Raw genomic sequence first — 64,147 nt, forward strand, 5'->3', positions numbered from 1 at the left:
ATGGGCTTAGAGATTATCATTCTACATGAAAGAAGTCAGAAGGAGAAAGACAAATACCATATGATATCACTTATATGTGGAATCTAAAATATGACACAAGTGAACTTATTTACAAAACAGAAACAGATTCACAGACATAGATAACAAATTTATGGTTACCAAAGGGGATGTGGGGATAACTTAGGAGTTTGAGATTAAGAGATACAAACTACTATATATAAAATAGATAAGCAACAAGATCCTGCTGTATAGCATAGGGAACTACATTCAATATCTTGTAACTTATAATAGAAAAGAAACTGAAAAATTATATATATATATAAATAACTGAATCACTTTGCTGTACACCTGAAACTAACACAACATTGTAAATCAACTATACTTCAATTTTAAAAAAAAGAGCAATCAGAGGCTTTCTATTGCCTGTCATATGAAACCCACACTGAGAATCCAGGCTATGGTTTCTTCAATTGTAAAATGGCCATGTTGGTCTTGAGGAGTGGTTTTCAAACTTTTGAGCAGCCCAAAACATAAACCAGATTAAAAGTGGGATGAATTTAGGAGATTAGGATTGACATATATACACCACCATGTGTAAAACAGATAGCTAGTGGGAACCTGTGGTATAACACAGGGAGCTCAGCTCGGTGCTCTGTGATGACCTAGACAGCTGGGGGGTTGGGGAGGCAGGTGCAAGAGGGAGGGGATATAGGTATACCTATAGCTGTTTCATTTCACTGTACAGCAGAAACTAACACAACATTGTAAAGCAACTATACCCCAATTTTAAAAAAAAGAAAGAAAGAAAGGAGAGCTGCTTAGACCAAAACACACAAAGGAACAAAATCCTACCACTGCCACCACTGCTTTTTCCCCCTGCCCAGCAGCCTCCACAGAAAAATCACTGATCGGGAAGATCTCTAAGTTCCTTTCTTGCTGTTGTAATGCTCTAGGATTCTCTCCTGAACTTAGATTCAATGTCCTCTATCACAAGGTCTTGTCTTCCCTTACCAAACTCAGGTTCCTCCATCCCCCTCAGGGTTCAGGACGAAAGCCCAAACTGCCCGTGGACAGGGTGGAGATTCAGACAACTCAGAAGTCCAACCTCATCCAAAGAACTTCTTTCCATTTTTCCAAAGAAGCTAGAAATCTGGCTCTTCCTTTTAAAATCTAGAGGGTTTTTTTGATGTTGGTAGCTGTGATGGTTAATTTATGTGTCAGCTTGGCTAGGCTATGGTACCACATTGTTTAGTCAAACACTAGTCTAGGTGTTGTTATGACGGTATTTTGTGGATGTGATTAACATTTACAGTCTGTTGACTTTAAGCAAAGAGATTACTCTCAATAATGTGAGAGGGCTTCATGCAATCAGTGGAAGGTATTGAGAGCAAAAATCTTCAGTTTCCTGGAGAAGAAAGAATGAGAAATTCTGCCTCAAAAACGTAACATGGAAATCCCATCTGAATTTCCAGTCAGCTGGCCTGCCCTACAGATTTCAGATACCATCCCCACAATCACATGAGCCAATTCTTAAAAATCAGTCAGTCTCTTTATATACACACACATGTATACACACACACAAACACACACGCATATTGTTAAATAAACAAAAAAAGAAATGAAAAAGGAGAAATGTCAACCAATACCGCAGAAATAGAAAAAAAAATAAGAGAATACTATGAACGATTATATGCCAACAAATCTGACAATCTGGAAGACATGGGCAACTTTCTAGAAACATACAGGCTACCAAAACTGAATCAAGAAGAAACCGATAATTTGAGCAGACCAATCACTAGAGCGAAATAGAATCTGTAGTATATACACATTCTTGGTTCAGTTTCTCTGAAGAACCTTGTCAGATAAAGTAACTGACTCAAATTTTTGTCAAACTCTATAGGCCAAAGAAAACATATGCATGAACCCTACTTGCAAGCCACTGCCATGTAACTCAGTTTCCTATGACACAGCCCATCCCCTCGGGAGCCACTGCTTCACACACACCCGTTCGTTGTTACCGTTGTGCCCTTTTCCCACCAGGCCTTTCTTCCCATTTTATCTTCCCAGCCAAATGCAATGCTTTTTAAAGGCACTAGGCTCAAGGCTCTTCGCTTTCAGGAAGCTTCTATGGTAATTTGATGCCATGGTGATCTCCACGCATTACTTTTAATTCCGTCTACATTTAATGTTCATAAATAGGACATACTATGTTATGTTAGATTTATGATTTTTTTAATTGCTCTCAAAACGTTACCCACCTTGTCTTTCAAATAATAATAAAGATCTCACCTTTAGAGGCTGTCTGCCATCATTCTGCAGCTTGTACTGAAAAAAATCACTGTGGAAATTAGGAGACATGAGTTCCAGTCTCATCTCTTTGGGAAGGTCACCGAGCATCTCGAGGCTGGATTTCCTTCATCTGTAAAACAGGAAAGAGCTAGTTAATGGCTAAAATTTACTTACTGCTTACCATGTGCCTGGCACTGTTCTATGAGCTTTACATATATTCATTCACTTAATCCTGAAAATTTTATGAGGTAGGTACAATTATATAGAATAAACTAAGACTCAAAAGTAGGAGGTAACTTGCCCAAGGCAGACTTGCAAGCACTGGAACTGGGATTTAGACGCAAGCAGTCTGGTTCCTAAGTCCATGCTCCTAACAGGAAACAGACTCATAATACATATTGCATAAATCCCAGCAGCTCTAAAACACTATGATTCTAAAATCACCTTCAGTGTGCTTTATTATAAGCTACAATAAGGACTCATTAAATGTTTATTAAATGCTACAATAAGGACTTTATTATAAGCTACAATAAGGACTCATTAAATGTTTATTAAATGCTACAATAAGGACTTTATTATAAGCTACAATAAGGACTCATTAAATGTTTATTAAAATGAATCAACTACTTTTCAGTTCATTTGCATTCCATTACCATGATGGCCTGTCACGTTGTACAAGCGTGGGGGACTAGATTTGACTGAGACCATTTTACTGGTCACTAGTGATACATTCTAATCACAAGGACTCACTTGGCCATCAAATGTCCTCTCTGCTTCATCCTATATGTAGACTTTAAATCACTCATAGCTCAGATTTTTTTGAACACGACTGTTTCCTGCAACGCAAGATGAACAGATGTCTTTAGAATTAATCTGTGAGCAAGCCTTTCAAAATGCATCACTACTGATCATACCAGTCGGGATCAAAATAGGCAGTTCCAGCTGGTAACATAACCCCAGAACAAGAGGTAACTTTTTGCCAATAAGAGCAGAAACAATGACCTTAAAAGATGGGAGTTAACTTGGCTATAGCAGACACTGTCAATGACCCACTCGTATGCCCTTGGCCCACCCCCGAGGTCTTCACGAAATAGTTCCCCAACACCAACAGCTTCCAACCGCAGGTACCTGTCTCTCTCTGCCCAAAGGCATGCTCACCCCAAGCATGGCATAGGCCAGAAATGCCAAAGAATTTATGTGGCCAGAAGCAACCCTCAACCGATGAGGGATAAATAAACAACTTCCTCCCACGTCAGTAGGATGGCGAGGGGACATGTTCTACACATTTTCTTGGAGCAACCCAGAGGGTTTGAGCCCCCATGCCCACGGTGGTCATCAATATAGCGCTTACTGATTTCCCCCCCTACTCTGCCTGCCCATCTCGTTCTTTCACCATGTTTCCTGGGATCATCTTCCAGATAAACTATTTGCACCCAAATCTTTGTCTCAGTTTTGGAGGCTGCTGTTTTGGAGGAACATAAATTAAGACATTGAACCTTCCATTCCAAGTTTCTTCACTCCTTTATCTCAGTTTCTAAGGCTGCAAGCTTCAAATCAACATGGCATCATACTCCCCATAGCAGCCGTCTAATAGTCAATCCTTTGAGTCTTCCATTTGGGGAAGCCACCAATTGTGCAAGACAATGATTTGTGGGTTTTTGTTTTGTTTTGTTTTTTAACATCTTCATTAGATATAATTGCTTTACAATGGTGTGTTAGTTCTGCTTTATAACAAAGTGAATCAGTTATACATATACATATGTTCCCATATCTCTTCCCTCTTGCGTCTCCCTCCCTCCCACCCTCCCTATCCCACTCCTCTAGGTGGTCACAAACCACCGAGCTGATCTCCCTGTGCTATGCGGCTGCTTCCCACTAGCTATCTATTATACATTTGGTAGTGTATATATGTCCATGCCACTCTCTCACTTTGTCACAGCTTACCCTTCCCCCTCCCCATATCCTCAAGTCCATTCTCTAGTAGGTCTGTATCTTTATCCCTGTCTTGCCCCTATGTTCTTCATGCCCATTTTTTTGTTTTTTAGATTCCATATACATGTGTTAGCATACGGTATTTGTTTTTCCTTCTCACTTACTTCACTCTGTATGACAGACTCTAGGTCCACCCACCTCACTACAAATAACTCAAATGCATTTCTTTTTATGGCTGAGTAATATTCCATCGTATATATGTGCCACATCTTCTTTAGTCATTCACCCGATGATGGACACTTAGGTGGCTTCCATGTCCTGGCTACTATAAATAGAGCTGCAATGAACATTGTGGTACATGACTCTTTTTGAATTATGGTTTTCTCACGGTATATGCCCAGTAGTGGGATTGCTGGGTCGTATGGTAGTTCTATTTGTAGTTTTTTAAGGAAACTCCATACTGTTCTCCATATTAGCTGTATCAATTTACATTTCCACGAACGGAGCAAGAGGCTTCCCTTTTCTCCACACCCTCTCCAGCATTTCCTGTTTCTAGATTTTTTGATGATGGCCATTCTGACTGGTGTGAGATGATATCTCACTGTAGTTTTGATTTGCATTTCTCTGATGATTAATGATGTTGAGCATTCTTTCATGTGTCAGCAATCTGTATATCTTCTATGGAGAAATGTCTATTTAGATCTTCTGCCCATTTTTGGATGGGGTTGTTTGTTTTTTTGTTATTGAGCTGCATGAGCTGCTTGTAAATTTTGGAGATTAATCCTTTGTCAGTTGCTTCATTTGCAAATATTTTCTCCCATTCTGAGTGTTGTCTTTTTGTCTTGTTTATGGTTTCCTTTGCTGTGCAAAAGCTTTTAGGTTTCATTAGGTCCCATTTGTTTATTTTTGTTTTTATTTCCATTTCTCTAGAAGGTGGGTCAAAAAGGATCTTGCTGTGATTTATATCACAGAGTGTTCTGCCTATGTTTTCCTCTAAGACTTTGACAGTGCCTGGCCTTACATTTAGGTCTTTAATCCATTTTGAGCTTATTTTTATGTATGGTGTTAGGGAGTGTTCTAATTTCATTCTTTTACATGTAGCTGTCCAGTTTTCCTAGCACCACTTATTGAGGAGACTGTCTTTTCTCCATTGTATATTCTTGCCTCCTTTATCAAAGATAAGGTGACTGTATGTGCGTGGGATTCTCCCTGGGCTTTCTATACTGTTCCATCGATCTATATTTCCGTTTTTGTGCCAGTACCATACTGTCTTGATTACTGTACTTTTGTTGTATAGTCTGAAGCCAGGAAGCCTCATTCCTCCAGCTCCGTTCTTCTTTCTCAAGATTGCTTTGGCTATTTGGGGTCTTCTGTGCTTTGATACAAATTGTGAAATTTTTTGTTCTAGTTCTGTGAAAAATGCCATGGGTAGTTTGATAGGGATTGCATTGAATCTGTAGATTGCCTTCGGTAGTAGAGTCATTTTCATAATATTGATTCTTCCAATCCAAAAACATGGTATATCTTTTCATCTGTTTGTATCATCTTTAATTTCTTTCATCAGTGTCTTATAATTTTCTACATACAGGTCATTGTCTCCTTAGGTAGATTTATTCCTAGATATTTTATTCTTTTTGTTGCAATGATAAAGGGGAGTGTTTTCTTAATTTCTCTTTCATATTTTTCATCATTAGTGTATAGGAATGCCAGAGATTTCTGTGCATTAATTTTGTATCCTGCTACTTTACCAAATTCATTGATTACTCCTACTACTTTTCTGGTAGCATCTTTAGGATTCTCTATGTATAGTATCATGTCATCTGCAAACAGTGACAGCTTTACTTCTTCTTTTCCAATTTGGATTCCTTTTATTTCTTTTTCTTCTCTGATTGCTGTGGCTAAAACTTCCACAGCTATGTTGAATATTAGTGGTGAGAGTGGGCAACCTTGTCTTCTTCCTGATCTTAGTGGAAATGTTTTCAGTTTTTCACCATTGAGGACAATGTTAGCTGTGGGTTTGTCATATATGACATATATGCCTTTATTATGTTGAGGTAAGTTGCCTCTATGCCTACTTTCTGGAGGGTTTCTATCATAAATGGGAGGTGAATTTTGTTGAATGCTTTCTCTGCATCTATTGAGATGATCATATGGTTTTGCTCCTTCAGCTTGTTAATACGGTTTATCACATTGATTGATTTGCATATATTGAAGAATCCTTGCATTCCTGGGATAAACCCCACTTGATCATGGTGTATGATACTTTTAACATGCTGTTGGATTCTGTTTGCTAGTATTTTGTTGAGGATTTTTGCATCTATGTTCATCAGTGATAGTGGCCTGTAGTTTTCTTTCTTTGTGACATCTTCGTCTGCTTTTGGTATCAGGGTGATGGTTTCCTCTTAGAAGAAGTTTGGGAGTGTTCCTCCCTCTGCTAAATTTTGGAAGAGTTTGAGAAGGATAGGTGTCAGCGCTTCTCTAAATGTTTGATAGAATTCACCTGTGAAGCCATCTGGTCCTTGGCTTTTGTTTGTTGGAAGATTTTTAACCACAGTTTCAATTTCAACTGCTTGTGATTGATCTGTTCATGTTTTCTATTTCTTCCTGGCTCAGTCTCGGAAGGTTGTGCTTTTCTAAGAATTTGTCCATTTCTTCCAGGTTGTCCGTTTTATTGGCATAGAGTTGCTTGTAGTAATCTCTCATGATGCTTTGTATTTCTGCAATGTTAGTTGTTACTTCTTTTTCATTTCTAATTCTATTGATTTGAGTCTTCTCCCCTTTTTTCTTGATGAGTCTGGCTAATGGCTTATCAATTTTGTTTACCTTCTCAAAGAACCAGCTTTTAGCTTTATTGATCTTTGCTATCGTTTCCTTCATTTCTTTTTCATTTATTTCTGATCTGATCTTTATGATTTCTTTCCTTCTGGTAATTGTGGGTTTCTATTGTTCTTCTTTCTCTAATTGTTTTAGGTGTAAGGTTAGGTTGTTTATTTGAGATGTTTCTTGTTTCTTAAGGTAGGACTGTATTGCTATAAACTTCCCTCTTAGAACTGCTTTTGCTGCATCCCATAGTTTTGGGACATCGTTTTTTCACTGTCATTTGTTTCTATGTATTTTTTGATTTCCTCTTTGATTTCTTCAGTGATTTCTTGGTTATTAAGTAGTGTATTGTTTAGCCTCCATGTGTTTGTATTTTTTACAGATTTTTTCCTGTAATTGATATCTAGTCTCATAGCGTTGTGGTCGGAAAAGGTACTTGATACAATTTCAATTTTCTTAAATTTACCAAGGCTTGATTTGTGACCCAAGATATGATCTATCCTGGAGAATGTTCCATGAGCACTTGAGAAGAAAGTGTATTCTGTTGTTTGTGGATGGAATGTCCTATAAATATCAATTAAGTCCATCTTGTTTAATGTATCACTTAAAGCTTGTGTTTCCTTATTTATTTTCATTTTGGATGATCTGTCCATTGGTGAAAGTGGGGTGTTAAAGTCCCCTACTAAGATTGTGTTACTGTCGATTTCCCCTTTTATGGCTGTTAGTACTTGACTTATGTATTGAGATGCTCCTATGTTGGGTGCATAAATATTTATAATTGCTAAATCTTCTTCTTGGACTCATCCCTTGATCATTATGTAGTGTCCTCCTTTGTCTCGTGTAATAGTCTCTATTTTAAAGTCTATTTTGTCTGATATGAGAATTGCTACTCCAGCTTTCTTTTGGTTTCCATTTGCATGGAATATCTTTTTCCATTCCCTCACTTTCAGTCTGTATGTGTCCCTAGGTCTGAAGTGGGTCTCTTGTAACAGCTTATATACAGGTCTTGTTTTTGTATCCATTGAGCCAGTCTATGTCTTTTGGTTGGAACATTTAATCCATTTACATTTAAGGTAATTATCGATATGTATGTTCCTATTACCATTTTCTTAATTGTATTGGGTTTGTTATTGTAGGTCTTTTCCTTCTCTTGTGTTTCCTGCCTAGAGAAGTTCCTTTAGCACTTGTTGTAAAGGTGATTTGGTGGTGCTGACTTCTCCTAGCTTTTGCTTGTCTGTAAAGGTTTTAATTTCTCTGTCAAATCTGAATGAGATCCTTGCTGGGTAATCTTGGTTGTAGATTTTTCCCCTTCATCACTTTAAATATATCCTGCCACTCCCTTCTGGCTTGCAGAGTTTGTGCTGAAAGATCAGCTGTTAACCTTAGGGGGATTCCCTTGTATGTTATTTGTTGTTTTTCCCATGCTGCTTTTAATATTCTTTCCTTGTATTTAATTTTTGATAGTGTGATTAGTATGTGTCTTGGCGTGTTTCTCCTTGGATTTTTCCTGTATGGGACTCTCTGTCCTTCCTGGACTTGATTAACTATCTCCTTTCCCATATTAGGGAAGTTTTCAACTGTAATCTCTTCAAATATTTTCTCAGTCCCTTTCTTTTTCTCTTCTTCTTCTGGGATCCCTATAATTTGAATGTTGGTGCATTAAATGTTGTCCCAGAGGTCTCTGAGACTGTCTTAAATTCTTTTCATTCTTTTTTCTTTATTCTGTTCTGCAGTAGTTATTTCCACTATTTTATCTTCCAGGTCACTTATCTGTTCTTCTGCCTCAGTTATTCTGCTATTGATCACTTCTAGAGAATTTTTAATTTCATTTATTGTGTTGTTCGTCACTGTATTTTCGCTCTTTAGTTCTTCAAGGTCCTCGTTAAACGTTTCTTGTATTTTATCCATTCTATTTCCAAGATTTGGATCATCTTTACTATCATTACTCTGAATTCTTTTTCAGGTAGACTGCCTATTTCCTCTTCATTTGTTTGGTCTGGCGGGTTTTTACCTTGCTCCTTCATCTGCTGCATGTTTCTCTGTCTTCGCATTTTGCTTAACTTACTGTGTTTGGGGTCTCTTTTTTGCAGGCTGCACGTTCATAGTTCTTGTTGTTTTTGGTGGAGGGGACTGGTGCCTGTGTTCTGGTTGATGAGGCTGGATCTTTTCTTTCTGGTGGCCAGGTCCATGCCTGGTGGTGTGTTTTGGGCTGTCTGTGGCCTTCTTATGATTTTAGGCAGCCTCTCTGCTAATGGGTCGGGTTGTGTTCCTGTCTTGCTAGTTTTTTGGCATAGGTTGTCCGGCACTCTAGCTTGCTGGTTGTTGAGTGAAGCTGGGTGCTGGTGTTGAGATGGAGATCTCTGGGAGATTTTCACCGTTTGATATTATGTGGAGCCAGGAGGTCTCTGGTGGACCAGTGTCCTGAACTCGACTCTCCCACCTCAGAGGCACAGCCCTGATGCCTGGCTGGAGCACCAAGAGCCTGTTATCCACACGGCTCAGAATAAAAGGGCAAAAAAAAGAAAGAAAGAAGAAGATAAAATTAAATTAACTTAAAAAGTTATTAAAATAAAAAATAATTATTAAAAAAATTTTTTAAATAATAAAAAAGAAAGAAAGAGCAACCAAACCAAAAAACAAATCCACCAATGACAACAAATGCTAAAAACTATACTAAAGGAAAAAAAAAAAAAAACGGACAGACATCCCTAGGACAAATGGTAAAAGCAGAGCTATACAGACGAAATCACACACAGAAACATACACAACCACACTCACAAAAAGGGAAAAAAATATGTATATCGTTGCTCCCAAAGTCCACCTCCTCAATTTGGGATGATTCGTTGTCTGTTCAGGTATTCCACTGACGCAGGGTACATCAAGTTGATTGTGGAGATTTAGTCCGCTGCTCCTGAGGCTGCTGGGAGAGATTTCCCTTTCTCTTCTTTGTTCTCACAGCTCCAGGGGCTCAGCTTTGGATTTGGCCACGCCTCTGCGTGTAGGTCCCCTGAGGGCCTCTGTTCTTCGCTCAGACAGGATGGGGTTAAAGGAGCCGCTGATTCGGGGGCTCTGGTCACTCAGGCCAGGGGAGGGAGGGGCACGGAGTGTGGGGCGAGCCTGCGGCGGCAGAGGCCGGCGTGACGTTGCACCAGCCTGAGGCGCGCTGTGCGTTCTCCCGGGGAAGTTGTTCCTAGATCCCGGGACACTGGCAGTGGCGGGCTGCACAGGCTCCCCGGAAGGGGGGTGTGGATAGTGACCTGTGCTCGCACGCAGGCTTCTTGGTGGCGGCAGCAGCAGCCTTAGCGTCTCATGCACGTCTCTGGGGTCCGCGCTTTCAGCCGCGGCTCGCGCCCGTCTCTGGAGTCCCTTTAAGCAGCGCTCTTAATCCGCTCTCCTCGCGCACCAGAAAACACAGAGGCAAGAAAATGTCTCTTGCCTCTTCGACAGCTCCAGACTTTTCCCCGGACTCCCTCCTGGCTAGCCGTGGTGCACTAACCCCCTTCAGGCTGTGTTCACGCCGCCAACCCCAGTCCTCTCCCTGCGCTCCAGCCGACGGAAGCCCGAGCCTCAGCTCCCAGCCCCGCCCGCCCTGGCGGATGAGCAGACAAGCCTCTCGGGCTGGTGAGTGCCGGTCAGCCCTGATCCTCTGTGCGGAATCTCTCCGCTTTGGCTTCCACACCCCTGTGGCTGTGCTCGCCTCTGCGGCTCTGAAGCTTCCCTCCACCCACCCCCCGTCTCCTCCTTCACGGCTCCCTCCCACTGGTGCAGGTCCCGTCCCTATTCTTTGGCTCTGTTTATTCTTTTTCTTTTGCCCCACCCAGCTACGTGGGGAGTTTCTTGCCTTTTGGGAGGTCTGAGGTCTTCTGCCAGCGTTCAGTAGGTGTTCTATAGGAGTTGTTCCACATGTAGATATATTTCTGATGTATCTGTGGGGAGGAAGGTGATCTCCGTGTCTTACTCTTCCACCATCTTGAAGCTCCTCCCCAATGTTTCGTAAGATTATAAAACTACACGTGGTGCACACACACAGAGGTTGAAACCAAGCAGGACCCACGGGGCCTTCCCTGGGACAAACCCCTGTGTCCCCTGCCTCTTGTCTGTTTGAAAGCTTTAGCCTCCTAAAGCTTTTCTTCCCTGATTTCTAAAAGTATGTTATCAGAGAAGTAAGAAAATGCGGAAACAAAGGAAAATAAGCAGGACAAAATAATAATAGTTTAGCCATAAAAAAAAAAGTCAAGGGCTTCCCTGGTGGCCCAGTGGTTGAGAGTCCGCCTGCCGATGCAGGGGACACAGGTTCGTGCCCCGGTCCGGGAAGATCCCACATGCCACGGAGCGGCTGGGCCCGTGAGCCGTGGCCGCTGAGCCTGCGCGTCCGGAGCCTGTGCTCCACAACGGGAGAGGCTGCAACAGTGAGAGGCCCGCGTATCGCAAAAAAAAAAAAAAAGTCAAGGACCTTTAGTTCCTCTTCAAGGACTATAGATAATATTCTGAGCCACGTTCTTTGAGCTGTTTGGCAGATACTGAAGCCCCCACCAGCTGGAAGAAGTTAACTGTATACTGCCCACAAGCATGTAGACCCCAGACTGGTTTGAGCCAGAAAACTGATAATTGAGATTTGCTAAACATCACCCTGTTACCTCATACCAATCAATCAGAGGAATGTCCACAAGTTGATCAGGCGCCCTGTGACCCTCTCCCTCACACTGTGTTGAAAACTCTTCCCTGAAAGCCATCAGAGAGTTCTGCTCCTTTGAGCATAAGCTGCCCATTCTCCTTTTGGCCCCAGTTTGGACGCCTTGCAATAAATGCTGTACTTTCCTTCATCCCAACCTGGTATCAGTAGATTGGCTTTATTGTGCGTGGGCAAGTGGACCCAAGTTTGACTCGACAACAGGAAGATGCAAAATAATGTGGGGCAACATTTCCCAAAATGTACTGCAGAGAACAGTAGTTTCTGCAGAATTTTAATAAATTTTACTTGAAAAAACATTTTAATGTCAAATATATTTTGGAAATTCTGGGTTGTTTACAAGGTACGGGAATATATTTATAGACCATGATTCTGTTGTGCAAAGAAAAAAAGGTATCTCGTTCCTATAACTGAATTATTTTGCCTTTGAGCGTCTACTTCCACCAACAGGGAAAAACTAACTTGCCAATTAAAGTCCCTCAGTCTTATCAATGGTAAAAAGTCTCCTTTGGGTAAATAGTTAACTCGAAGCTCAAACTCCCTATCAGAGAGTCTCTCCTCTTGAAGAGTCTCACCATCTCTCACATCCCAAATGGTTTATGGGCACATGGAAGTGCCCTTATCCTCACCACAGAGGAAGGGCAGGGAGGGCATGCTGCCCTGTGCTGGCCTCTGGGGTCCTCTCTGGCCTTTGCTGAGATGGACCCAGCTGTCCACCAGAATCAACTGGAGAGATTGTTAGAAATGCACATTCCCAGGTCCTTTCTCTGGAAGTTTTGGTTCACGGAGACTGGAGTGAAACTAAGAACCCACATTTTGAGCAAGTCTCCCAGAGGGTTCTGATGTTTTCTGACCCTTGGAAAACACTAGCATAGCCCTGTTTCCTGCCAAGTTTTGAACTTCCTGCTGTCCTGTAAAATAGGAAGTCTCATAACCTACTGCCTCACACTAAGGTGGATGCAAATGGTTTAGTATTGTCATAATCTCTGCTATCGTGAGGCATTTTGGAGCAGAGGATATAAGGCATCCATGGTGAATCTTGGCACTGGTGGCTAATAGACTGATATTGCAATTTAATTATGGTAATCATAGAATTTTTAAAGTAGAATTGAGGAAACAAAAGAAGAAAAAGAGCCTCTGGTATGAATTCCAGTTATTTCAATATCATTAAGAAGGAGGAGGTTCTAAGAAAAGCCAAACAAAATCTCTGAGGAGAAAGAGGAACAGTAGCTTAAAAAAAGACAGAATTATATGAAATCTACTTTTACTAAAATCTACATTGAAACCTCTGATGATTATATCTTATTTTAAAACGGCTAGAAATAGAAATCAGCTATTTTTTGTCTATAACTGTGTAGCTTAAACATTAGATAAAATGTTTGCTCTTTCTCTGATATTTTATATAATAAAGAAGTTTAGGGGGACCTCCCTGGTGGCGCAGTGGTTAAGAATCCTTCTGCCAATGCAGGGGACACGGGTTCGAGCCCTGGTCCGGGAAGATCCCACATGCTGCGGAGCAACTAAGCCAGTGTCCCACAACTACTGAGCCCACGCTCTAGAGCCTGTGACCCACAACTACTGAGTCCGCATGCCACAACTACTGAAGCCTGCACACCTAGAGCCCATGCTCCGCAACAAGAAAAGCCACCTCACTGAGAAGCCCGTGCACTGCAACAAAGAGTAGCCCTCGCTCGCTGCAACTAGAGAAAGCCCATGCGCAGCAACAAGGACCCAACGCAGCCAAAAATAAATAAATTAGTTAATTAAAAAAAAAAATAGTTTGGGAACTTCCCTGGTGGTCCAGTGGTAAAGAATCGCCTTCCAATGTAGGGCACGTGGGTTCGATCCCTGGTCGGGGAACTAAGATCCCACATGCCGCGGGGCAACTAAGCCCCTGCTCCACAACTATCGAGCTCGTGTGCCTCAACGAGACAGCCCACACGTGCCGCAAAATACAGAGCCCACGCGCTCTGAAGCCCGTGTGCCATAACAAAAGATTCTGCATGCCTCAAAGAAGATCCCGTGTGCCTCAACTAAGACCCAACACAGCCCAAAAAATAAGGAAAATAAATAAATAAAAACTAAACGATGAAGTTTATAGCATCACTTTTGAAGCATTTTAAAATTAAAGATTGTATTTTAATGAATAAATAGGACTGGTTCCTACCACTTAATGTTGATATCAACAAAGTCTTCCACCCAAAGCAAGTTTAGATTTCAAACCCCATAGAGCGATGTTTAACCTTTTAAAATCTGATGCAAAATCTTATGTCAGCCTATTTTTTCAAGAAGAGCCTTTACCTGATGTAACAGTCAGAACATACTAGGTTGGACTACAGTCACAAACCACTCCGAGATTTCAGCAGCTTGACTCACCATGAGTGAGCGGGAGAGTTCTGCTGATCCCAGTCTTTCAGGGGCCGGGTTGACAAGGTTCCATCTCAACATGTGCTTCCCAGTTCTCCACAGCACAGGGAAGGAAACATGGCAACTTGTGACACAATTCTGCCCACATTCCATTGGTCAAAGCAAATCAGTGATCATTCTAACTTCAAAGGGGGTGGGGAATATCATCTTACCGCCCGCCTCCTAGGAGACTGGAGTGTTTGCCACCAGCCCGACTGACTATCACATCTGCTTTTGCCTTTTACCTCCTTTGGACCTTTGTGCCACGTAACAACCCACACCATCTATCCCCCTGTTTGGGACCCATATTATCAATCCAGTGACAGCAAAGCATTTCATTCTTTTAGAACCACGGTATTCAAGCAAGGTCCCTGTCGTTTCTCGAAACCACCATCCTTAGTACAGCTCATTTTGTCAGGGCAACGGTGCTGTGTGTAAGTTTAAAGAAAGAGAAGCTGGTAGCCCCACCGTGGCAGAGGTGACTTGTTCACCAAAGACTGATGACCCTCCCTCCACCACAGAGGATAGAGTTGCTGAGTTGCAACAGGGCCTGTATTTCTCAGACCCTTGCAATAGGTGGGGTTACATGACTGAGTTCTGACCAATGAAATGGAGATGGAAATGCCATTTACCACTTTCAGGTCCAACCCATAAACAGGCACCACCCACTGCTCTCATCTTCTGGCTGGATGTTGATGCTTGAGGCAACCTAGAAAGCCCCATGTTGGAGATGGCAGAGCCTTCAGTCTGGTCTTCAAATGACTACACGACCCAGACCTTCCACCAATCACCCACCCTGTTGATGATACATATAAACTTTTTATTAAAAATAGTTTTCTTTTTCAAGTTTATGAAAATGACCTTTTACTATGAGAAGTAAACTCTAATAGTGATGGGGTAGCAGGATAAATGGACAAAACGCTACTCCAAAAATGTGAATTTTTTGGTTGGCCTTGACAATGACAAAGTCAGCTAATATTCCTTAGTTTTCTACTAATCTCTCCCCAGTCACCTCTGTGTATCCTCTGGATTACTGCCCTGTCTGATTAGAAGAGAATTTCCCAGCGAGTGAAGAAGGAACTGAATTATTATAGAGGAATTTGGAGACAGCAAGAGAGAGAACTGCCAGTTTCTGGTTCTGTAAAAAGCCTTTAGTTATCACTAACCACTCAACATAGAAACAAGATATAATCACATCAATGACTGCCTAAGGCTGATGGGTCATATCCTAAGTGTCTCATGATAGAAATAATTCATAATGCATGAAATTAGATATACGATAGCTCTTAAATCTTATCATGCTCATCAAAGCCCTGTCATCTCTAATATATTGTGGCAAACATAGTGCTATGGCTTGGCCAAACCTACTTTCTTTCCCCCCCGGGCACACAGATAGGCTGTATGTCCCAGCCACCCTTCGTGTTAGGTGGGTCACATGACAGAGTGCTGGCCCATGGAACGTGGGCACAAGAGGTGCGGGCCATTCTCAGACCCAGTGGAGGACTCAAGACCCAAGGCGAGAGCACAGCCATGAGCTGGAAGGAGCTGGGTCCTGAACGAATGCTTAGAATAGCACCTGCCCCACCCAGCCAGCTTGGGGCTATGATGTGAGAAAGAAAGAAACCACTGAGATTTTGTTATAGCAACTAGCACAGTTATCATACCCACATGGATACATCAGGACTGCTGCATTTGCATCAGAGAACCACGGGAGAGGTGAAAACTGAACGGGATGCTGTGTAATCAAGTAATCCTCAATAAAGCTGTTAATCGAAAGAAGAGAGACCAGGGGCCCCTAAAGATGTACTCTAACCCTGCCCCTCCCCCGACCCTGTTAAATATGACTCTTCCCAATTGTTTTAACACCTCCTCCAGAATGTTTCTTGCCAGGGCCAGGGCAAGAATGCCATGACTTGGCCACAGCTCACCCTCTCTTGGCCTCTTCTCCCATTCTGGACTACTTGAGGAAATTTCATTCTTCTGAGCTTTGACCGCCATATATTATTCCTTCTGCTGGACTGCTCTCACCCCCGACCTCTGCCTGTGAGCTCTACCCATTCTGCCTACCACCCCGAATGAGGCCTTCCCTTTAGAAGACTTGGTTGGAAAAGACAGGCTCCTGCTGCCAACTGCTATTACCCTTTTCCTGTGCAGCTCGGAGGGTCCAGCTCATGTCCCCCGCTGCACGATGATGACAGGTGGACATCCTGCCTGCCTGCTAGGCTGCAAGCTCCTTGCAGACAGAAATCCATGTGCCAGCAATTGGTTGACATTCGATAATAAATGTTGAATGAACGCATGAACAAATGGCAATGAACGCACAAGTCAATGAATAATTAAGTGGAATTCCACACAGCAGCTTGGATCAGAGACCCCTTTCCCTCCAAATGAGCCCACATGGGACCATGTTTCCTTTATGACATTCTGCCCCGCCCAAGGGCCCTCCACTATATAAAAAGATGGAGTGTTTGGGCAGAGGTCACTGCTTTGAGAGGCACACACGATGGTCCAGCACCGGCCTCCAGCTGAAATATCAAGATTCAGATAGAGAGGAGTCTGCAAGAATGTGGAGAAAAAAGAAGGAAATAAACCCCCAGTAATTAAGAAAATAGGGGAAGTCACTTAAACTTTATACATTTTTAAGTAAAAATAATTTTAGGTAAGTACTAATTTTTGAACTTTTACTGACGTATAACACACATACAGAGAAGTGACCTGCTTGGGGACACTTCACAAATTGGTCACACCATGCATCCAGCACCTCATCAAGAAACAGACCATTATCAGCAGCGCAGAAGCCCCTCCCCCTCGAATCAGTAAATACTATTTTAAAAGAAAAGGAAGGAAGGAAGGAGAGAGGGGAGGGGTGGCCAGGCATCCACTTTAAAAGAAAAGGAGAAATGCTGTGGCAGGCGGGCGGGGAGCCTAGGGGACGCTCCGGGGGAAACTCACTGAGATACACCTATCAGGGATTCTCCGGATCTGCTGAAAAATGTCGTGGCATTAAACAGACCCACAACATGGGTAACTGCAGCAAAAGCTGGCTGAGCTTTGGAAGGAAGAGGATTCCTCCCAGGTACAGAGCAAGGGAACGCGTGCCACTATGTCCCCAGCCAGGAAGAAGCTGGCTCGGGACCCACGCCCCCAAACCCTTCCCACCACCAGTCCGTGCCCCTGCACCCTTTCTCTAAACCTGGAGAGGCAGGGCACCCTCTGTGCCTCCTTCCAGCAGGATGTGACTCCTGCCAGACTCTATGCCAGGATCCAGGGCTTTGGAAGGAACAACATCCTGTATAGTGGCCAGAGAAGCAGCTTCTATTGATAGTTTGTCACCTCTGGAGCCTCAGGACCAGGGCTTTGAGAGCAGGCTCCATCCAAGCTGGTCTACTAAGTCTTCCCCTCTCCTAGGACTCTCTGCTCTGCCCTTGAACAGGAAAAATCCCAGGAATGAAGGAACCGTCCCTGGCTTAGAAACTTCACTCCCTGTTAATTGCAAACAGCTTTATCTCTGTCAGGATCATGGGACGTGTCTAAGAGGTAGATAGAGAAGAGGTAGGTGATTGGACAGGTGTGTAGGCAGACAGATTAAAATTACAGACAGTCTGCTGGTAATTCAGAAGGCAGGGTCCCAGGGATGGGCCTGGGTATCCATTATATGGGAGGATTTCTTGCTCACAAGGATGTGGTACAGGCAGTTTTCAGTCTTATATTTCTGTCACAATTAATAAGGGAACAACGAAGAGAACTAATAAACTGGATCAGGCAAAGGGGCTATAAAGGGACTATTTCTCAAGCATTGTATTGAACAGTTCCTTATAATTAACATTAGTCAAACTGGGGTCCTTCCCAAGTTCCATACTCTACACACCATTATCCTCGCAAGTTTTCCGTGCTGAGGTTTTAAGAGCAGGTAGATTACAGGGCTTTGGGTTAGGAGTTTCCATGGGAGGGAGGGGATGCCTGGGTTTCCAATGATCTGGGAGGCTTCAGGGGTATCATCCAATATCCCTGTTGCTTCCTGTAAATTCAAGGGAATCCACTGACTTTCCAAGAAGAGATATTCCGTGCAGATCATCTAATCCACAAATAGTTACTGAGGCTGTCACTTTGCATGTGCCAAGCACTGTGTTAGGCCAGGGGAATTCCGTGGTGAACAGAGCGCTCACAGCCCCCAAGAACTCACAGTCTCACGGAGGAGGCAGCCTGGTAAAGAGCTGTCACCCGGAGAAGCGCTATGACAATGACCTCTTAGCAGCTGTGGGACCTGGGGCAAGCCACTGAACTCCCCTGTGCCTTACTTTCAACATCTGCCCGTGCGCGTCACAGTAACGCCCTTTTCCTTGGAACGTTGTGAGAATTAAATGAATTAATATTAAAGTGCTTAGAATAATGTAAGACACGTGGAAAGAGCTACGGAATAGTTTGCTCTTGGTAGTGTTGATGTTACTGGTACTTCTGTGGTGACCACAAATGGAGGAAAGCTTTCCTAACCCTAATCTAGAAAGCCCTCCCAGGGGACGTTATGCAAACTGCATACAGTGGTCTGTTGGTATCCTCAGGGCACTGGTTCCAGGACCCCAGCAGATACCACACTCCAGGGATGCTCAAGTCCCTTAGAGAAAATGGCGTAGAACAGTCGATAGACTCTAAGGGATAGATCATAACGGGTCTGATGTATCATGCCAAGGAATTTGGACTTCTAAAAATGAATTTACAGAAAAATCTTTTCTGGAAATTTGTCAGGGGCTTACTAAACTTTATCAGCCAAGTTGAGCTGAACAAGGAAACCGAGAAAAGTGCCCTCGGTGGTCAATTTCTGATAATAAGAATGGAATGTCCCCACAGGCACCGGGATCTGACTGTAGATCCTTGGGGTTGCACTGACTGTGACTGATTTCCTGTGGCTTCTTTTCTCTAAACTTTTACTATGATTTTTAATCACAGTCTCAATTTCAGTGCTTCTGATTGGTCTGTTCATATTTTCTCTTTCTTCCTGGCTCAGTCTCAGAAGGTTGTGCTTTTCTAAGAATTTGTCCATTTCTTCCAGGTTGTCCATTTTATTGGCATACAGTTGCTTGTAGTAATCTCTCAGGATCCTTTGTATTTCTGCAGTGTCAGTTGTTACTCCTCCTTTTTCATTTCTAATTCTGTTGATTTGTCTTCTCCCTTTTTTTCTTGATGAGTCTGGCTAATGGTTTATCCGTTTTGTTTATCTTCTCAAAGAATCATCTTTTAGTTTTATTGATCTTTGCTATCATTTCCTTCATTTCAAACATCTGAGGCTGAACTAAAAAATATGAAAAGATGGATTCCGATGCTTTGTCAAGCTGCGAGATACCCACATGTCTGAGTCAGTGACCTCCTCCAGTAAACTGTTGTATTATGTAAGGACCGTTACATAATACACTTTTAAAACCACTAGGCCTATACATACTATCACATTGTACATTATTGTTTTCACCTGCATATCTTGTCTCTCTAACTAGACCACAAATGCTTTCTCCGAAGGCTGTCACAAAGCAGCCTTCCTCACAGCAAATAATTCATCCTTCATCTGTTTCTAGACTGTTGTCACCTCTTACTCTGTTCTTATTTTCTAATCTGTTTGATCTCGTTGTTCCCATGATGGTTGGATGTGATAAAGATGGTCAGGCTGTTTGATTGCATTATTTTCAGTCAAAATGTTGTGTATGTCTACTACATGGAAAACATGCTGCTGGATGTATGGAAATTCCCAGAAGAGAAAAAAAGAAGAAAAGAGAAAAACATAGTAATAAAACAAAATAGTGATAAGGCTGAGGGGTTTTCTAACCTGAAAAATCTGGGGATACAAGAGGCCCCAACTAGTAAAGAATTCTTCTGCGTGGAAGAAACATCCACATACAGGAATGAGAATCTGGCCATTATTTCTCCCCTGAAACATTTACTACATATAGTCAAATTTTAGTGGCTATATTAGGATTTGGGGAAGAGCACCAAAACCACAAAAAAGCATGAAGTATCTGCAAGCTTAGTCACAGAACGGACAATCTTTGCATAATTGGACTTAGCTAAGTAGTTCCTACAGATGCAAGGAGACCCAAGAGCAGGAGTCTAGCATTTCTGAAATAATTAGTGTGTGTGTGTACGTGGTGTCTTGTTGGGACTTGGCCTCCTGGGTGTGACAGAGCCAGGGCAGGGAAGGAATCTGTTGAATGATCTGTGGAACAGAGCTGGCCAAGCTCATGGTCCTGTGGTCAGCCCTACCAGCCCCAAACTCCCACCCAGCCCACCTATCCCTCCCATTCTGGCTGAAGTACAGCTTGGCAAACTTCTAAGGTGTGGCTCCCTAGTCCCTCCCTTGAATCAACCAAGAATGCCAACTTTGAGGCTTCTAAAGCCGCCAGTTTCCCAAGGGTGTATTCCTGTATACTTTGGGAAACTGGTAAGATCCCTCTAAATATTTGGGAGGGAGGCAGCCTTTGAGTTAAATAGTTTGCCTGCTGATGTCAACTATTACAGCACTGTTTGTAGAAGGCTAAAATCCAAGAGGACTACTGTGAAAGGAAATAGATCAGATGAGACAATCATTTATCTTGATGTCAGAATAACTGAGAAGAACTCTTAATTATCCATCTCCAAGAAACCAGTGAGGCCAAGGCCATTCTCCCTGTTGTCCCTGAGCCTCAGCTGGAGTTCACAAGAGCCTAGGTTGGAGGATGAACTCTAGTATAGGAAATCCTGGGATGGAGAAGAGGGGGTACTTGTTCAGGATCCAGAAGGAACAGAGGTCACCTGGGAGATACAGAGCTGCTGTAAAAGTGATGGAGGATGGCTTTTCTATGGATTCTCTACTCGCCTGGGAATCAGGATCCCATCTCCCAGTGACCCTCTGGCTGACAGTGGGGCAGTGCTCAGCCCCCAATCACCGGGACACCAAGAAACCTCCTTCTATTTTGTCTGCAGTCAATCATTGCTCTCAGTAAGTCTCCACCCCTGACAGACACACAAACACATACACACTGTACTTTCAGTCTGAGCCAGTGATATTTTGGAGACCAAATGCTTTGAAAAAATAGAGAACTGTCTCACCAGCCTAAGGAAGTGAACTTCCAGACTTTGTATTTGAAAACGTTCAGCTTCATAACTCAATCCTCCGGATCACTAGGTTTCTCTTCCCTTATCCCTCCGTTACAGGGATGAATAAGGAGTCACGTGCACTCCCATGAGGGAAAATTAATAGATGGGCTTTGCAGGACTAATGGGTTTAATTTGGCTCTTTAAAAATCTTCCCACACCCTCCCCATAAGGATAACAGCTGACCTTTCAGCAAAAACTCTGCAAGCCAGAAGGGAGTGGCATGACATATTTAAACTGATGAAAGGAAAAAACCTACAACCAAGATTACCCAGCAGGGATCTCATTCAGATTCAACGGAGAAATTAAAATCTTTACAGACAAGCAAAAGTGAAGAGAATTCAGCACCACCAAACCAGTTTTACAACAAATGCTAAAGGAACTTCTCTAGGCAGGAAACACAAGAGAAGGAAAAGACCTACAAAAACAAACCTCAAACAATTAAGAGAATGGTAATAGGAACGATATATCAATAACTACCTTAAATGTAAATGGATTAAATGCTCCAACCAAAAGACATAGACTGGCTCAATGGATACAAACCAAGACCCATATATATTCTGTCTACAAGAGACCCACTTCAGACGTAGGGACACATACAGACTGAAAGTGAGGGGATGGAAAAAGATAGTCCATGAAAATGGAAATCAAAAGAAAGCTGGAGTAGCAATTCTCATATCAGACAAAATAGACTTTAAAACAAAGACTGTTACAAGAGACAAAGAAGGACACTACATAATGATCAAGGGATCAATCCAAGAAGAAGATATAACAATTGTAAATATTTATGCACCCAACATAGGAGCACCTCAATACATGAGGCAAATACTACATCAAGAAAAAAAAGGGAGAAGACTCAAATCACCAGAATTAGAAATGAGAAAGGAGAAGTAACAACTGACACTGCAGAAATACAAGGCATCATGAGAGATTACTACAAGCAACTATATGCCAATAAAATGGACAACCTGGAAGAAATGGACAAATTCTTAGAAAAGCACAACCTTCCAAGACTGAGCCAGGAAGAAAGAGAAAATAGGAGCAGACCAATCACAAGCACTGATATTGAGACTGTGATTAAAAATCTTCCAACAAACAAAAGCCAAGGACCAGATGGCTTCACAGGTGAACTCCATCAAACATTTAGAGAAGAACTAACACGTATCCTTCTCAAACTCTTCCAAAATACAGCAGAAGGAGGAACACTCCCAAACTTATTCTAAGAGGTCACCATCACCCTGATACCAACACCAGACAAAGATGTCACAAAGAAAGAGAACTACAGGCCAATATCACTGATGAACATAGATGCAAAAATCCTCAACAAAAAATTTTTATAGAAACACAAAAGACCCCAAATAGCCAAAGCAATCTTGAGAAAGAAAAATGGAGCTGGAGGAATCAGGCTCCCTGACTTCAGACTATACTACAAAGCTACAGTAATCAAGACAGTATGGTACTGGCACAAAAACAGAAATACAGTCAATGGAAAAAGATAGAAAGCCAAGAGATAAATCCACACACATTCGGTCACCTTTTTTTTTTTTTTTTTTTTAAAAAAACAAAACATTTTTATCTGGTCCATTGGAGCCTGAGTCTGGAAACACCCATGGAGAATCATCCTACAGGAATGGTACTGACAATTGATAAAATAGCCTCTGTGTCAGAAGAGCTGCCGTATGTACAGGGTTAAAAATACCCACAGCTCAGAGTAGAAGGAGGAATATAAAGGAGGCCCAAAGGGGAGTCTAGTGCTCTTGGGTGCTTCTCCAGGTGTAAACCCACCCCTCTGCCATAGACCTGGCCACCTGCTGCCTAGGTGCTGCAGGGCAGTGAGGCCAGGTGGCCCAGGAAGCCGGCCTCAGTCATCCTGGGGCAGACACAGAACTCAGGGCTGAGCAGCCACAGTGAGGATGCTGGGCTTCTGAGGTGGGGCGGGGCTGGGAGGGGCTACACCCTGCATGTGCCTGGACAGGGCTGGCCAAGGAGTTCTCCTGGACTCTGTTCCTCCCAGCAGAGGTCAGGTGATGCTGAGGACAAACCCCCTCACCAAGCACAGGGCTGGGCCCGGGCTCAGGTCCACCTGACCCACTGCCACAACCCCAGCGTGGGGCATGGCTTCGATCCTGGCTGGCACTCCAGGAATAGCATAGTGTCCCTCCCCACCCCTGCTTGAGCCCATGGTCACCAGGCACCTGCCTCCTGGGACACTGCTGGGCCTCCAGGAACCCCTGCTTGCCTCATGAGGGCTTGGGGGGAGATGGGATCTAGGGGCAAACTGCGGAGAAAAGGCTCCTGACCTCGTGCCCCACAAAGGGGGTGGTCCCTGTTCTCACCTGGAGTTCTGGCCTCTGACCTTCCCAAGAGGGTTGTCCTTGCTCCCATCCTGGGGTCCTGGCCTCTGACCCCCCAAAAAAGGGATTTTTTTTTTCTCACCTGGGGTCCTGGCCTGACCCCACAAGGTGCAGGGGTGGTCCCTGCTCACCCCAGGGTCCTGGCCTCTGACCCCCCAGATTTGGTTTTGTGAATGGAGCTCTTGACTGCCTCACCCAGGCAGGAGGCCCCAGGCCATGGGAAGGGGCAGCCTTACCTTGGCCCTGACACTCTGAGCCAGACCTCAAGGTGGGCTGGTCAGAGGAGCTGGCACACAGCTCCCTCGAGCTAGAGGCCGCTTCGAGGTATTCTGCTTGGTGGCTATGAGGCCCTGGGTAGGAGGGAGGGGCAGGAAGGAAGGCCCAGGAGAAGTTGCGCCATGCCGCTGGCACTCCCGGGGTGGGGATCCTGAGATTCTGGTTCAAGCATCCTGTGTTGGGGTCTCCCTCGTAAAGTACGTATGGGGGCAGGCAGGGGGGTCATAGCGGCCAGGGCCCATGCAGGCCAGCGACCTCGGGCGTGAATGGGGGGCTGTGGCTGCCCTTGGAGGCCGTCCAGTCACTGAGGGAGGCCTGGGCCGCCTTGCAGTGCACCAGGCGGTGGGTGATGGAGAAGCCGGCACACTGTCCTGGGTGCACAGGCTGCCACACGTGGACACCACGTTGAAGCTGTCTGAGCAGTAGCATTGCACGTGCAGGTAAGACTTGGGGTGCTGGTTCTCCACCACCATGATGAGCCCCACCCAGCCGTGCATCAGGTCACCTTATCTTTGATAAAGGAGGCAAGAATATACAATGGAGAAAAGACAGCCTTTTCAATAAGTGGTGTTGGGAAAACTGGACAGCTACATGTACAAGAATGAAATTAGAACACTCCCTACCACCGTACACAAAAATAAACTCAAAATGGATTAAAGACCTAAACGTAAGGCCAGACACTATAAAACTCTTAGAGGAAAACATAGGCAGAACACTCCATGACATAAATCACAGCAAGATCCTTTTTGACCCACCTCCTAGAGAAATGGAAATAAAAACAAACAAATGGGACCTAATGAAATGTAAAAGCTTTTGCACAGCAAAGGAAACCATAAAGAAGACGTAAAGACAACCCTCAAAATGGGAGAAAATAGTTGCAGATGAAGCAACTGACAAAGGATTCATCTCCAAAATATAGAAGCAGCTCGTGCAGCTCAATATCAAACAAACAAACAAACCAATACAAATTTGGGCAGAAGACCTAAATAGACATTTCTCCAATAAGATCTACAGACTGCCAACAAACACATGAAAGGATGCTCAACATCACTAATCATTAGAGAAATGCAGATCAAAACTACAAAGAGGTATCACCTCACACCAGTCAGAATGGCCATCATTAAAAAATCTAGAAACAATAAATGCTGGAGAGGGTGTGGGGAAAAGGGAACCCTCTTGCACTGTTGGTGGGAAGGTAAATTGACACAGCCACTATGGAGAACAGTATGGAGGTTCCTTAAAAGACTAAAAATAAGACCCAGCAATCCCACTACTGGGCATATATCCTGAGAAAACCATAATTCAAAAAGAGTCATGTACCACAGTGTTCATTGCAGCACTATTTACAATAGCCAGGACATGGAAGCCACCTAAGTGTCCATCAGCAAATGAATGGATAAAGAAGATGTGGCACATATATACAATGGAATATTACTCAGCCATAAAAAGAAACGAAATTGAGTTATTTGTGGTGAGGTGGATGGACCTAGAGTCTGTCATACAGAGTGAAGTAAGTCAGAAAGAGAAAAAGAAATACCGTACACTAACACATATATGGAATGTAAAAAAAAAAAAAAAAGGTTTTGATGAACCTGGGGCAGGACAGGAATAAAGACGCAGACGTAGAGGATGGACTTGAGGTCATGGGGTGGGGAAGGGTGAGCTGGGATGAAGTGAGAGAGTGGCATGGACATATACACACTACCAAACGTAAAACAGATAGCTAGTGGGAAGCAGCCGCATCACACGGGGAATCAGCTCGGTGCTTTGTGAGCACCTAGAGGCGTGGGTTAGGGAGGGTGGGGAAGGAGATGCAAGAGGGAGGGGATATGGGGATATACGTATGCATATAGCTGATTGACTTTGTTATACAGCAGAGACTAACACAACATTGTAAAGCAATTATACTCCAATAAAGATGTTTTAAAAAAATAAAAATATAAGTAAAAATCTTCCCACCGGGCTGTTTCTCTAATATTGTGGCTATGAGGCCTTTCCTTCTACCGTGAACCAGCCAGAAAGACATTTCGTGTGTTTGTGTCTCATGAATGTATTTTTGATTTAGCGCTACATCATTTTAATTCATTTCCACTCTCACACTTTTTACGAAATTAGTTCGAAGAGTAAAAAATATATAGTCAACTTAGCTCACGTTCGTGCTGGGCTGTGTGTGCTTTAACAGGAAATGCATTTCTGACACTTTTTAAATGAGCAATCACACGTATAATCAACTTGGTTAAAACTTCCTTCCTGGTAACTGCAACACTTCCTCTGCATCTGGATATGAAGGGAGACCCAGAAAAGCGGAAGAGTTTAGAAGCACACTGGGTAGGTTTGAACTTGTTTTGTTTTCAGAAATTAAACAAATGATCCTTCAACATCATCACCTCCGCTGCTTTATCAGGTATTGCTTCCTTCTATTTTTTGCCCTTTGTTGGGTCTGACTCGGCATAGTGACACTTCCTTCTCAGCCAGAAGATTTGTATCTGGAACTGTTGTCGTTCATCTGATGATACTGCCACTGAATGTCTGTTTCATTGTCTAGTCCAACCCTTGTGTGTGGATATCCACAAGGTTCCGGCAATAGCTTTGCAGGTGCATCGGCCCTTTTTTGTTTTTGTTTGGGAGGAAGAGGGAGGGCACGGGGGGCTGTGTCAGCAGCCTTCACGTTCTCACAAGTGCACTCTGCGCGATTAGTGTACTGAACAGTGTTTCTAATATCTTCTCGTAAAAGGAGAAAGCTTCACAGCCTCAACCATGAAGGAAAGCAGTGAGTATTGAGTCAGCCAGTTTTCTTCTGCACCTCGTATCTCGTAAGTCTATTTGATGTCATGGAGGCAGAAGTGATTGCTGTGTACTTGCATGTTGCCTAAATTTGGACCTATTTTATTTCAAGTTAGTGCCAATATTCACATAACTTACAGTTCTCTTCTTTGTTATTTTGTAAAGTAGCAAAAGAGCAAATAGTGAAGGTCTTAAGCTGTAAGAGCCAGTCCTTTGGGACAGTTGATTTCATGTATTTACTAAGTGTAACTTCATAATATTTTAAGAGCGGGACTACTGACTTTAAAAGTAAGTTTAAGCCGAGTACAGAAGTTTGGATCTAATGAAACCTGCCTTTTTTACCCTTTAATCAAACTCTCCTTTCTGGTATGTGTCAAATGCTCCACTATTTCTTAAGGGAATAAGTACTTAAGAGTGTCACTAACTTTAGTCCTTTAAGAAGTAAATAATATTTTCTGAAACATTAATTTTTGTTTCACTAGTTGATTCTTATTTAGAACATCTTACAAAATATTAAAGGATACTAAATAGTAAAGTCAAAATACCTTATTCATATCTCAATTTTAAGATGTTTAGCATTTCAATCATTATTTGAAGAGTTTCTTACTACAGTAAGTCACATTTATACTTAAATGCTTTGTGAAGGTACAGTGGATAAATTGTTGAGAATAAATTGGTGAATTCTCGTTATAGAGATGAAAATGTTAGAGCAAAAAGAAGTTAAATAATCGATTGGGGCCCAAAAGCAGGTCCTTCCTTCCATCTTGTGGCTTCTCCAGAGGCAGATGGGATGAACTAGTACAAAGTTAAAATTACCTGAATGTTCATATCTGGAGAGTACAGCCCTGGGGACTCCCCTAAGATGCTGCCCTAACGGAGCAGTGACAGCCACGATGCTTACACATTTCATGATTCACAGTTTTAAATATCTGCAAATGTTCTTGAGTGCAACTTCACCAATTCTGACCTTTCTGAGTTTTATCAATGAAATGACTACCTCTCCTAACAAGAAAGAAAAAAATGAAAAGAAAACAAAAACAGGAAGTTGACCAGGGAGCAGATACCTGATCAGAAAGTTTGAAAAGAGACTGTGAGGCCAGTTGGGTAAGGTGTCTGGGTCCCCTAGGAGACAAATGAGACTAAACAAAGAGGAAATAAGTCAAAGGCCTCTTTTCAGAGGGGGGTTTTCAGCACCTCACTTTGCACCTTATAAACCAGGACGTGATCCTTTAACTGGATAATCTGACTCATCCATGCAATTCAGTATGCTTAACAACAATTACCACTTAGAACTATTACAGTAGGTCAGACACAGTGCTAGATCGGTGCTTTACCTCTCTCTTTTAAAATTCAATTTTCAAACGAAATGAAAGCAGAGAGAAAGATTAATGAATCCCCATCTACCCATGGCCCATACTCAACAAGTATATTACCTTATTTAACTGTCACCTTACTTACCCCTCTGAGGTACTGCTAACCCCATTTGACAGATAGGAGACAGGCTCAGAGATTATTTAAAGGGCTCATCCCCCAGATTCTAAGTGTCGGGGGCCAGGATTCCCGGGACCCGACTCCAGAGCCCCGGTATCCTCGCGCGCGCATCCTTGTCATTCGTCTACCTTCTCCTTCTGCCAGCTCGTGGGAAACCGTAAAGGGCAAGTGCCTGCCCTGTGACCGAGCCCCCTGTTTCTCTGCTCCCAGGTCGCAGAGGGCATGGAGCTGGAGACCCATGAACAGCACGTGGTGCTGAGAGAGGACAACCGCCGCAGGCGCCGGAGGATGAAGCCGCGCAGCGCGGCGGCCAGCCTGTCCTCCATGGAGCTCATCCCCATTGAGTTCGTGCTGCCCACCAGCCAGCGCAACACCAAGACCCCCGAAACGGCGCTGCTGCACGTGGCTGGCCACGGCAACGTGGAGCAGATGAAGGCCCAGGTGTGGCTGCGCGCGCTGGAGACCAGCGTGGCCGCCGACTTCTACCACCGGCTCAGCCCCGACCACTTCCTCCTGCTCTACCAGAAGAAGGGGCAGTGGTACGAGATCTACGACAAGTACCAGGTGGTGCAGACCCTGGACTGCCTGCGCTACTGGAAGGTGCTGCACCGGAGCCCCGGGCAGATCCACGTGGTGCAGAGGCTCGCGCCCTCGGAGGAGACGCTGGCCTTCCAGCGCCAGCTCACGGCCCTCATTGGCTACGACGTCACCGACGTCAGCAACGTGCACGACGACGAGCTGGAGTTCACGCGCCGCCGCCTGGTGACCCCGCGCGTGGCCGAGGTGGCCGGCCGCGACACCAAGCTCTACGCCATGCACCCCTGGGTGACGTCCAAGCCCCTCCCCGAGTGCCTGCTGAAGAAGATCACCAACAACTACATCTTCATTGTCATTCATCGCAGCACCACCAGCCAGACCATCAAGGTCTCAGCCGATGACACCCCGGGCACCATCCTCCAGAGCTTCTTTACCAAGATGGCCAAGAAGAAGTCCCTGATGGATATCCCTGAAAGCCAGAACGAACAGGACTTTGTGCTGCGCGTCTGTGGCCGGGATGAGTACCTGGTGGGTGAGACGCCCATCAGAAACTTCCAGTGGGTGAGGCAGTGCCTCAAGAACGGGGAAGAGATTCACCTGGTGCTTGACACTCCGCCAGACCCAGCCCTGGACGAGGTGAGGAAGGAAGAGTGGCCGCTGGTGGACGACTGCACGGGAGTCACCGGCTACCACGAGCAGCTGACCATCCATGGGAAGGACCACGAGAGCGTGTTCACCGTGTCCCTGTGGGACTGTGACCACAAGTTCAGGGTAAAAATCAGAGGCATCGATATCCCCGTCCTGCCCCGGAACGCGGACCTCACGGTTTTTGTGGAGGCGAACATCCAGTATGGGCAGCAGGTCCTCTGCCAAAGGAGAACCAGCCCCAAACCCTTCACGGAGGAGGTGCTGTGGAATGTGTGGCTTGAGTTCAGTATCAAGATCAAAGACTTACCCAAAGGGGCTCTGCTGAACCTCCAGATCTACTGCGGCAAAGCTCCAGCTCTGTCTGGTAAGGCCTCTGCTGAGACTCCCAGTCCCGAGTCCAGGGGCAAAGCTCAGCTTCTGTATTACGTGAACCTGCTGCTCATAGACCACCGGTTCCTCCTGCGCCACGGGGAGTACGTGCTCCACATGTGGCAGTTATCCGGGAAGGCGGAAGACCATGGCAGCATCAATGCTGACAAGCTCACGTCTGCCACCAACCCGGACAAGGAGAACTCAATGTCCATCTCCATTCTTCTGGACAATTACTGTCACCCCATAGCCTTGCCTAAGCATCGGCCCACCCCTGACCCGGAAGGGGACCGGGTTCGAGCAGAAATGCCCAATCAGCTTCGGAAGCAACTAGAGGCGATCATAGCCACCGATCCACTTAACCCTCTCACAGCCGAAGACAAAGAGTTGCTCTGGCATTTCAGATATGAAAGTCTGAAGGATCCCAAAGCGTATCCTAAGCTCTTTAGCTCAGTGAAATGGGGACAGCAAGAAATTGTGGCCAAAACATATCAACTGTTAGCCAGAAGGGAGGTCTGGGATCAAAGTGCTTTGGATGTTGGATTAACAATGCAACTCCTGGACTGCAGCTTTTCGGATGAAAACGTAAGAGCCATTGCCGTTCAGAAACTGGAGAGCTTGGAAGACGATGACGTGCTACATTACCTGCTGCAGCTGGTCCAGGTAGGGGGATGCACTCATCTCAAGGGATTTATCTGCATATGCACAGGTGCCCCATTCAGCTGTCTTCCGATGCCCCTTGTCCAGAGAGTCACGATCAGTCAAAGGAGATCTAATGAAACTACCTCAAAAAGTAGTAAGCTGTCCCACTTACTTTTTTACTGTCTTTGAGGGCTTGTTGACAAGCATTTTGAGGACATTAATATTTCTGCTTTTTAGGAGAACCGTTCCTGTGGGAATACTTTGTTGTCATTTACCGTATCAATGATAGACTTGGCTTATCGAATGCTCCCTTGTGCCAAGGCTGCAGGTGATCTACATGCTTTTCGTGTATTATCACATTTAACTCTCCCAACGACGACGATAGAGGTCAAGTTAATATTTGCATTTTATATATCAGGAAACTGAGGCACAGAGAGGCTAAGTAATGTGCCCAAGGTCACATACTTTGAAAGTCAAATTCAAACCCAGGAGGTCTGACTCCTGGCCCTGCTCTTTTCACTGCGTCCCAATATCTGGCGTCAACCCAGCAGTGTCAGGATAGTGTGTCCTAGAGGAAAAACGTCATACTCTCTGATTGTATTTGTCACAATTCATAGAGTAACATCTCATATCCGCATGGGACCTTGAAAGCCCCTCTCTTTAGATAGGTCTGGTACTGTGTGTCCACTGCTCTCCACACGCCTTTCCCTGGGGTCCAGAGAGGCTAAATCATTTGCTAAACCCTCGACTAAATCAAGGGTCTCCTTAGGACGTTAAAGAAAGGAGGAAGAGCTCTCTTGCTCACGATAGCCATTCTCAAACTATATTGTGCTGCTTGACAAGGAAGAGGGAGGAAAGGACTTGGAAGGGAATTCAGTTTTAGAGAGCAGAAGTGTTCATTCATGAATTCAACAGCACAGACCGAATGCTTCCTCAGTTCTGGTTGCTGGATATAGAGCAGTGATCAAAGCAGGGCTGGACTCTGCCCTAGTGCAGCTTGTGGTGCATGAAGACTGACACCAAATGAGTACACATACAGGCAGATATTGAGTAACACGTTGTGACAGACACTTTGGGGAAAAGCTACAGAGTGTTATGAGAAAAGAGTCAGGGGTTCTGGGGACGCTTGCTTGAGACTGAGGAAGCCAGGGACAGTTCTGAGTAGGTGATGTTTGATCCGAGACGGTTTGGATTAGCCAGGCTGACTGGTGGACACCAAACTGTCTAATCATTATCTATATTCATAGGAAGTTTCTGAAGTTTTCTGATGCGAATTTTGGATACTCTCAACTTTGAATCTTCACCTTCCCATTAGGCAGATACTTGAAACATTGTATTTGGCCTTTGCTTTCATCTATCAAATATAATCGATATTTTTATCTTCCATGAGTTCAGAGGCTGGCATAAACGCTACTGAAAATTTTAGAAAAATCAAAGTCTCCTCAGTTTTCTAGCTCTCCATGACAAAAAGAACAGAAAACAAATTTGCATGAGATCTGTTCCAAGTCCCAAGGCGATCGTGAATTATTTGCCATTGTCGTTTTCACAAGTAAACTTCGCAGAGTTGGAAAATAAATAGTGCTCTTCTTGGAAATGTTTAAATGAAAGAGGTCAATAAGTAATATTAACATTGAATCTGTGGTCCTAAATTTGAAGAAGTAGTCATTTGTAAAACTATTTGAGCCACTGCAGATATGGCCAAATGACTCATTCATTCCTAATTAAAATGGTCTCCTGGTTGAGATCTTCATCATCTTTACAGAAGTGAAACACAAAGAATGTCAGAAAGACTCACGTTTGGGTTAGAAACTTAGCATTTCTGAAGTGACTACTGGTGGCTAAATAGCCACAGTTTCAGAATTAAGATCTTAGCTGCAGCTACTATGGCACCAATGAGAGCATACCTCACCTTTGAAAGCGTGGGGATAACTGAACTATTATCCAGTTAGCATTGCTCTGATCATTTCCAAACTGAAAAACCAGAGTAAGGATTGGAGATCATACCCAAAAGCCCCCTGGCCCCAAAACATAAAGTGGAATGGGAATATCTCTTATTTCTTAGGAAAAAAGGATAGACCGTATCTATTTATAAAGGAGATACTCTGAGATATTTAATTTTAAACCTCTCTTTATGCTTATACATGACATCTACCCTATAATTTTATATGTGCATGTCTAATAATCAATTTTTGTTAGTCTTACTGCTTTTAAAATGATGAACTATTGCAGACTTGCAGAAAAGTAGAGAATGGGGTAACAAATATCCATGCACCCACCAGAATTGAATTATTTTTTATGTTTTATTTTTAATTGGCTAGGCTGCAGCGGGCAGGGGCAGGGGGTGGGGGGCGAGCTTGGGGAAGCCACCCACCTGGGCCCTGTTTTCGGTCCAGCCCCTGTTTTTCACTTGTCATTGGTTCCTTTTCCTCAGTCACAGAGCTGCCACCTATGTGAATATCTCTGTTATTAGCCAAGTGATGTGAAAACTACTAAACACTGCTGAACCTGAGGAACCAGATAAAACGAGATTTTCAGACAAATAGCCCTGTATGCACTGCATCATGGCAGGGAGTAATGACCAGTTGCAGTAAGAACCTGGGAGGCAGCACAGCGACTTGCCAGTGAGAGGCCAACCACACAACTCGAGCAGAAGAGAAGCTATAGGAGTTTTAGGATCTCCACATCTAACAAACATTTCTCTCCCTGCATGTACAATATCCCCACTGTCTATTTTCTTTCCAACAACCTTTCTTCCCTTCCACCTTTATAGATGTGTTATAGCCGTCTCCATCTTTCCCTTCTATCTTTCCAACAAATCAGGTAAGCCTTCATGGGAACAAAAGCCCTCACCTCTTCATCTCTGAAGTCATCAAAAGCACGTGATTGTGAGTCAGGAGTTCTGGCTTCTAATCCTGGTCCTTCCGCAAGTGGTTCACCCTGGCCCAAACTGTCCTTGAAAAGAAAGGATTGAACTTAAGTGACTGCTCAGATTCTCATCGCCCTATCCATACAAACCCACTAAGGCAGAGCACCAGTTTTTCTCCCTTTGCTGTTTCCCGATTAATCAATGGAGAATGCAATCCCACAAATGCCAATGTGTTCTTCCTTTAGGCTGTGAAATTTGAACCGTACCATGACAGTGCCCTTGCCAGATTTCTGCTGAAGCGTGGTTTAAGAGTAAGTACTTCCATTTTGATAAGAGCGTGACATTTAGAAAGTTACAGAGAATTGGCTGATAGATCTAGAGCGTTAGTCATAATAATGGCAACCTTCTTGTTTTCACCCTCAGAACAAAAGAATTGGTCACTTCTTATTTTGGTTCTTGAGAAGTGAGATCGCCCAGTCCAGACACTACCAGCAGAGGTTTGCAGTGATCCTGGAAGCCTATCTGAGGGGCTGTGGCACGGCCATGCTACACGACTTCACCCAGCAAGTCCAAGTAATTGACATGTTACAGAAGGTGACCATGGATGTTAAATCGCTCTCTGCAGAAAAGTATGACGTCAGTTCCCAAGGTACGGTGGCTCTGTTCTCTTGGTTCTCTTTCCAAATGCCTTTGTCTCCAAATGCCATCGTTCCCGTGATCCTTCTTCCTGCTGGAACGCAAGTCGCACCTTCCTCAAGGTAGCCAAGAATACATTTTTTAATCTTCTGTCTTCACGGAGTAAGCAAATTTGAAGTTCCCCCTTTACAAGTTAATATTTTTTAAAACTACATATATATTTTAATGATGAATGCATGATAATAGATGTTAAACTCTTTGAAAACTTAAAACAGCATTACGCAGATGTAAGATGTAGTTTTTAAGAGCAACTATGCGCACACACAAAAAAGATTAGTTATTTCCAAATATCCTTTCTTCCCCATCTTTCAATACATGCATCTAATTTTCAAGTCCTCAGTCTTTTAAGGTAATGAATTATTGAGAAGTTATTTTAATTTCTTTGTGTATATGTATACATATACATCATATATAGCTATATGTACATATATATTTTTTTATATATGTACTTCCTATAAAAACATATATATCACCTCCTCTGTGTTCCAATGTTGTCTTCTTATCCCTAAGAAATCCTGTCCCTCAGCCCCTGCTTTAGGAAAGTTAATCACTCTTTTTCTGTATTCCCATAGGTTTTGGTTGTTACTACATTAAATTAAAGCCATTAACACATCTTTCTGGTCTATTAAACTGTATGAGCCTTGAAGCTAGGAATTATCTCTTATTCACGTTTGTATATCTCGATCCACCACTATGGCTCATAATGGACACTCACAAACATACTCAGCGAGTATTTTAAACTTCTGAATATTCTGACTTGCCATTTTTGCCTTTGAATCTTTTCCAATAAACCAATAACGGTCTCTTCTAAAAATAATAATGGTAATAATAATCTTGCTTTATTTTTATTGTAAGAAAGAAAGAGCAACATTTGTACCAGCCTCCAGTCTGTCTGGTACCCAGGCAGTAATTTTTTTTTTAACATCTTTATTGGGAATAGGCAGTAATTTTTCATTTATGTATTTTGCCTTCACAGTTTTGAGACTATCACATTGCCTCCACACAACCCAACTTCCTCTTCTGAAAAGAATTTCCCAAACCCTAACCGAATTCCATTTAATACGGTCTTCCAATACCTGTTTCCCAAATCAGATGGCAGTTTAAAGCTTCACACGTTGGAAAGAAAACTACAGTAATTCCTTACCATTATCCATAAAGCAGCCTTCTCCCTCTGAATGTCTGGGTATCCCATATATATTCAGATATTTCTGTCCCCGGTTGTAATGTGTGTACGTGGCTATGTTGCTCCCAGGAAGCCTGACTTATCCTGCCACCCTCAATGGTTAGTTCCTCAAAGACAGAAACCTACCCCCTCTTCTTCTGTTCCTCACCCTACCAAATATATAGAATGTTGTCAATACCTGAGGCCTCAGGAAATGTTAAGAGATGATATTGGTGATTTCTTGAGCTCATGTAACTCTTGTGTGCGTTTGACAATTACAGTTATTTCCCAACTTAAGCAAAAGCTTGAAATCCTACAGAATTTGAATCTCCCCCAAAGCTTCAGAGTTCCGTATGACCCTGGACTGAAAGCAGGAGCCCTGGTGGTAGGTATCACGTTGATGTCTCTCCCTGGTCTTTATGTCTTGATGATGGCTCTGCCTGCTTTACTGGGCCTAGTGCATAAAAGCTGACGTTTATAGAGAGACAGGGAAGGTGGAAAGTCCCCAGATGGGCTTCCATCAAGCCCTTCCCTAATCGCTAGATACTAAAAACCTCAACACCAGGCAATCTTCCATCCATTTTGTTTTAAATCAGCTTTCTTGAGAAACCATTTGTATACAATAAAATGTATTCGTTGCAAGTGTACAGTTCAAGGAGTTTTGCCAAACGTATACAACCATGTAACCATCACCACAATCAAGATATAGAATATTTCCATAGAAATTTATAGAAAAGATTCTTTCATATCCCTTTGCAGTTAGTCCTTTCCTCCTTCCATCCTCCATCCCGGATGACAGATCTGTCTTCTATCGTGTAATTTTGCCCTTTCTAGAATGTCATGAAGTGGAATCATACAGCATGTAGTTTTTGTATATGGATACTTTTACTTAGCATAAGGCTCTGAAGATCCATCCATGTTGCTGTGTGTCTCGGTGATCTGTCCCTTTTTATGACTGAGTAATATTCCCTTATATGGTTATACCACAATTTGTTTTCCATTCACCTTTTGAGTAAATATTTAACAGTGAGATAGTTGGGTCAGATGGGACGTGTGTGTTTATAAGATACTGCCAAACTGGTTTTCCATTTTATAATGGCAACCGTGCCATTTTATATTCCCACCACAATGTGTGCAAGTTCTGATTGTTCCACATCCTAGAGAACACTTGTTATCATCAGTCTTCTTAATTTTAGCCATTCAAATGGGTATGAAGTGGTACTTCACTGTTGTTTTTATTTGCGTTTCCCTAGTGATGCTGAGCATCTTTTCATGTGCTTTTGATAAGTTTCCATCTTCTTTTGAGAAGTTTCTATTCATATCTTCCATTCACTTTTAATTTAGGTTACCACCTTCTTCTTATTTATGAGTTATTTATATATTCTGGATTTATATATTTATGAGTTATTTATATATTCTGGATTCTTCTTATTTATGAGTTATTTATATATTCTGGATACAAATCCTTTATCAGGTATATAGTTTACAAATATTTTCTCCCAGTCTGTGGCAGAAGGTTTTAATTCTGATTAAGTCCAATTTGTCACTTTTTCTTTTATACTTCATGAATTTCGTGGCCTAAGAAATATTTGCTTCATCCAGTAACCAGGGGTGAACCTCCACCTCCTCCACCAAGGGGTATTTGGTAACGTCCAGAGACATTTTTTGTTTTTGTTTTTGTTTTTTGTGGTACGCGGGCCTCTCACGGTTGCGGCCTCTCCCGTTGCGGAGCACAGGCTCCGGACGCGCAGGCTCAGCGGCCACGGCTCACAGGCCCAGCCGCTCCGCGGCATGTGGGATCCTCCCGGACCGGGGCACGAACCCGTGTCCCCTGCATCGGCAGGCGGCCTCTCAACCACTGCGCCACCAGGGAAGCCCGAGAGACATTTTTGATTGTTACAACTAGGAGAATGCTACTAGCATCCAGTGGGTAGAGACCAGGGATGCTGCTAAATATCCTACGTTACACAGGACAGTCCCCGCTGCAACAAAAAATTATCCAGCCCCAAATGTCAGCAGTGCCAAAGTTGAGAAACACTGCCTAATTCAATGTAGCAAATATTTTTTCCTAGAAGTTTTAATCTCACATTTAAGTCTCTGATCCATGTTTAATTTTATATACAATTAGCAGTAAACTCGCTCTCTAGCAAAAGCTCACACTATCCACTGTCCTTTTGAAGTTAGAAATTGGTAGGAATAATGATATATTAATACAGCTTCAAATTGTGTTTGTTTTATTTTTTAAAGACCACGTCACATTTTTGATCCTTGGTGAATTCACTTTTGGCTAAAACTCCTAAGATTTTCTCTTTTTGAATGAGTGGCTGCTAAACCACCTTTCTCCCACCTTGAATTTATTTCAACGTATGGGGGTTTGGGGGAGGGGACAGGCATTGTGCCGGAGTGCTAGAGTCTCCTCTATTGCTGTTAAATTTCATCTTGTTACATTTGGCCTGGAATTAGACTGCATCTGATTTTCGACAACCATTTTTAGACACTATGGTAGCAATAGAACTCTTTTTTTTTTCAAACTAATTCTTAGAGGGAGGCCAGATATGTATAGACAAATAACAGCACAATTGCTCCTTGTTAGAGGGCACAAGAGTCCTACGGGAGGGGGGTATACAGAGGATGGGATATGCCACACCTCTTAGGCACCTCCACAGATGCTTAGGGTTCCTTGCAACACACCTTGAGAACCACTGGTTTAAGTGTTGTAACTTGCTCTCACTAGCATTTTTGGATTTGGTGAAAATGCCTTCTGCATTTTTACCCAAATCATTGAAAATCCTTTTCCAACTGGGACTTTGTCCTAGATGTTTACAGAGATGCTTTGCAAGAGGGTGTGCATCTCCACAATGTGTCTTCAATTGTGTGTGGGAAACATGTGGCTGTCTTCTTACAGATTGAAAGATGTAAAGTGATGGCCTCCAAGAAAAAGCCCCTGTGGCTTGAGTTTAAATGTGCCGACCCTACAGCTCTGTCAAATGAAACAATTGGAATTATCTTTAAACACGGCGACGATCTGCGCCAGGACATGCTGATTTTACAGGTGTGCTGCCGTTAAGGATTTTTTTTTTCAGCTATCTGAAACAAGAATTCTGTACTAAATCTAAAGAAATGCCTTCTACTGACCCTGTTCCATTCTCCTATTTTGTATGATGAACAGTGATCAAAGGTGACGTAATAGAGTTTTCACTAGGGGAATATAGCCGTGGACCATTAGATAGGAAATCTAGTGAGCCCCACAGTTCTGTCCATCCCTGAGGAGATGCATACCCAGCATTCCCAAATAGCCAGATACACTTCCCTCCCCTAACCTCTTTCTTACACAATGCATTCCTAGTGCGGCAACATGGAATAGAAACCTATTTTACCCCCAGGTATCCACTTTATTCATATCCACAGACATAGCCACACACTCTCAGATGCTCTCCTTAGATACATCACCTTTGGTACACAAACTGAAGTGAATGATAGGAAGGAGGGAGAAGGTGAACAGGTAGGTGACTGGAGAATTCATGCAGTTACGTAACAAGAGTGAACAGATTACTAGAACGGAAGACGGATGGTGAAGGTATCGATGCTGATCATTTTCATATTATCTAACATAAACTTCAGCTTTGCAGATTTGTAAAGTAATATTCTCTATACCCTAGTTTAATACTGTAGAAGTAACACCATTTCTAATATTTCATGTGATTTATTTAAAATAGGCAAACCATGGAATCTAAAATATGATACAAATGAACTTATTTACAAAACAGAAATAGACTCACAGACATAGAGAACAAACTTACGGTTACCAAAGGGGGGATAAATGAGGAGTTTGGGATTAACAGATACACACTGCTATATATAAAATAGATTAACAACAAGGACCTACTGTACAGCACAGGGAATTCTACTCAATATCTTGTAATAACCTGTAACGGAAAAGAATCTGAAAAAGAATGGGAAAAGTAATCATACCCACACTAGAGGGTTAATAAAAAGGATCAACATAAAACAGTCCTCGGTGAATGTCAGCTATCATTATCATCGCCGTTACTGTTGCCTTGGTTGTAGCCCAAGAGTGCCTTATGGATAAAAATGTTTAAAGATGTGAGAGTGGAACTTTTTCTATTGTGGTAAAATACACATAACTAGGAACATTTGAATAATAGATAAATCATGACTAAAACCTACCCCCAGAGAAATCCAACTATTCTCTTCCCCAAGGTGCCTCTCAGGGACTGAAATTAACAGGCTCCCGAGGAAGGGAAACATTAGAGTACCAGGTTGATAAATAAAAGTACACTTGTTACTTACATATTTTATGTTCACTTCAATATTTTGTGTTACCAGAGAAGACTGTTGTTGTTTTTAACAGAGAAGAATAATACATATTTATGATGGAAACGTTTTTGTGTTTTGATGCCCAGATTCTACGAATCATGGAGTCCATTTGGGAGACTGAATCTTTGGATCTGTGCCTCCTGCCATATGGTTGCATTTCAACTGGCGACAAAATAGGTACGTGGGGACCTCAGAAGATGAATATACTGCTCATCTCATTTTAAAAGACCGCCATCCCATGGGACTTCCCTGGCGGTCCAGTGGTTAAGACTCTGCACTTCCACTGCAGGGGCCACAGGTTCGATCCCTGGTTGAGGAACTAAGATCCCGCATGCCAAGCGGCCATCATCCCTTCAGTGTAGGCATTTAATAACAGAAAATTTACAATCATTATCCATATTAAAAGGAAGAAGATGTTCCCAGGCTGATGCATGTGACTCAGTTTAATACGGACATGTTGAAAATATATGAATGCGTGATTCAACTCCTTGTGACTGGCTGTACATGGAGGTGATTTTAGTGAGAACTTGTTCCTTCCTCTTTACTTCTCCACCGCTAAATTTTCACTCGTTTCATTGCACAGTAAACTTCTCTCTCACAAATAACGTTTAAAATAGATGGAAAGATCTGTCACTTGTTTCACCATCCCAGACTTTACATTATCAAAGCTATTACATACTCTCCTCTTAGGTGCTTTTACAGACATTTCACATTTTAATTTCAGTCAAACAGATTTTTAGTCAAGTTTCCAACTTGAGAAGTAGAGAACATCATTCCCATTTGACCCTGAAATTTAAAAACGGAAAAGGCAAAGGTTGCCAAGGGAAGAAGGATGTGTTTGGCACATTAATGCTTTTGCTTATTCAAAACCAACCCTTTCCTCTTTTCATTCAGGGATAGTGAAAGCAGGTCCCACACAACTTCCCTATCCGCCTCCTTTTCTTTCTCTTCCTCCTAAGAAAACCACCAGCACGAACGTGGAAAATAACCCTGTGGTTAAGAAAGCTCTCTGCCCTCCACTCAACAAAGACACAGCCATTCCTCCTCTGGGTCAGGCACTCAGCCCCAGTTCACATCAGACTCTGTGCATCTTCCCGCAGGAATGATCGAGATCGTGAAAGACGCCACGACGATCGCCAAAATTCAGCAAAGCACAGTGGGCAACACGGGCGCCTTTAAAGATGAAGTGCTGAATCACTGGCTCAAAGAGAAATGCCCTATTGAAGAAAAGGTGGGCTCCTGCTTCTCCCTACTCTGAAGGCTCCTGACAAGTTATCATGATACAGCAGAATAATGACATGTTTTTAAGGGGTCTACCAGTGCCATGCCTCCTGACTCACTGGTGAAGCACCTTCCTCCTGAGCTCCTTGGGGTTTAAGCAATTTCCGCTGGTGACACAGCAGATCTGTGCAAAACAGAGGTGCTCACTCAGACCTCGCTGAGCATTTGCTTCTCCTTTGATTATCAGGCCTGCTTTGCATAAAATTTGGTTCTGTGAAATAACTTGTTAGCATTTTTTATGACCATCTATTTCTGTCGTTCAGCAGAAAACTTTAGTTACCACAGATAACCTCTTTACTACCTGGAAACACTACAGACCCTAAAAAGTAATTTATAATTTACCACTGCACCCTAATTTAAATGGTAAATTATGGATGCTCAAAATGTCACTTCCATTCCTCGGAAGTACATCCGCTGAGTCCTTCACAAGCTGTTCAGCTGCTGGTTAAAATTCTGTTGTAGAGGATTAGCACTTCTCATTTGCGTGGGTAGCAGTCTTTCGGGGAGGAAATATAATTAGTAGCATTTATTAGTCTGTTAAAATGTGGATTTGTGAACCCATGCGTACTTTTAAGTGGTCACAAGCAAAACATATGTTCACCAACGAAGGAGGAATCATTACAGGTTCTGTACATTGGCAAACGATGCATGGAAAGGCAGTGAACCCTTTGATTAAAGTACTGTCGTCCTTTGACTGTCGTTTCCTCCTCATGCTACTGTGATTCATTGTATCTTCACCTAAAATGTAAGTAGAGCAATGAGAAAGTTGGCTCCTAATAGATAGAACATTAATGATATCAGGTACCACTAACTTGCTCTCTGAAGATGATTCCCAGAACAGTGTCTTTTTGGGAGTTCTTTGTAATAGATTCACGCTGCTCTTTGTAGCTGGGACACAACTAATATTTGGTTGCATTTTAACTAGTTTCAGGCAGCGGTGGAGAGATTCGTTTATTCCTGTGCTGGTTACTGTGTGGCAACCTTTGTTCTTGGAATAGGTGACAGACACAATGACAATATTATGATCTCAGAGACAGGTGAGTTTATTTTTTATAGAGTAATGTTTTTTGATTGTGGTAAAATATGCATAACATAAAAGTTACCATTTTAACCAGTTTTAAGTGTGTACTCTAGTGGCATGAACTGCGCTCACACTGTTGTACAACCATCACCACCATCCACCTTCAGAACTTTTTCATCTTCCCCAATGGGACCTCTGTACCCATTAAACACTAACCCCCCCATCCCTGCCTTCCCCAGCACAGAGTAATTTTTAAATGGAGCTCAAGGTTGGAGCAAAGATCTAGAGGTCATTATTGTATAGGGACACAGAGGCTGTGACCACCCTACGGAGGACCCAGGAGTGAGTAACAGAAGAAGATGCAGCAAAGGAGAATTAAGAAGGACAAGCCAGACAGGAGCTAGAAAGCTAGGAAGGTGGGCGTGGTCAACAGTGTCAGACGGTGCAGAGAAGCAACTAACAGAGTCACCTTTTCTTGGTACCCTTCAATCTGAAATGCCGTGCCTTCCACACCTACTGCTACTCCCTGGGTCACTGTCCATTCTGACAGTGGTCAGTATTGGCCGCATACCATGACATTTTCCTCTAAGAAATCTGGACCAATTTAAGAGTAGAGTCTGGAAAACACCATATCGGGGTAAATCGCTAACTCCCTATGGGAATCAAGAGATAATGCATTTATGGATCATTCGTATGATAGAGAGCTCTGTAAATGAGAAGAGAGGAAGGGAATTGTGGTGGTGATGGTGACAGTGGTAGAAATTGACCCGAAGGAGATTCAAAATGATTTATTTCTAGCCTGCTACTCAAAAATAAAAGGTGACTGCCCCTCCCCCAAACAGAGCGAAACATCAGTCTCTCCTGAGTTACAGAAAGAGGCTGAGAGAGTCTTGGGCATAATGATGACATATAAGCCAGAGAGTTTTGGTTTATATTTGTAAGAATAATTCTGAGACAAGAATTCTTTTAATGGTGTTTGGCTGTCATTGAAAGAACGCCAGAAGGATACCAAAACTACGCTTGTTTCGAAGAGTGCTTTGTGGCTACTACTACACACACCTGCTAAGACAAAATACATCACAAGCAAAGAGTAAAAATAGCTCTCTCACCCAAGATAGCTCATTTTCAGGCAACTTCAAAATATTTCAAGAAATGAACAAACCAGGGTGTTGTTTGCAAGTGCTGAGGCCAGTATAATGACGTCAGACATTTTCTTCTCTTAAGGAAATCTGTTCCATATCGACTTTGGGCACATTCTTGGGAATTACAAAAGTTTCCTGGGCATTAATAAAGAGAGAGTGCCATTTGTGCTAACTCCAGACTTCCTGTTTGTGATGGGGACTTCTGGAAAGAAGACGAGTCGACACTTCCAGAAATTTCAGGTAATTGGCCTCCCTCTCGACCACCTACTGGGAACATCAACCAGATGGTGCCTGCAGCCCTCACCTCTGCCCACCTGCTTCGGGTGTGACCCCCCCTCCCCAGTCACCTCTGTTCCTTCCCCAAGTGCAAAATGATGCTTCTCAGTAAGCCCCTCTCCTAAAACCAGACAGCAAATAGAAGAATTCCATAATCAGTGAGACTGGCAAATATAGAACAGCAGGATGACACAGCCCTGAAGGACAGGGCTTTAAGGAAGAGCTCCTGGCAGGCAGGTTTAGCCTTTGAATATTTACCTAATCAAGACGTTGCCTAGAAGATGCAAATTTTACATATATTTTTCAGGACTCGCCAATGATGGTGAGCTTCTCTTGATTTTTGCTCCAGGTGTGTATTTATCAGTTACTAACACAGGAAATGCTTGCTTGTCTCTTGTTGTAGAGGAGGGTCCCTTCTCTCATTTGAAACGTCGTCGGCTCAACTACAGGTTGTCCTGAGAGCCCTGGCTTGTCCCACCTCACCTGTCCACCAGCTCCTCCACGGGTCTCCCAGCTCCCTGGGTGGGGGGCGTCCACATTCGGCTTTCTCTTTCTATTCCTTCCTGGTCTGCGTTCACTTTTGACTATCAAATGGTATTTCAAATACCCAAGGAGTAAAATGTTCACTGTTGCAAATTTAATAACTGTGAATGAACGTAACTCAGAAAAGTCGTCATTGCTACTGCAATATACCTATTTTAGAGCCATATGAACACAAAACAGATCAGTAGAGGCAACAAGTGATTACTTTATGTGCACATTTGTCTCAGGCTCCCTTTAAATAGCCCCCTCCCTTAGCACCTCTGAAACATGGTTTGATTTGTACCAGCATTTCAGGACTGACTCTTCCTCCTGCGTGTCTACTTGAGGACCACGTTAACCTTGAGAGATGACATGCGCCTTGACCTTCAGTGGAACAGGAACTGGGATGTATTGTTTTGAAACCTGTCTGTGCTTGTTTGTTCTCCTGGCTGATTTTCGATGTGGCGGTTACCAGACTTCCCCTCTCACAGCTCCAGGGGTGGTTGTCAGAGAAACTGAGATCTCTGTGGCCAGATGGTCTTAGGATTTTTAGTGTGTTTTTCTGCGTAAACTCAACTGGGTTTCAGACAATTTCCAGGGATTTGACACATTTCAGTCCTGTGTTTCTTTAAGGCTAAAAGTCACACATTGTGACAATTTCCTGGAAGAGAAAAATGATTACATACACACACACACACACACACACACACACAAACCTGGAAGAGTTTTACCATTTAAAGGGGAGGTGGGAAATACTAAATTCTCCTCTCATGCAGGTGGGGTTCATCTCCTTTGAACAAACACAGCAGCAATAGTGCCATTTAAACATTCAGGCAGACACGAGGTCTTTTTGGCCAGTGGTTTTCTCCAGAACGACTGCCCATCTGTCCTGTTGTTGACAACATTCCCATAGACCCTATAGTACCCACGTCACTCCTAAAATCCCAGCAGTACTTCTCCTGTAGTCTTTTTTGTTGTCATTTTAAGTTTCAAAATATTCTTTAATGAAAAGATTGGAGTTTGGGGAGGCCCCCCAGAGGTTGCCTCCCCATCTGGGCAGCTTCCGCCCAAAGCAACAACTCTTTGCAGGGAGTCTGTCCTCTCCGTCTGGGAGCATTTCTCCATCCTTTTTGTGACCAAAGCTTGTTTCTTTAGCATTTAGAACCTCTTTCACTAAAGCAGCATCTAGGCAGCATGTGTACTGCCAAAAACACACCTTGGTAAATTTCATTGTACTTATATATGTCTGTGTTTTGCAGTGTTGGCATACTCTTTGACTGAATGTACGGACTTTAGCCTGAAACACAGATCAGCCCGGCACTGTAGTTGAAAGGATGGGCTTCAGAGCAGATCAGCTTGAGCTTGAATCCTGGCTCTGCTGCTTAATCGCTATGGGTGTGATGCAAACTGCTTATCCTTTCAGAACCTCGGTTTCCTCATCTGTGCAGTGGGAATTCTAAGGCCCACCGCATGTGGGGTTTTTTTTTTAGGGATTTTTTTATGTGAAATATGTAGAAAGCTTGGCCTAGTGCCTAGTCCACAACAGGAACTCCATCAACAGAGCTGCCATTGTCATATCCACCACAGGGGGTCCTCAAACTTTGAAAATCTTTAGGTTGAGAAGCCCTCTATGAAATGAGACCTCAAGCAGATCTGTAATACATAAAACACAACGAAGTAGCATTGTTCCCGTTGAAGAGCAAGTGAGGGGTTCAGGCTCTTTCTCCCCCACCTGCCCCTTATCTGCTGGTCTCCAAGCCTTTCCCACCCTCCTCAGTCACATCAGGAAAAAGGCTGAACACATATACGTATATGTGTACAATGCTACATCTGCAGAACTTCTAAAGTTTCTAGCTTGACAAAGATGAGCAGCGAGTTTTTTCATCTTTTGACTCAGATCTGCTGACGGTTTTTTGTTTTTTGTGTTTTTTTTACATCCTACTAAGCCTTCCAGAAGATATTCTGTTTCTTCGTCTTGTGCTCTCTTTTTGAGATGAAGTCCTTCAAGGTCAGGGAGCACGTCTCTCAACTCTCTAAATAGCATCCCAGGATCTTGTATAACAAAGCTGCCATTTCTAGGTAGGCTGGAAGATGTTTGCATGAAAGGTATCCTCGTTTCCAGCAAATCGCTAATTTTGCATTGATAAGGTTCATAAATGCACGCAGCACATTTGAATCACCTGTTGGGAAGGGTGGAGAAGAGATGGCCCACTTTTTGTTGAGCATGAGGGGAGCCTTCTCCACAAAGACTTAAAAACCTACCCAGCTCATGGTAAGAGGACAGCGTCAGGGGAACTGAAACAGGAAAGTGTGACTCTGTCCCGCCTCCCTCTTCTTTCCAAGGTAGCTGGTTTAGCCTAGGACCAGATTCATGAGCTATTTCTAAAGAGGGCAGAGTTCACAAACAAGCCATAATAAGACAACGAGACATAAAAGCAAAGCCTACTATTTGAACCCAAGATTATCTGTTTGCCTTTGGAGCGGCATCCTGTACACAGGGTGCTAAACAGACAGATCACAACGATGATGATTTTGATAAATCAATTCTCTATAGAAAAAAATCTCTCCCTTACTAAAGAGAGAAAAAATTAAACAACGGTTTTCCCACTGGTAACGTATTTTAGAACCACTTTATTTGAAATGTCCCTGAACAATTATAGAACACACTCACATGCAAATACATTGATATCATTGGCAAATGAAATTTGGCTTCTCATTTACTTTTATGTAAGAACGTGGGGTTTTTTTCCCTCAATTTTAAAAGTAGCAAATGCTTCCTTTAAAAAAAAAGCCAGCAAAGTATTAAAAATATCAGGATATAAAACACCCACTATCCCAACTTCCAAAAATAACACTGTCAACATTTTAGTGGTTTTCCTTCATTCTGTAAATATCTGGTCTTTTACCTAAATAAGCTCTTTCATCAGTGGTATCACTGTAGCTTTAAATGTTTCAAACTCTGTACTTCTCACTTGTTGTTTTGATTAGGAAAGGAATGTAGAGGGGACATCATAATTGGAAAAACTCTGAATCTGAGTTTGAATCTGACTTCTAATCCCATTTCAACCACTATCACCTTAAAGATCAAATTAATCAGAATTTGGTTAAAAACTGAACTTAAACAGCAGACACAATGTTACTCCCTTACTTTAAACCATTTAGTGGCTTCTTATCTCGTTCTGAATCATATCTGAACATCTAAGCTCACCCTACAAGCCCCTGCCCCCTCTAGCCTCTCCCCATGGCACCAGCCTTCCTTCTCTCACTGGGTCAGGGCGGCCTTCCTCTGCACCTGCCCCCAGTCCGGGCCTCCTCCCTGGAACGCCCTTCACTGCCCTCTGCCCAAATGTCATCCCTCAGAGCCCTCTCCTAGATGAGGCCCCTCATGTTGTCCCGGCCACAGCGCGCCGCGTGTCGCCTTCGGAGCATCCATCACAGCAGGTGGTTCTCGGCACCATCTGCTGCTTGTCTCTCCCTTCCCAGAGGCAGCTCTGGGCAGCAGGGCCATGTCTGACCTGCATCCCGCACGTGGGTCCTAAGACCTAGGATGCCCTCAGTAGGCACTAGTCGGTAGGGGAGCAATTCCTGCCCCAGAGAGGAGATGAACGAGACTAGAGAGCCCCTCTGGTTTCTTCCTTCCCCACAATACATCGTATTCTGTGACTTTATGAAGTGGTAACTCACGCACAGATTGACAAGCTGCCATTGCATGGCTGTTAGTTAATAAGCCTTCAAGATGCGGTTAAATACCACACATCCAGAGAGGAAGTAAGTCTAATTATGAAATCTAATGTTTTGGTAAATAATACAGACCTGTGTCACCTGGTGCCTAGTCATATTTGTGTGGCGATTTCCTTCGTGACATAAACATTACTTTCTTTTCCCCAGTCAGAGCAGTAGTCATGCCGATGGGACACTCAGGATAAACCTATAGTGTACATTCAACATAGGACAGTTTGCAAGGAGTGTGAAGCTTGGCCTTGTAGAAGCAAGCAAGCATTTTGAAGACGTTCTTTGCACACAGTAGGAACTGAGCAAATGTGTGTTGTCGGATGGAGCTGAAGAAATCAGGGGAGTCAAGTAACCTCTTCGCATGCACAGCTCTGCACAGTAGGCGGCGATGAGCGTATTTAAAAGGCACTTGCCCCTAGATGTCACTCTTTTTTTTTTTTTGGTAGTCTTTCAGTTTTTTGGGGTTTTTTTAATTTTTTATTTTTACATCTTTATTGGAGTATAATTGCTTTACAATGGTGTGTTAGTTTCTGCTTCACAAAAAAGTGAATCAGTTATACATATACATGTTCCCATATCTCTTCCTGCTTGCGTCTCCCTCCCTCCCACCCCTCCAGGTGGTCACAAAGCACCAAGCTGATCTCCCTGTGCTATGCGGCTGCTTCCCATTAGCTATCTACCTTACGTTTGGTACTGTATATATTTCCATGCCTCTCTCTCATTTTGTCACAGCTTACCTTTCCACCTCCGCATATCCTCAAGTCCATTCTCTAGTAGGTCTGTGTCTTTATTCCTGTCACACTCTTAAGAAGGGTTTGATAGAAGTCTGGAGCCCCTACACGGTGTTGCTTTAATCTAGGAGGCCAGTTGCATCAGCCCCAGCCGGGTCACCACCATGGGCAGGGTTGTCCCCAAGCCAGGATGTCCCCAGGCCCCTCATCCAGCAGGCTTAGCCCTGCCCCCAGTCTCTACACAGAGTCCTGGCTCAGGTTCCGACGAACCTACCCTCAGAGTCCATCTCTGCAGTGGTCTCGCTCTCACCTCAGGTGCCAGGCTGTTGTAACTACTTCTGCCTCAGTTCCTCCTATTAACCTATTAACCCTGCCTGTTAACCTGCCCCTAGGCCTGAGGCCCTGCTGCCTCCTGCCGTTCGCCTTGCTGGAGACTCCCGTGCTCTCCCTAACCCAGACACAGGGATCGGGGGGCCACGGAGACTTTACCTCTGACACTCTTCTGTGGTACTCCCCAGTCCTAGGCTCTGACTGCCCTTACTCGCCTGCACGTGTATATACCTCCAACTGCCTGTACCTGGCGCCTGCCTGGCTGGGCTTTCTCAGCCTCCTGCCCCATCCTGTTTGAGTCACCAGGCCCTGTTTGTCCCTATCCAACACGGCACACCCAATTCAACACACGACTACCTCAGAGGTAGTCGACATGAGCCCAGGAAAGGCTCATGTCTTTACAGTTGAATTCCCTTCAGATATGACTGTTCCCTAATTCACCCTGATTTTTTTTTTTTTTTTTTTTCTTGAGGCACGCGGGCCTCTCACTGCTGTGGCCTCTCCCGCTGCGAAGCACAGGCTCCGGATGCACAGGCTCCGGACACACAGGCTCAGTGGCCATGGCTCACGGGCCCAGCCGCTCCGCGGCATGTGGGATCCTCCCAGACTGGGGCACGAACCCGTGTCCCCTGCATCGGCAGGCGGACTCCCAACCACTGCACCACCAGGGAAGCCCTTCACCCTGATTTTAAAGCAATGAATCTTGCCCCACATTGACCTTGACTTCGGCACATGAAGCATTCATTCGTCGTGCATTTGCAGATTATCTACGGTGTGGCAGGCACACTGCTGGGCCCAGGTGACGCGAGCAGGGGCGTGGCCCCAGAGCTCAGCCGAAGGGATGCGCACATAGCTCTATAGTGCGGATTTCACCAACGGTTTGCGGAGGGAGCAGTGATTCCTGTCCTGGAAGGTAGAAGAGGGCCGTGGAGTGAAGGGAATGTTTTTATCGGGGGCCTTAAGGTCCGAGTTCATCTTCATTTTTCCTGGCAGATGCAGGAAGTCAGAAAGAAGAACATGAGTGAGGGCATGACGTTAGGATTTAGTATCAGTATTTTAGGAACAAAGAGTACAGTCGTCCAGAACGGATGGAACCTAGGTATACGTGGGTGTGTGGAGTGGAATTTGAGGCGAGAAGGGAAATTTGGATCCAATTTGAAGCAGTGCATGGGCTGCATTAGGGGGTAGAGAGCCAAGCAAAAAAGTCACTTGGAGCTCAAATGATTAATCACAAATTAATGTAATAAAGGCCTATTATAAGTCAACAGGGAGATGAGTTTGTTGAATTGTTCCTAATATATTGAGTTGTTAAAGGATTTGCATCCTCTTGGGATTTACATCCTGGCTGACTAATGAGGTCGAGCTCAGCCTCCTGTATTCCAGTACTGAAGACTCCAGTACTTCCTCCTCTCTCCACACTCTCCATCAGAAGATGCCTTCAGAGAAGTGTCCGCATCAGCCATGGGTAGAAGCTTGCATATGTCGGCGTGATTTCTCTGCCAGATGCAGACTTGCGTGGGCTTGTAGAATTGTTAGGACTTAGATAAGCTTGCCAAATTTTATCACTTTTCTGGAAAAGATATGAGCACAAGACTGGAAATGTGGCCTTGGACTGGATTTGTGCATTAATCCACCAGCATGCGGTGTCAGTCGGTTCCTAAGATTAGACCCCTGTTACTTTTAAACATTTATCGAGATTAACCTTCTAACTGGCATCCTTCTCACAGTGTTTAGTTTCTCTTAGAGAATTGTTTTGTCTTGTAACAGAATATTATCGAGGACATTATTCACCACGTTACAAAGTGTACTTTTTATAAAGATCCTCTTGCAAAAGTTCTATCAGGTCTTAGAAAAGTTGTGTTTCTCCTAAACAAATAGATTTTTTAAATCTTCTGAACATTGGATGAAGTAACTGATTCGATTTCCCTTTTGGTTGAAGATACATGTGAAGGCCACCCTTAGCAAGAATATAGGATTTGTGATGTATAGCTTTAGTCTCTTTTCCAAACCCGTTGTGGATCCCTTTGCTTTTTCTACCCACTTCTGATTAATGTTACTGTGACTATTTTTTTTTTTTTTTTTTTGCGGTACGCGGGCCTCTCACTGTTGTGGCCCCTCCCGTTGCGGAGCACAGGCTCCGGACGCGCAGGCTCAGCGGCCATGGCTCACGGGCCCAGCCGCTCCGCGGCATGTGGGATCCTCGCGGACCGGGGCACGAACGCGCGTCCCCCGCATCGGCAGGCGGACTCTCAACCACTGCGCCACCAGGGAAGCCCTGTTACTGTGACTTTTGTGTATCCAAATATTGCACCTTCAACCCTTTCTGGAACAAGGCACAAATAAACACACACACATACATACAGTCTGTTTAGAATGTTGACTAAAGTGGAACCGTTTAATTGTACCCTTAGGTTTCTAATGAGCTTCTAGCTAAATACTCGAGAAGATGGCAGTACAGCCCTTCCCCCTGGTAGACAGAGCTAGTCTGGGAATCATTTCTAAGTCCTTAAAGATGGCAATCCTAAGTCAAACTCCACAAATGCACGTCCAAGTGTCGGACACACTCTTCTTTCAGATTTACCAGATTCCAGCATTACTAGGTCCTAATCATTAACCTTCTCTGTTTTGCCAAAATAACTTCTAAAGACATTGCTTAGCCAACTCATTGATTTTTATTAAAAAAATGAAATTCTCTTTGATAAATCTTATTTTTTTCTCCCCTGTCTCTGAGGAAGGAGACGGGGAGAAAAACTAGTAGTAATAGTAATGTGGCAGACAGAGGCTGCATTATTATTTAGGAAACGGAGGTGGGTGAGGACATTTCTTCTCATTGATGAGTATATGTGAGTGTTGTCTCTCCCTCCTCTCAGCCTGGATTCTTTTTCTGGAGTTTCTGTTTTATGGCCCTGAGGTTACTTCCTCATTTTTGTAGCCGTGTACAGTAATATTTCACTTCCACTTTGTTTCTAGATGAGAATGGAGGCGTTTGGTTTTAAGAAAAAGTAGGACTATTCCACATGACCTTGGACTGTCTAAAGCAGCCACAGTTCATTGGTGGTTAAAAAAATTAATAGACTATGCATAGAAAGGACTTTGTTTTCAGTATAGTAAACTGATAAGTTGGGACAGTGAACGAATCAAGTCAAAGTGTTGACCCTGAAATGGTAATAGTTTCCTTTGTTCTTAAGACTTAGGAGAGGGGTAGCTCTGTAAAAAGCAACCTTTCCTTTGGTACTGGTTGCTGTAATTAAGGCATTTGAATCAACTCTGAAATAAAGAGCAGATTGCCTACTATATAGGCTCAATCTACTTATTAGCTACTAATGGGTAGTGGTCCAGCCAATGACAGTAACAATGCTACACTGTTCCCCACATTCACACTAGTTAACAAGTATCTTAAACCAAGTCCTGGACATCAGGTTCTTCCTTTCCCCCTTCTTCTCTGCTCCGTACTACAGAGCCTCAACCGGCAGCTGAGAAGGACAGGATGAGGTTGCATGTGGTCAGTGGCCGGCAGCCGCGGCAGAAGGGAAAATTCTGTTGCTACAGCCAGTAACTTCTGTGTTCTGTGCTTCCCCCCGAGCTCCCCAAGCCATATCCCCACAGCCCCTCAAACCACAGGCCTCTGCTGAGACAGAACAGTCAGGAAGCTCAGACAGACCCTATGGCTGAGTCCAAGGGCAGAAATGAAACCCCTGGGGCTTGAGCAGGCAGAGCAAGGGCCCACCTGGGCCCCTCCTAGAAAGAGAACCATCTGCTATGTAGCCAGTGTGCTATATGCTTCCACCATCCCCCTCACCTCCTGGGGCCAGCGTCAAGACACCCCCTCCATTGACTCTGGTGGGAGTGGGGCTCATCTCCATCCTGCCCTGGCCCAGCCCACCCCTAGGTCTCTGCTGTCTGAGGGGACTTTTTGGACAGGTGGTCTAGATGGCAAGGTGACCTCCTCAGTGATGAGAAGTGTGTGACTTCTTACACTGTCAATAATAATAGCCAACCCTTTACATAGCACTTGAATCTCACCACAATCCCGTGACACGGGTACTGCTGTTATTATTCTGATTCTAAGATGAGGAAACCAAGGTCCAGAGAGGTTAAGTAACTTCTCTGATGACAAACAGCTTGTCGATAATAAAGCCACGAGTTGAGTCCAGGCAGTGAGGTGTGACTGTGTGCTTTTAACCCCTGCTCCACACACCTTTAAGCAAAAGATAATTAAGTCTGTACCACGTCTCTAAGTCTGCACCGCCGAACAGAACTTACACAGTGTGTCTGACCAGTATGGAGCGTGTGGTTAAATTTGGAGGTGAAATTTCGTTCTCATAGAAGTGACCCTTGGGTGTGAAAATTAGAATTAACCGAATAAATTCAAGCCAGCAGAAATTCTTTATATAGGAGAGGTGGCCTTGGAGAACAACAGGACAGTTTCTTCCCTTTCATATGTCTCTCTGTGGCTACAGCGATCGGTGAATCGGTGCATTGCCACTTGAATATTTACTGAGCACCCATGGATTGGTGTTATAATGACTTGACCCCAGATTAATTTTCCTCCTCAAAATGTTCTTGTTAAAGAGTTTGACCACACAGTGGGCTCAGACAGCAGGGGATCTGCCCGGAGCCCCCAGTGTACAGAAGGCTAGAAAATAATTAAAAATCAGAATGTCCTCTAATTCAAAATCAAAAGGCATCCCCATATCTGCCCTTGTGAAAATTGTGCGAGTTGGCCAATTAATGAGACTGTTGCCTGGGGTGAAGTCTGCCCCTAGCCTGTGTAATTGCCAAGAAATGAGAGAGACCTCAGTGGGTCCCAGGGATGAGCAAAAGAAAATGATTTCCGGACGTAAGTGGAATCATTAAGAATGCAAGAGCGCTAATGCACCACAGCCGCTTCCAGGGCGCAAGAGTTGCCTGGACCAAGGCAGGAACAGCCCAAATGGTGCTGGGTCTCCTGCTCTGTGGTAAGTAAGCAGGGAGGAGATACAGAGTTCATCTCCCCTCCAGGTAGGGAAGGGAGAGGGCTAACATTTACTGAATGCTCCTCATGTACCACCCTCTATGTTGAGCATTTTATATATATTGTCTGACTTAAAAAATGCCAGAATAGTCCATGGGTTTTTGTACCTGGACAGGGTGATGCGTACACAATCCAGTCTTGACATACAGAATGACACAGGCCTGACCCCCACTATCATTGGGGTTACCCTGCCACGTGCAGGTGACACAGACAAGATCATCTAAAAGCAAAATCACTATTAAAATTTTGACCGGTAAACTTATATTCTTTATTCCTATGTAAGTATTTTGTGTCCATTTACCAAAATGGGATTGTACTGCATGTGGTGTTTCATACCTGCTTTTTAAAACTCACTTTTACATGCTTATTAAATACTCTTCTACAGGATAATTCTAGTAGTTACAGAGCTATGTAGATACTTTCATAAACCCTTTTTATCGATCTCCGAGTGTAGGATATTTAAGTTGCTTTCAAGTTTCCACAATGTTAAACAATGTTCTAATGAACATTCTTGTAGATAAATCACTGCAAAATTATCTAAATTTTTTAAAGGTAAATTCCTAGCCTGGAAATTGCTGGGTAAAAGGATTCTGACATTTTTTATGTCAAGTTTATTGAAGCATAATTCAGAGAGAACGGAATTCAGCCTTTTCAGGTGTACAGTGCCTTGAATTTTGACAAAGTTATGTAACCACCACCACAATTAAGTTATATAACATTTATAAGTATTTTAAAGCTTTTGATGCATGTTGTCAGTTGTCTGCTAGGAAAAGTATACCATCTACCATCTAGTCCCATCTACCATCAGGCTATGAAAGGTGAACATTAGAGATTATCCTTAAACATTTAAAAAAAAAAAAAAAGATTTTCCAATTTGGTATGTGAATGTTTCCATCTCATGTTCAGTTACATTTATTTGATTACTAATGAGGTTGCATATTTTTTCATATGTTTGTTATCTGGTTTTATGTCTTATAGTATGATATACTATATCTTTGGCCTACATTTCTAGCCCACTGTTTATCTCTTTCTTATTGCTTTGTAAGAGCTATCGGGGGCTAGGGATGAAGAAGTGATCTGTCATGTTGCAAATATGTTTTCTGTTGTCATTTGCCTCTTTTAATATTGTTTATAGCTTTTTTTTCTCAAAAATTTGAAGTTTCCGTAATCTCTCTATCTTTTCCTTATGGATTCCACCTTGGAAATCAGCTTCAGAAAGTCCTTCCTTTCTCATTCCATGATTATTTAAATATTTTCCCTTCTTCCATTTAAATGTTTAATTCTTTTGGAATTTATTTTGGTATATCACATGGGAGAAACTTTATTTTCCCCCCAAATTATGAGCCAGTTGTACCACCCCTGTTGATGAAATAATCTTTTCCCCCACTAATCTGAGTCACCTTTATTATATATTTAATATGTACTTAGATATGTCTCTGAACTTTCCATTGTGTTCCACAAAATTTCTTATCTTTTTTGGAGAAGAATAGGTACTATATCACACAGCTTTAAATATTGTAGTTTTATAATGTGCTTTAATATCTAGGATGGCAAGCACTGTTTTTCGTTACTATACTTTTTCAGAATGTTCTCTCAGGCCCTAATTATCCCAGATGAACTTAAAAACATATCTGGGTTTAAATATCCAATTGGAATTTTTATTCAATTTCATTATATTTATAGATTAATCTGAGAAAAATTTTTATCTTTATAATAGTTTTATCACTGAGGAACATGCCATGTCACTCAACATGTTCAAGTTTTCTTTTACTTACTTCAGTAAATGTTTACAGTTTTTAAAAAATGGGTTCTGGGGCTTCCCTGGTGGCGCAGTGGTTGGGAGTCCGCCTGCCAATGCAGGGGACACGGGTTCGTGCCCCGGACCGGGAAGATCCCACATACCGCGGAGCGGCTGGGCCTGTGAGCCATGGCCGCTGAGCCTGCGCGTCCGGAGCCTGTGCTCCGCAACGGGAGAGGCCACAACAGTGAGAGGCCCGTGTACCACAAAAAAAAAAAAAAAAAAAAAAAGGGTTTTGTAAACAGTCAAAGGCCTTAGGAACAGGATCTTGGCTATAACATTAGCCAATGTAAATATAATGACTATGCAGTAATATCATTATTTCTAAAAAAAAAAAAAAAATGGGTTCTGCATGTTTTGTGTATCTCAGGAATTTATGTATGTCAGGTGTTTATCTCAGGAATCATGGGGGTTTTGTTACCGTTATTCACAGCATCCTTCTTTTTACTTTCTAACTGGTGGCTCCTACTTATAGCATTCTATTTATTAATTTTATAAAAAGCTAGTTTAATAAAAACTAGTTACAATAGTATTTTAATTTTCTTCCCCTTCTGTGTTCCTAGAAGACAATGGTTATTTGTAAACACTAATGATTTCACCTTCGCTTTTCTGATCTTATACATTTCTTTTTCCCAGACTCATTATTCAGAATGATTGTGACTGGTAATTTCAGATCATTCTTCACATCGTTTCATTTTTGTCACATGTTAAACTACATGTTACTTTTATAAAAATCAAAAGTGTGTTTTTATCCAGTACCTTATGATGAACTACTCTTGCAAGTTTCTGATAAACCCTAGTTGCCTATGGAGTGTTATTCTCTTAACATTTTACTCAGTATTTTATTTGAAATATTTAAACCTGTAATCATTCATTTCAGTTTTCTTTAATATGCCACCTTCGCCAAATTATGATATTAAGGTTGGACTATTCTGATTTTGTAAAATTGGGAACCTTGCAACTTATTCTTCATGTTGGAACAATTTAATTGACATGAGCACGCCTGTTGCTTCAGAAGTGGGCTTAACTCACCTGTCACCTACTCCAAGGCTTTTAGAGAAGGCACCCGCCATAGCATTGTTGAAAGCCCTCTCTCACTCAGTATTCAGAATTTATTTTAAATTTCCAAAGGTCATTCAACAATTTTGAGAGTCAGACAATGAAAAACTAATTCATCTGTTTTCTTAGTATAGGACACATTGGAAAATAAAGATGAAAACTACCTAAATCTCAAACACCACATTTCCATCCCTTCTTTGGATTCCGTTAGCTCTTGGCAAACATTATTTACGCTTACATAAAGTTATGTGACGCCTGGCTGGTGTTCAAAAACTGACTCATTCCTCTTCAGGGACTACAGAAATTTCCACCCTCATTTGCCTAGAAAAGAGATGGAAGTAAAAAGAGTAAGAAATAAGATGAAACTTACTGTATCAGTTAGTTTTCCTTGAGCACACCCTGGGTGTGTGCAACCAAACTACAGTTCTTCAGGGATTATAAAAGCAGTCTGTGTTCTCAAGTTTTTCCTCTGAGGCAGGGGACCTGCCTTGCTTGTGATGATTTCCTCGCAGGGACAGGATAATGTCATGTAAATTGCAAAACAGGCTACTGGTCTTCAGCCTACTTCGATGCCATAACAACAGTTAACAGCGTTTTCTTTCCCTTTATCCAGGATGTCTGCGTCAAGGCTTACCTAGCCCTTCGTCATCACACAAACCTACTCATCATCCTCTTCTCCATGATGTTGATGACAGGAATGCCCCAGTTAACCAGCAAAGAAGATATCGAATACATTCGGGACGCCCTGACAGTGGGGAAGAGCGAGGAGGATGCTAAAAAGTATTTTCTAGATCAGATTGAAGTTTGCAGAGACAAAGGATGGACTGTGCAGTTCAACTGGTTCCTACATCTTGTTCTTGGCATCAAACAAGGGGAGAAACATTCTGCCTAATACTTTGGGCTAGAATTTAAAAGCTTTAGATCTGTACGGCGGTCATCAAACTTGATTTAAAATGTCCTAGGACATTATGAAAGCTGCCACTTGAGAAATATAGCTCTTTCTCTAGCTGAACTCTTCACTGGAGAAAAATATTGGCACGTCTGATTGTTTAGGTGATGTTCAATTTCAGCCTTATTTGCTGGTTTGTTTTTTTCTCATTTGTCTCCATGATGTTGGAGAACATTCTAAGTTTAAACAGCCTAATTCCCCCCTCATCGTGGCTGATGTTTTGACTAACATACTATTGAGTACTTCTGGAAATTCTTTAGAGTAATTGGCAACATCTCTTTTCATCTGGGCTTCTTCTCAATTTGGGTCATCCTTGTGTTTCTCAAACACTTTTCAGAAGAAAAAAATATGATCATTGTAACCTTTGTCTCATTCCGTAAACGACACTTCCGAACAGCCCCTCCCTGGCTGCAAATGTTAGTGATGTGCTAAAAGTAAGCAAAGCGAGCTAGTCTTTTCAGGGTCTTTTGTAGTTAGGTTCTCTTACCACTGAGACTCACAAACACAAAATGGAACATCTGAACCTTTGTGCCCTGGCCCTTCTCCGCTGGTCTGGTTCCAGGGTTAAGAAGAGCAAAATTTGTCTCAACTCTGCCCACAGGGCAAACTCTCAAGTGCAATTATGATAGCCTTCTCAGCATAGAAACAGGAAATAACTAAAGGGACTCGTTTGGGGCCTTTATATTTCCCCCCCACACTGCCTCTCTTCTTCTTCACTTTCCACATTCTCACAGCTCTTTATGCAGAGTTGTGAAACCTTCAAGAATACCTTTACCCTAGAACTCAAAATTAGTTGAAAAGAATTTCTCCTCTAGGGATACTAGAATTTTAGGTACTTATTTGTAAAGATGTTTGCTGGAGTTTTTAAAAAGTACATTATTAAAGGAGACATTCCTGAAATTATGGATGTTTCCAAATGCCTTCATTTCAAATTTTGGTCTCAGCAGTTTTTTCTTTCTTTTTTAATGGAAGAAGATATTTAATACCTAAAACAGTTCTCCAAGTTAGGAAGAACACTACTTGCCCTATGCATCTTGCAGTTTAAAGGACTTTTACACTCCAACACATTCTTCACATTTTCTAAAAATAATTCAAATGTCTTCTTCAAAAACTATTTTCATCTCTTAAATATTTTCTATTTATTGGAAGTGTTAACAGAGAAAGATCATTAAATTATTTATAAAATATCTTAAAATGACCTATAGTTAATACATGACATAGAAATAACTCTGTTAATGGTGTCTATGTTTTAAGTTTAATGAGATATAAATATATATTTAATTTTTAAGTTTTCTAAATAGATACCTGTTGGACTTTGGTGTAGCCCAAACCTTTCGAGTATGCAAAAGCCCAGTGGTTCTTAACTCTGGCTGCAAATCAGAATCACCAGGGTTACTTTAAAAATGTACTCTGCCTGAGCACCCACCTCGGCTTGTAATCAATTAGTTTGGGATGAGGCCCAGACATCAGTGTTTGCCTAAGTACTCCAGGTGATTCTAATATGCAAGCAGGGTTCAAAAGCCCTGCACGACCCTTGAGGGTGCAGGTGACACTGCTTCCTTTTCTACTGATCCTTTTCCCAGCTCCTAAGGTATCCAGAAAAAGCTCCTCTTCCTTGACAACTCATCCTTTTAAAATTACACTTATCACTCTGTACAGAGGACCATGCCTGTAATGAAATATTTATTCCTCTGTGTTAATGGAGAATAGACGTTTTGTAGCATTTTTAAACCAACTATTCCCCACCATTCTTTTTTTTGCGGTACGCGGGCCTCTCACTGTTGTGGCCTCTCCCGTTGCGGAGCACAGGCTCCAGACGCGCAGGCTCAGCGGCCATGGCTCACGGGCCCAGCCGCTCCGCGGCATGTGGGGTCTTCCCGGACCGGCGCACGAACCCATGTCTCCTGCATCGGCAGGCGGACTCCCAACCACTGTGCCACCAGGGAAGCCCCCCACCATTCTTTTGAAGAACAAAAAGACTGATGCTTTCTCATTCAGAAGAGGATGTTTCTTTGTTCTTATATAGCACAGTCAAGCTCAGACCTTGCACAAATTCCGCTTTTTATTTGAATTGCTCAAGAAATCATCTTAATGATAGAAGAATGAAAGAGGATTGTATTTATATTTAACCTATTGGTGCATGTGTGTACAAATTTGCTCTTCCAAAGAACAAGTTCTTTTGTTACGCTGTTTTGTATATATATGTGTCACATTGGGGTTGATTCTTCCATATTCCAGTGAAGGTACAATTTTAACTCTGTAGACATACAAATAAACAAAAATCACCTTTGTGTGCTTCCTTCATCATCCCCAATGACCCCCAACTTCTGTATCTTTGAAAATGTGCTAGAACCTGGGTCATCTTGCTATTGGGAGGAGATGTTGGGGAACTACGCCTACTCTGTCTTCAGTGCCAGATGAAAACAGAGATCACAAGTCAGATGGTTCAGGTCAAAGCAGCTTATATGTGTATCCAGGATGGGTTACATAATTTGCAAACACAGGGGCCGTGGTTCACAAATCATTACAAAATTCAAGACAGCAAGAGCAGAGCACTAAACCTTCTGAGCGTGCGTCACTACCCAGCTCACAAGCCCATGGAGCTGACACTGGGCACGTGTGAACAATGGCTTTGGTGCTCAGCTTACATTTAGACCACGCCTGTGTGAGTGCAGGTTAACATTCCAGATCAAAATGTTGCTTCTGCTCTAATTGAAATACCTCATCTCTACGGCTGTACGTGAAGTCCTAAAACACAGGCCCATGGCTTTGGAACTGGAACTATGGCCACTAAAGGAAAGCAAAGGGGATACTGTAGCCCTAGTCCCACATGACTGCCTTTGACTGGCTTTGGTGATTCTTTGGTGAGAGTAGGGGGAAGTGGAAACTGCAATAAAATATATCAACTCCTAGAGCAAACTCTTAATTTTAAAAAATTAACTTTGTTAAACATATCGTTTACAAGAGTCGAATTACTTTTTAAAGAAAGGTTAGATGTCGGAACTCTGCATAATTTGGAGGCTGTTAGCGCTATATAAATGGAAATTAGTTATTTTTGGAAATGAGTCTGAAATATAATTTAGAAAGTAAGTTTCTGCAGCAAATCCTGGCCTTTGTGTGGTAAGTGAGGCTCTCTTTGACTTGTGAAATAAATTGTCAATTATATTTTACTATGTAAAGTAAAAAGAAATTTGGATTTTTAAAGTTTCTGCTGTATTATTTTCTGTTTAATCCAACCGAATAATTCCGGTCATGAAATCTGGTTCTAGTCTGGGTGCTTGTCTGCATTTGCCAAAACCTCATCTTCAGGACAGATGCTGGGGAACTAAAGCACACACCTTAGCTTAAGTGAGCCCAGAGAGCTAGCCACTCCCTCTTCCGGACAGTCTCATCCCCCCCACCTGCATTTATATTTTCATTGCAAATTGTTAAATGTAAATTTAAATAAAAGAAGGAATCTGATATTGTGTGTTCTCTGCATACATTTTTCAATGTCTGAAGGTTCAGATATTCCTAAAATTCAAATTTTCTTTCAAGGAATCTTTACTGAGTGCCCACTACTTACTAGACACTGTGTGATGTATTGGATATGACCAACGATATCCAATACTAGACCAACCCAGTCCCAGTCCTTAAAAAGTTTATAATTTGCTGGTGAGAGTAGACACTTCATGATGGGGGTTGCTGTGGGTTACATTGTGTCCCCCCAAAACATATGTTGAAGTCCTAACCCCTGGTATCTGTGAATGTGACCTTGTTTGGAAATAAGGTCTACAGATGTAATCAAATTAAGATGAGGTGGGCCTTACATATACCTGGACAAAACTGTAATTCAAAAAGATACATGAACCCCTATGTCCATATCAGCACTATTTACAATAGCCAAAACATGGAAACAACCTAAATGTCCATCGACAGATGAATGGATAAAAAAGATATGGTACATGTATACAGTGGAATATTACTCAGCCACAAAAAAAGAATGAAATAAGGCCATTTGCAGTAACATGGCTGCAACTAGAGATTCTCATACTAAGCGAAGTAAGTCAGACAGAGAAAGACAAATACCGTATTATATCACTTATATGTGGGACCTAAAACATGACACAAATGAACTTACCTATGAGAAAGACTCACAGACATAGAGAACAGACTTGTGGTTGCCAAGGGGGAGGGGGGCAGGGGAGGGGTGGACTGGAAATTTGGGATTAGCAGATGCAAACTATTATATATAGAATGGATAAACAACAAGGTCCTACTGTATAGCACAGGGAACTATATTCAGTATCCTGTGATAAACCATAATGGAAAAGAATATAAAGAAAAGAATGTAAAAATTTTTTAAATAAAAATAAAAAAGATGAGGTGGGGGCTTCCCTGGTGGCACAGTGGTTGTGAGTCCACCTGCCGAGGCAGGGGACACAGGTTCGTGCCCCAGTCCGGGAAGATTCCACCTGCCGCAGAGCGGCTGGGCCCGTGAGCCATGGCCGCTGAGCCTGCGCATCCAGAGCCTGTGCTCCGCAACGGGAGAGGCCACAGCAGTGAGAGGCCTGCGAACTGCAAAGAAAATAAAAAAAAGATGAGGTGGGCCCTAATCCATTATGAGTGGTATACTTAACAGAAGGGAAGGAAGAATGCCTTGTGACGGAGGTACAGATTATAATCATGTGTCTACAAGCCCCAGGAACTCCTGGGGCTACCAGAAGGTAGAATAGTAAAGGAAGCCTCCTCCCCTAAAAGCTTCCAAGGGAGCATGGCCCTGCCAATGCCTTGGTTTCAAACTTTCTAGCCTCCAGAACTGTGAGAGAATACATATCTATTGTTTTAAGCCACTCAGTTGGTGATTCTTTGTTATGGTATCCCTAGAAAACTAATACAGTGTCAATAATGAAAATTTTTGTGGGGGTTTTTTGGGGGTTAGGGGATCACACAGTTTAGGTAAGTAAAACTGTTTGATATTTTCTGCCGTTACCAACAAGATTGAATTGTGAGCAAAATACATAACAGAGTGCTAATCTTAATATATTAAAAATTTATAATAATTCAGTAAGTAAAAGATAAATACCTCATTGGAAAATATTCAATTCACACACAGAAAATGCATTGTGGCCATTAAGCTTATGACAACAGACCCCAAATCGCTGCTGATTAAACAAATGCAAATTAAAACCTAAGTTCCTCTTCCCCATTAGATAAGCAAATATTGGTAATGCCCAGAGTTCATGATACTTTGAAAGAGCAGTCTATCACACTGTTGAAAGCAGAGTATGTTGGTAAATTCATGCCTGGTATTTTGTCAAAATTTAGAAAATGAAGAAGGTATCTATTCTCTGAGCCAGCAAGTCCACATCCAAGAATTTATCCTTCAGAAATTCTTGGACAAGTACACAAAGACTTATGGATAAAAACAGTTGCCTGCACTCTTTGTAATAACCAAAAATTGGAAACAACTGAAAAGCCCCTCCTCAATAGCACACTGATTAAATCACATCCATATGCTGGACTGCAATGAAGCCCTTGAAAAGACAGATCAAAGTCTATTGACATCCAGGTACATCTATGACCTGCTGAGTGAAACAAGGTGGTTACAGGACAGTGTTACATCAAAGTTACGTTCAAGCTAACATGTAGGTTTGCACATGCATTAAAGGCTGGGGGATATACTCACACCAAACGGTTAGTAGTGATTTTTTTTTTACCTTGCATTCATTTTTTTCTCTTGGATTTTGGGGAATTTGAGTTTCTATTAGTCGAATTTCTTAACAAGGGATAAAAAATTAAGTCTTTCAGTTTTGGAGGAAATGCAGTCTGCATGATAATCTTACCCTTTAGCTTACATGGAGCCTCATTAAAAGCTCAGGAAATTTTGTTTCTCAGAGGGAAAAAAATCACGTAAAGTCAATAATTATCAAGCACTGACATCAAAACTGCTGTTGGAACTTCTTGGCATCGAGACGACAATGGCGAAGCCTCCTGTCTTACAGGACCCTGCCTGATTGTGATCTGTTTACGCTAAGGCTGGCCGCATCCATCCCCTAAAGTGCCAGTGCTTTTGGAGGGGGGCCTCCAGGGCTGCTCTCTTCGATCATTAAGCGATGCCTTGCTCGGCTCAGTTCTTCTCAGCTCTTCAAAACTGTGCAGCCCGTGTGGCCATGCTGAGCTCTCTAGCTCATGGTTAAGGCTCCCCTTGGAGGTGCAAACTGCCTCATTTTCACTTCTCATGAATGTCAGATTTTTTTCTTCCTACACGTTCGCTTATTAGTGTGGCTTAAATCTCACTACCTGCTGCTTTGGTAAGAATTTTCTCTTCTGGGAGCTGGGCTCTGAGTCTGAGTTCACCATGCACGGGTCGATCTAACTTGGAGGATGTAATGGGGATGGGGACCTACCAAGGAACATAAAATCCCTTTGCAGCACCTCAGAAGCACTCCTCTGTGTTTCACAGCAGATGGCCAGTCATCGGAGAAGTTTTATACTCAGAGAATGAAACTCAGAATTCTTTTGATTACACTGAAGAGGTAAAATAAGTCCCTACTGTCTGCAGAGATGCACCCACCATTACCTCCACCGTTTCCAGCCACGTGCAAGGTCTGTGGCTGAACAGCACCTCCCATCGCCAGATGTATAACACCAGCTGTTAGGGACCAGTCGGGCCTCCCACCCAGCAGCTTGCCTTTGCATCATCACCAAGCACCTGTGCTACAAAACAACCGGCCTGTGGCTACTGAGGGCTTCCACTGGGGAAATCCCATGTCCACAAACCACTGCCAGACCCCCGACCTCTCTCCAACTCATGGTTCTGGAAACCAGAGAAGATAATTATTGGAAGCACCTCCTTGCTTAGACAATCTTTTTTTTTTTTTTTTTTTTTTTTTT

At 42.9% G+C, this 64,147-nt stretch overlaps 1 protein-coding gene across 5 annotated transcripts; it reads left to right on the forward strand.

Moving 5' to 3' along the window:
- Nucleotides 1–26,127: 26,127 nt before the first annotated feature.
- On the forward strand, nt 26,128–60,733 carry PIK3CG (phosphatidylinositol-4,5-bisphosphate 3-kinase catalytic subunit gamma). 5 transcript variants are annotated; one of them, XM_024761162.1, is made up of 11 exons: nt 26,128–26,211; nt 28,369–30,375; nt 33,466–33,531; nt 33,644–33,869; nt 35,360–35,463; nt 37,984–38,130; nt 39,503–39,593; nt 40,517–40,647; nt 41,623–41,734; nt 42,943–43,100; nt 56,936–60,733. In XM_024761162.1, the coding sequence occupies exons 1-11, from the start codon at nt 26,167–26,169 to the stop codon at nt 57,212–57,214; spliced, it is 3,366 nt and encodes a 1,121-aa protein (XP_024616930.1). In that variant the 5' UTR covers nt 26,128–26,166; the 3' UTR covers nt 57,215–60,733. The 5 variants fall into 5 exon arrangements, with proteins under 5 accessions (XP_024616930.1, XP_024616939.1, XP_024616966.1 ...); XM_024761171.1 differs by having other exon boundaries at nt 26,157–26,287; XM_024761198.1 differs by lacking the exon at nt 26,128–26,211 and adding an exon at nt 26,334–26,478.
- The last annotated feature ends 3,414 nt before the right edge of the window (nt 60,734–64,147 follow it).

This window comes from Neophocaena asiaeorientalis, unplaced genomic scaffold, assembly GCF_003031525.2.
Source record: "Neophocaena asiaeorientalis asiaeorientalis breed wild unplaced genomic scaffold, Neophocaena_asiaeorientalis_V1.1 scaffold508, whole genome shotgun sequence".
NCBI lineage: Eukaryota > Metazoa > Chordata > Mammalia > Artiodactyla > Phocoenidae > Neophocaena > Neophocaena asiaeorientalis.

What these genes read in the sequence shown, in the direction of transcription:
- PIK3CG (XM_024761162.1), top strand. Translation starts at nt 26,167, where the DNA reads ATGAAGGGAGACCCAGAAAAGCGGAAGAGTTTAGAAGCACACTGG. An exon ending in TGCTGAAGCGTGGTTTAAGA is followed by an intron (nt 33,532 to 33,643) that starts GTAAGTACTTCC and finishes TTTCACCCTCAG; the next exon opens with AACAAAAGAATTGGTCACTT. An exon ending in TGAAAGCAGGAGCCCTGGTG is followed by an intron (nt 35,464 to 37,983) that starts GTAGGTATCACG and finishes GTCTTCTTACAG; the next exon opens with ATTGAAAGATGTAAAGTGAT.